The 71,502-nt window shown below is 45.4% G+C and overlaps 1 protein-coding gene across 1 annotated transcript; it reads right to left on the reverse strand.

Annotated features, from left to right (window-relative positions):
* Positions 1 to 538: 538 nt before the first annotated feature.
* PLPP3 (phospholipid phosphatase 3) lies at positions 539 to 44,765 on the reverse strand. The gene is made up of 6 exons (XM_071564951.1): positions 44,066 to 44,765; positions 19,997 to 20,154; positions 15,099 to 15,382; positions 14,078 to 14,135; positions 6,756 to 6,932; positions 539 to 2,353 (listed from the first exon to the last, which is right to left on the reverse strand). The coding sequence occupies exons 1-6, from the start codon at positions 44,202 to 44,204 to the stop codon at positions 2,228 to 2,230; spliced, it is 942 nt and encodes a 313-aa protein (XP_071421052.1). The 5' UTR covers positions 44,205 to 44,765; the 3' UTR covers positions 539 to 2,227.
* Positions 44,766 to 71,502: the final 26,737 nt, after the last annotated feature.

The following is a 71,502-nucleotide window of genomic DNA, read 5'->3' on the forward strand; positions in this document are numbered from 1 at the left end:
GTGCCTCTCTGAGAACATGTTGTTGTGAGATTTTTTTCTTCTTTTCCCCTTCCACCCACATTTGCAACCCAGTGAGCTGCATGCTCTTTGTTCAGCTGCAAAGTGTCTGTTTTTCATGTAAAAGGTGTCTGTGCAGGGAGTAGTTGGGAGCTCTTCTAGGCAGGGGCTGTCCAGGACACCCAGCAGCTGGGCTGTGGCTCTTCATGTTCTATTTTATTTCAGTGGTATTTCTTTGAAGCTTACAACATTGCTAAAGTTGCCCTCAGTAAAATGGGATTTGCCCAAAGACTGCACATAACAAAGAGCAGATCAATGCAAACCCATGAGTGTCCCCAGCCAGGAGCTGGTGAGACCTTCTTTATGTGCCCACTGAAAGTGGCATCAGGTCCTTTTTATCCAGATGCCCTCATGTACCATCACATCTCAAAGTGTTACCCAACATCCACACCACAACCCCAACTGTCCCACTGGGCAAGGACACTATTTCTCTGGCAAGGGAAGGGCAACCCAAAGGCAGAACACAACTTGCACCAGGATGTTTAGTTGTGTTATGAGCTTTTATTTAAAAAGCACATTTATACAGCAATAATTTCGCAGATACAAACTTCAGTTTTGTATTCTACAAAAGTCTTTGAATATTCTTCTCTTTACAAAATGGAACATTACAAAAATACAGACAATTTAATATGATTTTTTATACAAATGTCTCTAATTGTAGTTATTTTCATTAAAATATTACTACCACAGAACTACAATATTTTAGTCGACTATAAAAAATTAATTCAATGCTTTTTTAAGCAGCAAAATGTAAATAACACAGGTCAGGACACAGTTTATAGTCATAGTGGATATATCTAAAATTGTTTCAGAAATAATATTTTACATAGTTAATTTTTAAGGTTTTATACATTATTTATATAATATTTATAATATAAAAAAAATCATAGCTTGCTATAAGTTGAAATGATAGGACGGATTCTGTAAGAAGGATGTGCAAATGGCCGTTCTGCATGTTTTGCGGGATCCCTTTGCAAATGCGCTTGGTGAAAGGGCTGCAAACCAAGAACCTGTGGTTTCTGGGCAAAAAAACTTCATCATCACACTCGATGTTGGCACAACTGATTCACCACCGGTGTGACCCAGTGGAGCACAGGACCTGGTACCTGCCATGGCACACATCGGGGTGCCCAGGGGAGGAGGAGGAGGAGGAGGAGGAAGAAGGGGGGATGCACAAACTGACTGACACCAGGCCGGGACGTGCCGCCCAGCAGCCCGTCCCAAAACTGCAGAATAAAAGTTTCCCCAGGACTCAGCCCCGAGGTTGTAGTGCGAACGAGTCTTCGGCAGAGCCACCGCTACCCACTTGCAAACCACCAGCTCCCGTGGGCACACAGAAAATCTGCTGTGAGTTTGTTGGGGAGGGGGATGGCCGGGAAGTGGAGGATGCTCTTTTCACGAAGGGCCATGTGTGGGGGCTCGGACAGGATGAACCCTCATGAGGGAACGAGCGGAGAGAAAGAAAGGTGGCTTCCCTGCGCAGAGGAGGGAGTTCTCCAGCCTCACTGCGCCTCAGGGCCGCTCATTAAAGGCATGTAGTGTGAACAGAGAGAACAGAGACCCTTCGGAGATCTTGGTCTGGGCAAGCTTCTTCTAAGTTAAGTCACAGTATGGAATAGAGGAGGCAAAAATAAACTAGGATCAAAAGGAGAAAAAAGCAACTCTTACAAACCAATCCCAGATCTTGACTCAGTGCTGTTGCTCGTATATAGTGCTATACAATTTAGTCGTGAGTTGGTTTTTTTCTCGCAGGCATTGGAAATCTTCATAGTAAGAAAAACCCTAGGATAGCCAGCTTTCCAAAAACCCCTTAGTGTTCATTGGGCTATGAACAATTTGGCGTTCACTACAACATGAACACTCAAACCAATTGCACATCCAGAACTCCGGCACCTCTCTTTGTTTGTTCGGCTTTTGTGTTTTGTGGTTTTTTTCCTTTCTCATTGTCGCCTTTGCCTTAGTTGACCACCACCACCCCTTTCATCCAAATGTTGCAAGTTGAAAAGACCACAGAGTAAGACTTTACTGGTCGGGCAAGAAAGTCTCTCCCTACATTCTACTGTCTGATGAGATTTGAGAGCAGCAGGTAGTTGCTGTCAGCAGTCATTTTTTTGCAAAAAAAAAAAAAAGTTTAAAATAAAATACAACACCCATCCGACTTTTTGAAGTTCTACACCATGTTGTGATGGTTATTCCTCTCAATGATGTCCACAGGTGAAAGGATCTCCTTCCGGATGGGCGGTGGAGGCAGGCAAGTCTTTGTCTTGGGCTTGAAAAGATCTGAGACATAAAACACCTGTAGGAATAAGTGGAAAAGGCAAACTTAGCCACACTGGGTGATGCTTCATTGAAAAAGTTGGTTTACAGAATATATAGACATCTGTACGCTTCAAAAATAGCACTTTTTCTGCTACTGAATGCCTGCCCATAACACCAATAGCTGTGGAATCCCAAGAGCCTGCTACCACCTTTCTGTACAGTACAGAAAAAGGCTCATACCTCTCAAAACAGTGTAAAAACATGACAGAACAACTTCATTTCTCACTGTGTAATCACCAAGTGCAACACCCAAACCTCTGCTGAATGGGTTGAAAAGCCAGGAAACAGATACATGGCCTGTACTCCAATAAAATAATAAAGGTCTCCAAAGGGCTGGCCTGACTCATGGTGAGTGGCTTCAGGGATGGAGGTGGTGTGAAACAATTAATTCAGACATCAGGTAGACAATTAAAAGCTTTCTAATCAAAGCTGTGCTAAAAGTTATCAGCAGTGAGTCAACAGTGAGTGATACTCTTCATGCCCCCACCAAGGCAACATTACAGAGCCAGGGTCAGCTCCTGAAGCCAAAGGCAAAGGAGAAGAAGAGTTATTTCTGACTACTTCTTCCTAAATATCCCGTGATGTAACCCCTCTGCAGGATGTGAAAAGCTTGGCAATTTCGGAAGGGAGCAACACAATAAGAAACAAAATACTGGGAGGAAACTTCCACATCCTCTTTTGGCAGCCACTGCACAAAGCTTATCAGTTCTTCAGGACTGGGGCACTTTCACCCTTGCCAGACCTCAGTCTTGTGCCAGAAGGGAAAAGAGTCAGACAGCACAGATCCTCTGGATGGAGTGAGAAGTGGAGAGGACTCATCATTTTTTTACCTGGCACCAAAGCCCCAAACTTCTGTCCCACCACTGACTCCCTCTGCCAGCCCCAGTGTGCCAGCTCATCTCGGACGTCCTTAAGGCCTGATAATCTGGACTGAGCTGTGAGTTTGATAAACTGAAGTCCCAGGATGAGAAGCACAAGGCCATAGGAATTAGCAGTACATTTGTGTTTTCTCTCTCAGTACTCTAACACAACATTTAAGCAACTAGATGAATTAGGTGAAAAATAATTCCAGGGTGCTCAAAGGAATAATATCAGATTACGACTTCCATTTTGGGTAACAGAGGGAGGAAGCAAAGGTTTTCCCCACCTGCATCTCCACATTTACTGGCTACCCAGAGCCCTGTGCAGCAGGTCTAGTTGTCCTTGGAAATAACTTTTGCAAGTCCTATCAGCAGAGGCAGATAGGAACAGACAGAAACCTGTTGTAAGCAGCAATTTACTCCTTCAATTGTAGCCAGGGATGCAGGAAGCTGAGCTGTTGTTGCCTGGCTTTTATTGCTTTGTGGAAAAGCAGAGAAGGAGCTGATTTACAAAACAGTTCTTTTTTTGGTGTGTTTACTGGTATCTGGCTGGCTGTCTAGTTGTATAACAGAGCTGATAAAGTTGTTTACAGGGTATCCAAGTGGCAGCGTTTGTACCTTTGGTCAAATAACAGGATCCAGCTGACCCCACCAAGGATCAGAAGCTGGAGTCTGGCCTCTTGCTGCAGCATCACGGAGTAAAAGCAGGTTGAACTGCTCTGGCATTGGTTTTCTTTTGATTGTTACTAACTGTAAATTCCCTATTTGGCTGGTTTGGTGCATTTCTGAGGGCATCTCACACACTTGTCCATCTCGGAAAACTGGATTCAATCAAAAAGATGTCCAACTTCTGCACCAAGATAGCCATGACAAATCAATTTATGGGAGGAGACTGCTGAGTGCAAGAAGCATATGGGGGGATTGCACTGAGTCTGGTCCTTATTTTGGACAGGAATGAGTTATGGTGGAGTGTCATCCTGGGTATTTTAGCTTTTACTGTGCTGCTTTTCAGGGTTTTATTCAAAGACTGGTTAAGAGGTTTCATTTCTCTTTAAACTGTATTTCACTTTAACATGGCTGGAGGTTATATAAACATTTATAGGAATCATGAAACGTGATCTTTGGGGGTTAAAAGTGTGTTAAATCCTTCTAATGCTTGAACTGTTTAACACAAAAAGGACTAATAAATGTGCAAAGTTTTTCACTTGGATTAGCTCCATTTCCTGTAGAAGGTGCTCTCCACCCATAAAGAAAACTTGACAGGAGAAGACTGAGAGCATTTTATACAAAGTAAGCCAATATCTTATATTCCCACTTAACAATTTCTATTACTTTTCATTATATTTAAGAAATCTTCAATTATATACAGAGAGGTTAAAACAACTCATCTAAGCTAACCAGAGCAACTCTGGGAGCATGTCCTTTTCTCTCTCTCTCAGATGAGGCATAAATGACACAACACATAGCAAGCACATAAAATCTACTTCTATTTGAGAAATATTTGTCATATTTCACCCTGGTCCAAATCTGAATGTTTCATCAGCTGGAAGTGCTTGACATTAATGTCTTCTGCTTGTTATTTCAGGCACTGAAAGACAAACGTGTCTGCTGCAGCACAACCTGAATTTGAGCTCTGGCAGCCTTCAGAGATGAAATCCACAATTGCTTTCTTCTGAAAATTATGGCCTGATAACTGCAGTGTTTTCACAGCCCTTGACTATCACCAGAGTGGACTCCTGAAGGTTTTTGTGGGGGAAGGAGTGACTGGGAGCACCCAGGGTTGAAGGTGATGCATCTCCAGGTCTCTCCTGCTTCAGAGCAGCCTGGTACGCGAGACCTGGGCAAGCACCCCCAGGACATACCAGTAATTTTAGCAACAATCCGCTAAACTACTCATTCTACACAAACTTCATAAAGTCCCAGGATGCCTTTTCCTCTTGTTCCTTGCTGCCACCTCCCAAAATGGAGGAAAGTCTGCCAACCCCTCCTAGGCAAAGATTCCCACCAGCAAAGCCAGGTTCTGTGGAACAACAACATACTGATGGTTCTTTGCAAGCTGATGAAATGGGACAAGGGTTGGGTTTAAACTCTGTCCTGAGTCCTAAGCTGCAGCCTGAGACATTCCGAGTCACTGTGCCATGCCTGCAAAGGGTCTGGAGGCAACTGCCCCTTCCACAGGCCAGCTGGGAGAGCAACTTAGGTTGCCTCATGTTTTCAGGCAAACCTGAGCCTGACTGTGAAACTCCAGGCAGCTGCTTCCTATGTCGGTTTACCTCGACACAGGAAAACTAACCCAGCACTGCCACAGCCTCCCCTTCCCAGCACAGTTTCCAGCTGCTGGAGGGCTGGGAGGGGACAGCCAGGCCTGCTGCTTGTCCCAGCCAGGAAGCAGCCGGATACCCATCCCGAGCATCCGGAGAGCTATTGTCTTTGTGAAACCACTGCTGGGATCCAGGGATGGATCGCCTGGTCCTTATTTCCCTTATGTGTTGCTGTTAGCCCACTTCTCAAGCATAAAAACACACACACTTCTCTTACTTGCCTCTCTGGACTTGCCAGCCCCACATGGGACATCAGCATCAAGCAATGGCAAAACCCAACAGCTACTGCTCAGAGAATTAATGATACTTCATGAAAACTTTCCAACAATGACATTTTTATTCTGGCTTTGGAATATTATCAATGAGTGGGAAGTACATAAATAACTTATTTTCTTTCCTTTCAAAATGTAATGTTGGTGAACTTAACTCCTTGTGTCCAAGACAGCCTCACTTTTAGATCAGCTAAAAAAATATTAAAAAACCCAACCCAGTAAGTGGTGAGCTGTTAAAATCTTGCTTTCAGGAGTTTGCAGAGACAGAAACTACACAACTCCCAGCAACTTGGCATCTATCTGAGGCAGCTGCCTGACCTGGTGCTCCCTGTCCTGTCAGCTTTATATATCTTCATGTGTCACTTTGAGTTAAAGGGCTGTGCAATCAGGTCATCCTTTGGAAAGCAAAAGGCATGAGAACAAGTCCAGCAGCCAAAGACAAGTGGGCATAGCTTTGGTTTGCCCCTTTCTCACAAACCCTTTTGCTTCATGAAAACCCACCCCCCATCAAGGCAGTCTGCCTCCCCTTGTTGGGCAGGCACAGCTCCTGCACCCAGGGAACAGCTTTTGGATGGATTATGTGGGGAAGAGTCACAATCCCAACCACCCTACACTCTCTCTTTGGGTTCTGGTGGGGAAGCCTTGCTAACGAGCCAGTGCTCATTACTGAGCACAGCTGGAGAAGCCAATGCTGCTGGGTAAGAGGGAAATACTCTCCCTAGACTGAATGTCTTCCCAGCCCCCTGTGCTGCCTGGACTGAGCCTCTGGAGAATGCTGCCTACTACCACTTCCCTGCTGTTAAGGGGAGTTATCTGAGCTGGCAGGTACCTGAGCTCCCCAGATGGGCTGGGGAGGCATCTGCTATTTCCCCCAAGACCCTCCCAGCATCCCTGGTGCCATTCCCTGCCCAATTTTCCATACTCACCACGCAGTAAGCCACCAGGGCTCCCTGTGCAAAGCCTGCCAGCACATCGGTGGGGTGATGTTTGTGGTCTGACACACGGGACAGGCCGGTGTAAAATGCCATCATGATGAGGGTGAACTGAAGTAGGGGACGGAGCAGGCGGGCTCCCTTCCACGTGAATCTGGCCTGCAGATAAAACTGTGGGAAGAGAGAAGAACAAAAAAGGTTGTTTTAATCTGACCAAATTTGCCCAAAATATGCACATACAGCAGCAACTCCTGTGTGGGGCTGCCTGTGGGGCACCAACAACCCTGTGGGTCGCGAAGGGGCAGTTGTCAAAGAAGAAGGATGCTCCTTGCACATATGTGGCCTCCATCATGCAGAGCAGAGTGGATCTGGAGGGATTTTAACCCATGGAGGGCATGCAGACAGAAGTGGATGGGTGCAGACCTTCCTCAGTGAGGCAGGATCAGGTGACTGGGACACTCTGCATCCTGGTTCATGCTGTGACCCTGATTCAGCCTCCACACAACATCCAATGGGTCTGAGTAAGGAAATTCCTTTCCACCGCTATTTTGTGTGTAACACCAGCAAAGTCCCAAACTTGGAGTATGTGGGACCCACAGCATCTCTCAGAGGCAAAAAAAGGAATCAATGCAAGATGCTACACCTTCAGAGCCAGCCCTGAGGATTTCCAGACATGGCCACAGCCACTGATGATGTGCACAATGCCATCCTCTAACATGGGAATTCCCTCACTGGGTGGGAATGACAAGCAGAGTGCTGGCTCAACCCAAAAAGATGACATAGATGTGATGTCAAATAGACATTGTACCCCTGCCGTGACTATCTCAGGCCCATTTCCGTTCTAGTTGATGGGCATGGCCGGTTCCTGTGGGAACCAGGAAACTGGGCGGGAAGAGAGGACAGGAAAACGGCAACTCACTGCCCATAGATGAGTGCAAGGAGGAAGGCAAGGGGAAGGGAGGGACACCACAGCAACCTTCAGGCTTGGGGAGCAGAGGGGCTTGAAGAGTGTAAAATGTGTGGCAACTGCAGTTTCTTTCCTGCAGCTCAGACACACAGCCCGTGGGCTCAGCTGCAGCAGGTCTGCTCTGCCGGTTCCTAAATGGAGCACTGGAAGTCAGACCCTGTGTGCTTCAAGGGGCTCTGCTACATCAGAGGGCTGGAAAGGGGCTTAATTCCCATTTATGATCCCTTTTACACACCCAGAGCAGTTTGCACTGCCTTGATATGAAAGGGAATGAAGCTCTCTCTGGGTTCCCTGAAACTACAAATTACTTAATGACATTATTTACCTATAAAAGCAGAACTAATTGGGAAGCTGATAAGGGGAAAGCATCATTTTGACCAATTTAGCGTGTTTGGCTGTGGCATAAACATTGTATTTACCCCTTTTTGGAAAGAACACACACTGGGCTCTTCAGAAGAAATGAAACATCATGTCATTTGAATGGAGCAGATGCTGCAAATTATCCAAATTGTTAGCCAATTAACATGGAAGAGAGCAGTACCGAAACAGCTTGGTGCTGGCTAATGCACATTGTGATTCTGGAGAATATATGTGGAAACCAGCCCGAGTCTGGGAATGGAGCCACATCCCCACAGCACACACCCCACACCGTGCAAACTTGTGCACGCAATGCACAGGATGAGTTACAGCTCTCAGATCCCCCAGCAAAGCCACGCTGATGCAGCCTAGCACATGAACCACTGGGCTGGTTCTCTAGTTTGTGATGATGATTTTCTTTGCCACAATATTTGGTACACTCAACGATCTGCCCCTGAAAATAACTGTGCCAGCAGGATACTGTTGTGGATCTCTGGAATTGTTCAAGTCCAGGGTGGATGAGGCTTTTAGCAACCTGGTCTAGTGGAAGATGTCCCTGCTCATGGCAGAGGGGTTGGAATTAGGTGATCTTTAAGGTCTCTTCCAACCCAAACCATTCTAGGATTCTACTTGCATGTTCAAGATCCTCATCTCAGCCCAGGTGACAGTGCAAAACTCAGGTTCCAGGATGCTTCTGCAGAGCAAAATTAGCTCCAAGTATTATATATCACACACTACCACTCTTACTTCTCCCAGGAAGACTTGAAACCTGGTGTCTTGTTTCAGTCTTTTGTCTCTGTCATAATGAAACCCCTCGTGAAAGAAATTTGTTGCCAAATAATCTGACATTTGTCCCTTTCACACAGTCTTGACAGCTCCTTAAATCATTCCATCCCACAAGCCTGGACTAAACAGGTCATCGAGGGGTGAGGATGCAATTAAAAATTTGCAATAAAAAGCTAATACCAGGTCTGAACACACAATAAAGCAGATACTTCTGAGGCTGAACTGAGTGCTGAACATACACATTTTAACCCTGGAAAAGGAGTGCAAAGGCAGTGTGGCACCATACAGGGTGTGCTGGGTGTCACCCAAATCCCCAGCACTCAAATCACACCCACACCTGCATATCTTGGAGGAGTGAAACCCAAAAACCCACCTGAACAGATGCCCCTCAGACACAGCACTACCAGTGGGAGGATCTTGGCTGAGTTCCTTTTACTGACACAATAAAGGTCATGGAAAAATTCCTCTTTATTTCCCCATTCACAAGGGAAAAAAATAAGGTAACAGCATTTCTCATATTCCACAGGCATAGTATGAACATGCAGTATTATGGAAACTGCTCTTAAACAACAGGGTGCTGAAGATCCCCTAAATACTTTCTAGGTAAGACTCAGGGTGCTCCAAATTTGGCCTCTGTTCTCAATATGAAAAGTAAAACCTAGTTAATAAGAGAAGATAAAAAAGTGAAAATAGAGTTTAGGGACTGAAAGGATCAGAATTTTCCCAAAGCAGGAATTAGTGCCATTTCCAAGAAATGGGAAGTTCCTGGAAGTTTATCTGAAGATCTGCTTATGAAGGTGTGTTGTGCTTTTTTTAAACCTGAGAGCAAATCTCAAGTGCTGCCTGCTATGGACTGCCAGATTTGTATGGGAATGTGGGCCTGGATGGAGCCTTCCCAAGAGGGGGTGGAGGAACAAGACCACAACCAGGGTTATTTCCACCACAGATTGTCACAGCGCAGGGAAAACCAGGACCATCAACAGGAGCAGGGGTGGATGAAATGACACGAAATGGGATCACTCAGAGCAGGAGTTATTTGGAGTTCCTATCCACTGTCTCCTGGCAGAGGCTGAGTTACCACAAAGCAGATGGCTTGAGGGACGTCACATCACTCTTCTTGTGCCAGGGGACTTCCACAGTTCTAGTGGGGACAGCCCACCGCCGCACACAACCCCTGAGCAAACCCATCGAGGAGGAGCAGGCAGGGGACACAGTGTAAGAGTCACCTCCAGCCTCCCGGGGCTTTCTGCTATCCAGAAATCCTGTCCTGTTCACACGCTTCCCACCGCAAGGCTGAACTCCATCAACCACAACTCTTAGTCACACCTAAAATTTCCTTCTGTGAAATGTCTGGGCTTGTTTTTGACTGTCTGACCTGAAGTGACCTCTGCCTCCTGCCTCATCTGCAAACAGAATGGTACCCAAAGTGGTACGGGGACAAAACCTGACAAACCCAGACTCACGCTGGTGTAACACACAGCCCTGGCTTGACAGAGCCAGCCAGAGGACAGGGAATGCAGCATTTGGCTTTTAGCACCAAAAACCTTTCAGCACCGAAGGCATGTGCTATTTCCTTCTCTGCTTTTGCTGAGTGTACAACATCTTCCCATCCCATCAGGAATACCCCCATCAGCTCAGCAACACAGTTCACACCTCAGCCTTGGCCACTGATGTAATTCCAGTTTATTCACTTACTTAGGTCACTGCTAAACTTGACTCTGAGCTCGCAACCACCACAGGGGTTCCTTCACAAGGGCACATCATTGCTCAACAGCACCAGGTCACTGGGACATTGTCCAGCCATCAGCAAGAAGCTCCAGTGAGAAGCCTCACGCTCCCTCCCACAAAACCAACAACATCTCTAATTTTTCAATTCAATCAGTAGAACACACCACAACCCATTCTGATCTGAAGTCTTCAGCCTCACCAACCAACACACTTTAAATACACAAGATGCCCTGATTCACTTGCTTTGTATCTAGAATCAGACAAAGTTGCTAAGGAATATTAATTTAGTTTTTCTGATATTTAAATTTAGCTTTTCTACACCCTCTGTGTGGTTGGCTGTGACTTCAGGCAACTTATGCTGCAAAAAAATCAGCATTATGGTCTCACATACTTGAGGAGAGTGCAAAACATCCATCACTCTCTGCAAAGATTACCCAGATCCAGAGAAACAAAACCAAGAGGTGTGGGTCAGGTCCAGAGGGCTGCCTGGAATAAGCTGTTCCCTACCTCCTCTTTCCTCAGCCTGCTATAAATATGTATTACAGCTCACTCAGCCAAAGAGTAACAAAGCAAGGAAAATTAAGACAAAGAGGATTAACCAAGTGTAATTTCCCCTTTTAAATTTTTTATACAAAGGCCTGATGTTAATTGAGTATTCCTGGTGACAAGAAGGCTGCGAGAAACTTAGCCCTGAAGTCTCAGCATTTAGAACTAAATCCCAGGGGATTTTACTGTGTTGCAAAGCACCTTTCCCTGGGACTTTTCCCCCAGAGCCCTCCAGGGCTTGGCATCTATCAGTGTTTTCCTACCAGGAGTCCATGGATAGCACAGGGCTCTGCTGCTGGGCCAGGAAATGGGAAAGCCATGGTCATTCATCCACTACCCACAAAATATTGGGACAAGCCCAGCCCCATGGTACAGGTGGGATGCGTGGGAATCTATCCGTCTTTTAATAGACCAGCCAAAGTTTTCTGGCACCCGTCTCTGTCAGGTGAGGCAAACTTGAAAACATTTTAATTCAGAATGGGCTCTGAGAGTGAAGCCAGGCAAGGCCAGGAAAGACGGGAAGTGACTTATCCTTGAAATATGAAGTATTGTTCAATCGGGAACACACTTGGGACACAACTGGATCGCCAAACCTCTTCAGGACACGCTCAGCTCCACAAATGTCCCCACTCTGCAGAAGTTCCTGGCAAATTCCTGGTATCCAAAGCGTAGGCAGCAACCTGCTGCAGCACAACCCTCAATTCCTAGGAACTGGAGAGCTCTTGATTGAGATGATTCCCTGATTAAATCCATCAAACTCACCTCCTGCAGGCACTAGCATGATGGATGCCACATTTCTAACCAGGCTTTGAAAACCCCAACTCATTCATTCAGGTTGGCAAGACAATAGGGTTTATCTTGCATGGAATAAAATCCCTCTGCCTTATTATAACCTCTTTTTTTTTTAAATTATTTTTGGATATCATCAACCTCTTCAACCTGTTCAATTTTCTGTCTCCCTTTTTCTGTGAGTTTTTTCCTACAAGCTTTGTCAGCGGTCAAGGAGCTGAATGCTGCTAGACATGTTAGAACCATAAAATCATTTTTGAAATGAATGCTTAAGGGTAATTTTCTTTATGGAAAAGACCCTTAAGATCATAATTTCATCACTTTGAAACACAGCACATCACAATGTCTTGTTGTAAGTTATCTTTCTTTCCCTTCAATTTATGACCAAACACTTGATGTAATTTTTCCCAACTTCTTAAGGCACAAGGCAACTGGACAGCTGGTGAGACAGAGCCTGCTACCAGCTTGACAGTTTGGGGACAAGTTAAATACTAAAAATAAAGTAATTTTTAAAGGGATTGGCCTACCATGGAAAAGGATCATTGGAGCAGCATGTTGTCCTGGATCAGGAGGTGTGGAACAGAGGCTGCTCAGTGCAGATAGCTCAAGTGCTCCCATATGGGGACAGGGAAGGTAGCAAAGGAAGACCAGAGGCAGCTCTCTGCTCTGAAGCCTCAACCTCTGAAGCAGGTTTTCCCATACATTCTGTGGGAATGCTGAATGCACTCTGCAATTTTGGGGTCTCCAGTGTACTCTCTGCCACCAGACCCCAGGTGCTGTATTCTCATTTTTTCTCACCTGCTCCACAAGTGCTGGATTTACAGAAAAACACATGGAAAAATAAAGTGGCAGAGCAACAAGGTTTGTCCCGCACCCTGCAGAAAAAGGGTCAGGCTCTGGTAGAGAAACCATCACCAACTTAAATAGGCACTGGCAGTCCTTGCTCTTTCCAGATGCTGGGCTTGAAAGCATCTCAGGGCTGACTTATCTGGCTGCCCACAAATCTCCTCAGAAATAAATAAATGCCAGTGTGAGTGATGGTTTCCAAACTCAGTTCAGAAAGTTTTACAATGGGCTGAGCCTCCTGTGAAGCATCACCAAGGCAGCTCTTCATTGTAAACCCGGCTGGGAGGAAACGGCCAGAACGTTTACTGAAGAAATTTAAAAGTTTCCCAAAACCAAAATAAAGTAAGAGGAAAAATAAAGAAAGAAATTAATATGCTGCCCACAACTGCCTGGAAAGCTTAGTGATTCAATTACAGAAATTGCTCACAGGGAGGGGGTTGTCCAGGGCTGAAAAGGCAGGAGGGAGCAGTGGTCACTTATCTTTCCAGAGAGTAAGGAATGGGGGGTAGCACTGCTCACAGATAAAAGCTCATGTTTAATGTTTTTATCAGTGCTGTGTTGTTTCTCTGCTTGCCAGTCTGAGCTCACAAGGGATGGAGGAGGTGCACAAATCTTAAAAGGAATACAATAGCTTTTCTGCCTGATTTTTTTACAAAATGATTAATTTTTAAAAAAGGACAACCAGACACAAATCACTATCCAGACCCTCCCAAAACACGGTGTGCAGGACCAGCCCGTGCGGGCAGTGTGCCTCCCGCAGTCCTGGCAGGAAGCACCTTGGCAGCTGCCCCAGCCCCAGCCCCAGCACAGGAAGGGCAGAGCCATTTCTCACTGACAAAGAAAAACAAGTCCCAGCCCTCGGCTCCGGAACCAGGCAGGCAGAGGCTGCTCCACCTGCTCCACTGGCACATTTCAGAACCAGCTATCACACCTCGACAGAGCCACAACCGCACATCTTCCCACTCTGTCCATGGAACATTTTGGCTTGCCCCAAACTCCCCTCAGTGGAAATCACAGCATAGGGTGAACAAAATTGCACAGGTCATCCACAGATTTAGTTAGGATTTGGATTTATTTGCAACCTTGGCTACATCCCAAAGCTGCACAGCTCAGCTGCCACTCCAGGAGTCTCCATCCTAAATAACACCACAGCAGCTGCGAGTGGGTCTTCCCACCACCAGTTTTTCCAACTAGCTTTCTATCTCTGATGCTCATGTTGCCATTACTGCTATGGAATGTGGGTGAGTGTCTCAGGAAAGAGGGACAGGGGATCAGTCAGCTCAGTGAGGTTACTTACCACTAAGTACAGCATGGTGTACAGGGAGAAGGACGCGTGCCCAGAGAAGAAGGATTTCCTGCAAAACAAAGCAGGTGCTAAGAACCAGCCAGAAAAATCTTCAATATCATGATTTTACATACAATCTGGTGACTTGCCTGTGGCTGCTGAGGGTACCAAAGCAGAGGGAACCAACAACCCCCAGTCCTTTGGGTTATAAAACCCCTGTTATCCGCCCTTCTTGCTCAGGAGGCAGAAAGCAAACGGATGGACAGGATGCTCTCATTGTTTGGCCCTTCCTGGTCTACTCGTGGGACAGCAGTTATTTCCAGGATAACCCAATAACTCATCATCTCGCCTCAAATAACCAGGAAACCGTAAAGAAATAAGAAGTGAGCGACTCCTCCGGTCGCTTAATTGCAGCATGTGAAATGTGTCCCTGGAAAAGTCAAAACTGAGCATCTAATATGTTTGATTGAGAGCTCAAAGGGGAGGCAGTGGCAGCCCTGCCTGTGTGGTGGAGCCTATCTGGAGGAGAAGCTCTCTGCTCCACCACATGGGACAGCTCAGGCTGTTCACCATGAGCTCAGCACATAGGGTGAATTCCCACACTGAGCAACAGCTCTGGGAAACAATAGTGTAGGAGTAAAGAGAAAGGAAAAGAAATATCATTCAGACAAGTGCCACACTTCCCAAGGGAAACTGCCAGTCACTGGAAAATTGGAATTACAGCCTTTGAAAAAAGAGCAGCATTTCATAGAATCACAGACTGGTTTGGGTTGGAAGGGACCTTAGAGATCATCTTGTTGCTCAGAGCCCCGTCCAACCTGGCCTTGAACACTTCCAGGGATGGGGCAGCCACAGCTTCTCTGGGCAACTTTGCCAGGACCTCCCCACTCTCACAGGGAAGAATTTCTTCCTAATATCTAATATAAACACTCACTCTCTCAGTTTCAGATTTGAATCACCTATTTCTGACAGAGAAACCTCAGAGAGGCATTTAGTGGCAGCAACCCATCACTTTGGTGCCACGGGTTCTCACCTGGCTTCCTGGACCCTGGTGTCGTTTCCCCTGCAGGTGTAGTTCTGGATGTAAACTCCCTTGGCACAGTTGATGACGGACAAATCCACGTCACAAACTGCCAGGAAATGCGGCCGCAAGCGCCCGACGGACACTTTGGCAATATCTGTGAAGGACTGGCTGATGGCACAGCCAAAAACGAAGCAGCCCACTTGCTTGTAGAGCGCTGCCACGTAGGGGTTCTGGATAAAGGAGCGGGATTTCTCCTTCAGGTAGTGGATGCGGTAGAGCTCTCCCGTTATAATCTGGGGGGGAAACATGGCAGAGGGGTTAGAGTAGGAAAAACGCTGTGCAAAGCCAGTGATGGGTGTAAATGCAGGGCTGAGACAGCTCTTTGTGCCCTGAGCATCCTGAAGCAGGAATCTGCTCCCTCGGGGAGGAAGGAGAACCCACAGTGTCTCTCCATTCTTCTCTTCTTCCCTCTCAAGAAGAGACTGCAATGCTCAAAATGTTGTATATGAACAAATTCAACAAACAAAAATGAAGACAAAGAAGAAGTAGATTTTGGGTTAGCATGTTGGCATATCTTTAAAAAAGTTAAATAGTACCCCAGCATAGTGGTGGGGAAAACATTAACATCAACCAGATAAAGTATCAGCATGTCTTGGGAAGGAAAGGCCAGATCCACCCTCTTATCAAACTGATTTTGGAGGAAAGTAAATGAACAACCTGCTTAACTTCCTCTCTTAAAATCACAAACACATCAAGAGAAGAACCAGAAAGCCTCAAACTTTTCATATTCTGGCCCAAAACTTGCTGCCAGCAGACCCAATTCAAACCTTCCAAAGCCTCCATAAATGTCAGCTATTTTGGGGCATTTCAAGGGGTCTTGCCACTGCATGGCAGCAAATTATATTTTTCTTGTGTCAGGGGTGCTGAGGCTTGACAGGATCACCATAAATCACTGTCAGGGAGCAGAGGACCCAACTTCTCACATTCATGACTCTGAAAAGGCAGGTTAATGGAAATCAGGCTACGAAATGAAGTCCAAATGTCTCACCCCTCCCAAAAAGGCAAAGGCTTAAATTGTTCTCTGTCACGCTACCCACCTAAGTTTTAAGGTCCAGATTTACAGCTTTAGGATTTTATTCATTACTTTAAATGTTTTTATACCTGAGCAATAAATTGAGGGAGAGGGGTTTTTTTTTGGATGCCCCCTTGTCCCTGCCTCTCTCTAGTCATGAGGACTATGATATGTAAAATTAACTGTCAGGAAAAATGCCTTTATGTTAATCCCTCTCTGGAGCAGCCAGCAATATTCCTCCCGGTGTGGCAGCCTGCCAGCTGTAAGCAGGAGACGAGGCTCCCCTGCCTACCTTTTTTAAAAGCTTGGCACAGCCCTTGGAAACTAATAAACTGGAAAAGTATGGCAATTAGACTAAGAGGAGATGAAGCTGTATCATTGTTTGAACTCACTCGTACCAGGGCTTGAAAAAACAAAGGTTGACCTAAGGCAGCTGAAATTGCAGCTAGGCAAGCTTTATCAAAGACAGATACAACTAGAATAATAAAAAATAAAGGCCAAGCCAGAGTGTGCTCTGCTACCATACACAGGAATGCTTTGAGTGGCTGCACCATCATTTTGGAGTTTACATGTCACAGCTGAGATTTACTCTTGGGAATCTGTCAGTGACCAAGAGTTATTTAGGGAGCTGCAGCTAACCGGCTTCAGCATCATTTTAATCCTCACAGTCCTCATAGACTATGGTTGGTCTCCATTTTGGACCATTTTCCAGTACAAGCTGGCAGCCAGGAAGCTTACTGGCATGAGGACTGCAGAGTCAGGTTGTCATGGATGGACACAGAGGCTCCTGCACAAGGTCAAAGCATCACCTGCACTCCCCAAAGCCTAAATTCACAAGAAGGGGAGCTAAGAGGCTCAAAACTCATGGCTTTCACAGAGGGAACACAGGACAAATTACCTGATACCAGCAGATATGACATTACTCCAAACTTACAAACATATAAACCTGCAGCTCTTGGCTTTGGAAAGCCATGTGACCATTTTAAACAGGGACCAACAAAAGTCTAGGGATTAATATTTTTCTCTCACTGTTGGTGGTCTGGGTAATTGCACATATGTAGCAGATTGTAAAGTGGAGCCTTCATTCCCTTGCTAACATGCTGCTGGGTACCCATGAACCCTCCCCGCTTAGTGAAAGCCATGGTTCAGCCTTAATGAGAAGCTAAAAATTGGATAAACTTGTTTTTTTGGCAGCAATGTCCCAGATAAAGCAGGACAGTGAAAAACTAATGCAGCACAGATGTGCATGGACTAAAATGACATCCTGAAAAGAAAACAAATTTTAAAGATATTAAGCTCTTCTCATGCCTCTCATTTCTGGCAAGCCATCCACATGGGACATGCCATTCCCAGCTGATGGGCACGGCTCCTGGGGATTGTCTCACACATTTAAGAAAGATGGTCACTAGAGAGAAGGCAAGATCAAACTTTTCTCTGTGTGAATGCTTTTTGCAGAGTTTTGGTTGTCATGCTCATTTTATTGTTATTATAAGGTATTACCAGCAATTCAACCAGCCTGTAATTACTTGTAGAGCTTTTCTAGTCACTTATGTCTCTGGTGTAATGTTCTCTGTGCTAAGCATATTGAAGTGTATCACCTTCAACAGGAAAATAACCAGCTAATCCAGCTGTATAACTTAGATCACCTAGGAAATTAATTTTCTTAGGAATTTTTCATAGGCTTTCAGGTGTGAGGACACAGGGGACCACAGTAGCAGTACCCATACAAGTCTCAGGAAAAGGAGAGTGTCACCTTTCCCTGGCCATCCAAGGGATCACCAACATCAAATTTACCATCTTACAGCATGAAGAGTAGTCAGGAGAGATATGAGAGTGCACAGCCCAGGGGTGCAAGCCTCTCCAGTGCCATCTGTGTGGATATTTGCTTGAAGTCAGTAAATATACAGATATTAAAACCAAATGCATATCCTCTCACAATCTGATTGAAGCCAAGGACTTGTCTTTCTGGGTTTCCTCAAGCCACTTAAAACATGACCTGGACCTTTTACCCCAGGCTACACTGCCTGTGATGCCATGTAAAGCAAGGGTGTGAAATTTGGGCTGCTCCATCCCAAAAGCCAATCCCTGGAAGTCCTTGCAACCACTGTCCGGCCTTCTGAAGGCAAACGATGTGAGCGAAAGGAGCAGAGTCAGTGCTTTGTGGATTTGGAAGGAATTCCTATTATGTTACAGTAATTCTGGTATCTGGGTTACAGCTGAAAAAAGAGGTCAGGCTGACTTGAATTTTCCATGCAGGCTGCCATAGCAAAGAAATCTGTTGCTTCAATTCCTCGTTAGCCATTTGTGTCACTCAGCAGCAAATAGCTGAACTTTTGAATTTACCTTATTAAGTTACATTTGTTGTGGGCACAGTGAAACCAGGGCAGAAACATCTAATTCTTTAGGGATTTTCTTTCTCTTATAATTGACCTGCTATTTCGTGGGAGAAAGCTGATGGATCACATAGGCAGCTGATTATGTTTCCAGTTTCTGGTCCAACTCCTGTATTTGCCACTGCCTCATTAGGGATCAGAAGCACACTCCACATGGAGCCGGCGTGCCGATCGCTCAGGCAGTAATGCGAAAATGAGAGGCTTTTTCATTTTGTTTTTATGGCTTTTCCACACTTGGGGGTCATTCACCTGCAGGGTAAAATTCTGATGTGCTTATAGAATTAGGGGTCTGGCACCTTTCAGGCTTGCTTTGGGAAGCAAGGGGGCATGGACAGAGCCATTTTGGGGATCTACTTTGCTAAGTGAGTGTCAGGAAAAGATGAAGATATTCATGTCACAAAGCAGCGAGGCTGAGGATGGGGTATTACCAAAGCAGGCACTGAGATATCCTAAAATATCTATTGCCCATGACATTGCTCCTATGAGGAAAGATGAAAGCTCCAAGGGGAACAAGTGCTGCTGACTTTGCCAGTGCCATCCCTCCCAGCTGAAGGACCAAGAGGAAGGCAGAATCTCTGGGAAAGCACCTGAGCTCTTCCGGCAGCAGGTGAGAAGGAAAATGTAGGTACTTTTCATAGGGGAATTTCATCTTAGCTTGAAGCATTTAAACAACAATCAGGAGACAGCTCTTGGGTTCTGCCCCAGCACCAGGTACATGCTGATATAAGGAGGCTCAACTCTGCAGGCTGAGTTCAGCATTTTGGCTGACATAGAAAGCTCTCGCCATGCTATCCATTCCTAGCACAGCTCTAGGAAAATTGGCAGAGAAGGAAAATGAAGAGGCATTGGAAAGGTGGTGCATTAACTACTTTTTACAGTGAGGACTTTGGGAATATGCTCCCCATGGAAGGTTTTAACTGTCTTTTAAAAATGGCTGTAATATGCAATCTCTTTAAAACCTAATACTAACCTTTTAAACTTTTCCAAGCACTGGTTAGCTGAAAAGATGTATCCTTTCTTTGTTTTTTAAACCTTATAAAATAGGCAAATACCAAGAGTTATTTGAATAGGGACAAACCATGCCAAGTCCTTGCTGACACTCAAGTGTTTTTTGCCTCTACTCTGAACTCCTACTGGAGGGTGAAAAAGCTCTTGAGAAGCTCGCAGACTTGCCCAAACAGCTTTGGGCCTGTTTACAGGCTTCAAGACTAATCTCATTCCTCTCATTACATGCTTTCATTTGCAAATGTTTGCTACTCCATGCTTACACAAAAGTCAAATAATCGCAGAGGAGATGCCAGCATAGGTGAACCTTGGTAGAGAGCGTGAACACACTGGCAAGACTGCACTAAACTCCCCTGCTGAAGGGATGTTGGTGCTAAAGGAGGTGACAAAAACTTCAAGGGAGAGAGAGCAAAGCAGGTTTCAGAGGTGGTACTTACAGCGAGGATAGCGATGAGGATGCCTGCAGCACACAGCACTGCATCGTTGATTGTCTCCACATTCTTCTCTGGGTACCTGATGCTGTCGTCGTCGCAGTAGAAGCCCCTCTGGTAGGGCTGGATTGTGCTCGTTTCAATGATGAGAAAGGGCAACCCAGCTACAAAGAAGGGGAGAAACAACCAAACCCATCAGCAATACAGGCTAAGACAACCAGCTCACAAAAATCCCCCAACAACTCAGCTAGAAAACCCCTTGCAAACCACACAGCACCATCCCCGACGCTTTTCTTTCTGTATTGCTTTCTTTCCAAAGGGAATAGCATTGGGATTTGTTTTTTCAAGTTGGTCTTTCAGGGAAAAAGCATCTCCTCTGTTATGGTTATCAGATGTCTGCACAGCCTGGTTTCAGTTAAGTCTTGTGTGTTGCAAATATTAACTTACAGGAACAGACCACTGAAGCAATCCCTCTGCAAAAGGCCATGAAAACTAATCTGGCACTTTTCTCCAGGGACGGCCTGATGCTCTGCTGAGTGCCCTGTGGCTGGGCAGCCCAGAGCTGTGCAAACAAACACTGCAGGATCGAGTATCTGCATGGCTTCTACCTGGGCAGCCCAGCTACACTCCATCCCCATCCCTGTAATGCCTTTGAAGACTTCCTTGGCTCACTCCTCTCTGTATTTACAGGTTATATGTGTGTTTGTACCTACTAATGCAACAACTATGTGCTTTGAGCTGCTATGGGATACCCACCCTTGACCCAGCCATGCAAGGACCAGCCCATCCACAAGAACCAATGAATTCCCACTGGAGCCTGTTCACTTTCAGTCACAATAAAGCCATGTGAGATCTGTTTTTAAATGCTCTTTATGAACCCTCTGTGCAGGGTTCCTGCATTTGCACAGCCTGGCTGGACTTTTGCACCAGGCAGGGAGCAGATCTGCTTAAAAACATGGGTTAGGGCACACAATATGGAGGGAACACCTGGAAATTGCTGCATGTCTGTAACTACACATTCTTATAAGTTTTTTCAGAGAAATACAGCCTTGCCTCAAAACTAAAAGGAGAGTCCTGGGGTGTTTCCCAGCCACAGTGTCACCTTGGGCAGGGCACCCTCCTTCCCTTTGCCTCAGTTTCCCAATCCATCTTTGTTATTAAACCCATCACCGAGAGGAGTGCTACATCCCCACCAAAACAAGCCCCAGATTCCCTGAAACCCACGTTCAGGGTAATCACAAACCACAAGGTACAGGAAACCCTCCTCCCACTTGCAGAGCGAAACCCAGGTAAGGGGAAAAACAAATGCACAGTGGTTCAAGCTGTCCTTGGGCCAAGACAACAGGTCTCACGCCCAGATCCTACAGAAAGCACTAGGGAATACTTGTCGACCACTAACTTGCTTAAGTATCTGTGGGTTTGTTTACACAGCTAGAAGTCAAAGACATCAGAGGGTTTTTCCTTCTCAAATTAATAAAAAAACAAATAAAAACTGAAATGCAGTTGGGTTTGACCCAAATTTGTCCACAGTACATTTGTAGTGAACACAATCTAGTAGATGTGATTAGCAAGGGCACCATCCAGGTTGTTAAAAAGTGTCATCAAAATAATGTTCCACAGGTTCTCTACATGAACCACTTTCTGGATTACACTTTGCACAATCCCTTTTGGCTCCTCTTCCTATAAGTTAATAGGTTTGCCTAATCCAGGATTACTACAAATTTTTGTTAGTCTTAAGAAGAAGGAAAAAATCCATCACCTGTGAGCAGTGACAACACACACAAACATCAACCTCTCCAGGTAGTCAATAGTGGTCAAGGCCACTACTCAGGGCTTCTTTCAGATCCTCTCTAAAAGCTCTGGAAGTGGGTTAATTGCAAGTTCTGGGCCCCGTGGTGCTTGGCAAGGCAGAACAGTTTCCACCACATGTGTAAACCAGGGAGGAACAGTTTCAGAACTGGCTGCCCAGCTCAGATTTGGTAAATAAAATCGGACATCTCGTGTGAATCCAGATGATCTTCATTCCACTATTTAACCGTTTTGATGCCTGGCCAGCTTGGCCCCAAAACACACCTCTGATGCCAGCAATCCCATATTAATAGGCCACTTAAAAAATCCTTAAGTTTCCCAATGAAAAATGGCAGGAGAAGCGCTAACGTCGCTCGGCGCGATCAGATTTCACATGCGCTTGGAGCGGCGGCGTAACAGTTGAACTCGGGCAGTAGACATGCCACGGTTACGTGGCTTATTGTTATTCCTCCAGTTCCTCTTGTTAATAGCTTTCACATGACAGGTCTGTAAAACACATGTTCCCACAGACAATAAAATACATCTGAAAGCTAAAACTGGCTTTAAGAAGAAAAAAAATTAAAAAAAAAAAGACAATAGTGTTCCTATATATTATGTGAACCCAGGAATAATAAAGATTTGTTTTCCCTTCATTCATTGAGCAGCATGGGGTAGTATTTCCACGATTCAATTAAGTGTACACTTGCCACAGCTATAATAAGAGCATAAGTGACCTATATGGGACACATTTTCATAAAGCACATAGGCATAGTTTAGAAAATCCAATGGGTTTGTTTTCTCTCCTACAAACTTGTGGTTTAGTGGGATATTGCCAATCAAGTCTTGATATTTTTCCAGCAAAACAGTAACCTCAGATTCCCTTTTTTTTTTCTCCTTTCCGTTTTTTTAACATGAGAAACATAAACACACTCTCCATAGCTGAACTGGTATTACTTAGAAGACATAACATGCCTTTGACTTTGAGGGTTGGGTGAGAGGCTGCTCTTTCACCCAAGGAAGAGGAGACCCCAGCCCATGGCAAACAGCAAATCATGCTCAAGATGACTCTTCTTCCACAAGGTTATTTCTTTGAGGACGGGTTGTCTAAGAGACAAGGTCACCACCCACATTATTCTTGGCAAGGGGGTTCCAGCACAAAGAAACCTGTAGCAGTGCCAAAAGGCAGCCAGAGTATGGGTTTTGCAGAAAAAACACTACAGAGGGAAGTCTGGAAGAAGAGAGAAAATTAAATGCAGAGAGAGATGCCTTTGGGATCCCTCAGCAAAACACCACAGAGACATTATTCACACGAGGAGATCTGCCGGAGGCAAAGGTATCCAGAAGTGGGGCTACAGCCCACACACCATGGGAATGGAAGGCAAGGAGTGTAGGGTTGTACTGTGAGGGTGAAACATCTGACCCCATCACCTCTTCTGCCTCAGTCTGCCTCTCTGAGTCATCATTTTAATAAGAAATTCAGAATGTGCATCCCTGGCTGCAGTGCTTTGGATCTACAGATTCAACAACCAAATCCCATAAAGGTGCTGCGTCTTCAATCTCCACCACTTCCCATCCCTCCACACAATACTAAACTGTTGAGAATACAAGAGCTGCATTTCAGAAAATGGGAACAAATGGCAACTTGCACTGAAGTGAGCAACAGAAGGACAGGGCAGGCAAAAATTTACACTGATTTTGGGATAGTGAGTTTTCAAAAATGGTCCTATCTGGTCATTCTCTCTGTGGCTACAACTCACCTATGCGTAGAGACCTACTGCAAAATCTTTATGAACAATATAGAGGGGCATCACATCCTTCTTATGGTATCTTCACACTGAGAAATGACACAGCAGTTTGTGGACCGTGTCCTAAAGCGTGGAGGTAACACTGGCACATCCATATAGGACTGTGCAGCCAGGGAAAGGCTGCTATCCCCATCTCACAGACACAGGAACCAAGGGATTTGCTTACTTCAATGCAAAAAAAAAAAAAAAAGCTAAATGGAGCTGAAATTACCTTCTGAACTCAACATCCTTCACAAAATGAAAAGTTTTTTTTCCTTATACAAAGGGAATTTTTTACTTTAATAAAAGAACAAGGAAATCCCAACCACAAGCTTTTATCCTACTATGCTGTAAGAGATCAAACACACCTCCAAACCGTGAGCATAACAGAAATCTCTCAGGGACTGATCCTGCCCCATCCAAACAGGCTCAGCCCTGCCTCAAGTATCACAGAGCAGGTGTGGACACCCAAGAATTGTGTGAGGCACTGCAGGATGCTCTGGGGCTGGACATTGAAAAATGATGTTGCTTTTGTTGGGAGGAAGTCCAAGTGACTTGGTGACCTCAAACCGCTGGTGTCCTAAACTAAAGTATTTCAGAGCAGAGTTTAAATTTGTCTTTCCATTTAATAAAGCAAACCAAGTTAGCAATATTTTTTCCTTGGTGCTAGATTTCCATTCTCTGGTCAGCACCTTTATTAAGAGGCAACTAATAGGCAATAATCCTGGGCAGGCTGGCAGCCTGAAAGCTAAAACCCCACCACCAAGCCTAAACAAAACCCCCATGTACTCTCTGGCCAGCCTGAAATGTGCATAAAATCAAAGGCAGGAGAAAAAAGGGCTCTGTGTTGGGTACAGCACTTTGAATCCCAGAGTCTTTGAAAAGTTAACGCTTGTGCAGATTTAATGGGGAAAAAATTTTAAAAAGGGGATAAGCTTTCATTGGCCACTCATCAAAAAGCAGAGGGAGCGGAAGGAAGGCAAGAGGCATTTCTGCAGTGACCCACCCATTGCGCTCTCATCTGCCCAGCCCAGCCTTCACCTTTGCACCAAATTAAACACCATCACTACCTTTTTCTTTCTAAATGTTTGGTTTTGATGGAGGCTGGCTTTTTTCCTTCCATTAAATCTTTCTTCTTTCAACCCTGCAGGTCAGTGGGATGGTGCTGGCTATCTCAACAAAGCAATGGTAATTTCTCACAAGCATTCTATGATGCGTTTGCCTGCCAGTGTCCAGGCCCTGGGTGTCCTTAAGATTTCAGTAGATTAGACATCCAGCTTAATAAGTGAAAAAGACCATTAAATAATTTGGCAGGGCTGAGTGGGGTATCTAATTCCTCATTCAAATCACACTCTGTAAATATTTGGGTAGCTACAAGAGACAAACTTTCTATTTGCAGTACTTAGTGGCTGATCTTGGGTACATGTAAACCTTATTTGGTTTACAATATTTGTACATATTTTAAAATGCATAAAAACTAGATTAGCCTACGGTAGGCTTTTATTGGGGCTTTAAAAGTTGGCTTCCACAACTTTTAGAATAGAATTGCAGCACTGCAAGACCAGCCTTGGCAACTGGTGCAAGAGAGAACAGCTCTTGGAGTTAATGTACATTGTATGAACGTGTGTGTGTGTGTGTGTGTGTGTGTGTGTGTGTGTGTGTGTGTACATATATATATATATACACACAAATAAAATTTAACAACCCAAAGAATACAAGTATTTCCACATTTCTACCATATCAGGCATATTGATGTCAATCAAGACAGAGCCCATTTCTGCACCAGCACTGGGAGTATCTAAAGGAATGGTAAGAGCTTTGTCAAGTGACAACCTGAAGGGACCAGACCCACAGCCCAGTGCAGCCAAAAGAAGGATCTTACTGCAGACTGGATCGAACCATTCTGTTGGGTTTCTTAAAGGTCTTAAAGTCATCAGTGATGCACCTCCATCCCAATGTTTATTTACTGAATCTATATACCTGAGACCCATATACTCACTAGAGCAACTGGGACTAGCTAGGCTAATCATCAGCTCTGCTCTTTTATTACATGCACAGTCTTAATTGTTCTTCACCTTGGTTCCAGCAGTCCAGAAGATTGCTCTGTGCATCTGCCTCTATTTTGGATACACATCTAACATCTCTGTTTGCAAAACAGATTCCCATTCAACTCTATTACAGTTCCACTACTCTCAGCTACACCGACACATGAGGATACAAAATTCTCCACACAAACAAACCCTAGACTTTACAGTAAAGCAGGTACCTGCTTTAGAGTACTAAAGAACCTGTAAACAAGGATTGAAATACATTGCATTTTGCTGATTTGACCTGTTCAGAAAGGTCTTGGACACAACGAGTTGATTACCACCAAAAAAAGCGCAACAAGTTATTAGTTCATTTCCTATTTGCTGTAAGTTCTTTCAAGGCACTCACATGAACATTTGCTCCTATCTATGTCAATCTGTCTGATGTTCTTCCTATCAAGAGTGTGACATTTCTGCCCACTTTATTATTTTGATTATTATTAGTTATATTTCAGCCAAATCATAGGAACTTCAATGTAAACACCACCATTTTTAGGTCCACCAGATGCTACAGAGTCCAGAAGATTTCCTAGTGGGCAGACAGAGATTCATTTTTACGTAGATGATAATTCTGGGTTCTTACTTTTGGGGATTTTTTGTTTGTTTAGTAAGAACTGGTTATTCAGAAGCACTGGGCAAAACACCTTCTCATCCCTGCTAGTGCACTAGCAAACAAGAAGAAAGCCAAGAATATTTAATTTCTATATGGACAATCCTATAACACTGAGGACCCCAAGCTACAGAGGTAGTGACCACATACAACAGAAGAAAGAGAAGGGAATTCTACAAAGGGTGTTAAGCTATTCCTCATGGGAGTTTGGCATGAGCTGGTGTATTAAAAGAGCTCTAAATTAAAGTGCACATATATTTTTAATACCAAAAAATGCATTAATAGGAACAAAAGGTCTTATCCAAGCCACAATATATAGATGCATATAAAAGTCTGCTGTTGTGGGTTAAAAGAGATTTAAACCAGACTGGCCAACCAGCAAATTTGGAGAGGGTGAATATAAAAGATATTACCAACAGGAACCCTGAGCCCACTCCAGCCAAACATGATGGAAACAAAGCCATCATTTCACATTGTCTACAGCAAGGAATAAAATGCAGTACACCATGAAAACCCCAATGTGTCAGCATCTTTTGAGGTACCTCTACACATCCATGAGCTTCGGAAGTCTCACAGATATAACAAGTCTGACCTAAGATGACCCAGTTTGAATAGAGGAGAAAAAATAAAATTAAAAAAAAAAGTGCCTGTGAACTCTGCAATACTGAGGGCAAACAGATCGTGTGAAAAATACACTGAGGGGACTATTATGTTTCCGATTACAAACGGAGCGAACAGGGTTTACTCTGCTGGTCAGTGGGGTTTGGAACGAGCCTCACCATCACTGCTCTGGGCTCAGCCTTCGAGGAAGGGCTCGGACCACTGCCCAGCCCCAGCAAAACTCAACACCCTGTTTCTTTGGGGGAAATCTAAGAGCTTTCTGCCAAACCAATGGAAGGATGAGCAGAATGTCTTCTCCCTTCACCCACTGGCACACATTTGCTACACAAACCCTAATATTTCCCCATGTAATAACAACTCTGCTTTCAACTCAGACAGATTCATAGAATGATAAAAAGGTTTGGTTTGGAAAGAACCTTAAAGATTACCCAGATGCAACCCCCTGTCATGGGCAGGGATGTGACCCACTAGATCTGGTTGCTCAGGGCCCTATCCAACCACTCCACGAACATCTATTTAAGAGGAAAGTTTTATGAGCTGTAGGTGTTGTTTTAACACATAAAATATTAAGCAAAGATTCCTTATCCCAGCTTACTGCTCCCAAACACCCCTATATACAAGCCCTGGCTCCTTCTTTTTGCACAGCTACCCTGAACCATAAGAAGAACTTATAAAAGTGAAGCCAATGTGATGCAGTTGGCAAAATTCTCTCAGTTATTTTAAAATCAATAAAGGCACAAAGCATTTGAAGTAAAAATAAAGCCAGTTAACCTGGTCAACATCAAGTCTCTAAAACAAAAATCCATCTGCTGAACTTCTCAAGCTTCCTCTCCTCCTTCCTGAGCATCCCAGCCAGGCACTGCCACTGTATTTAAGCACGTTTTTGGGAGTAAGTGCCCCTGTGCAGGAGGCAGCAGAGCCCCTGGCCACAGCACTGATGCCTGCCACCAGTAGCTTTTTGACCCAGTTCTGTCAATGTACCTATTGTGAATGCAAAACCCCTCTTCAGATGTGAAGCAGCAGCCACCTGCACAAATAAGGCCGGGTTATAACTCTGTAACCCAATACAAGCACTGGAAGCTTAAAAAGTTTGTATTCCAAAAAGCACTTCTGACCTCTTCCTTAAAAGTTCACTAATCACTTTTAATTCATAATTTATTTCCTCTTAATATACTTGCTTTATGTAATACTCCCCTTTCCCTCCCCTCCCTCTGCTCCTTTCTCTTTTCTGGAAGGTCCCCAGGAGAAAATGGTATTACACAACTCCCTTGATTAACTGGAAATGAAACTTTTCCCCCTCAGTAGCTGTGATTTGGTGGAGTTTCCAGGATATAGTGCACGGCATGTAGTGCTGAAAGGCAAAGAGATGTGAGGGTGGGTGAAATGATCCAAAGGTCCTTACAGTGATGGGGGTTTGATCTCATTGGTCACAAGAGCAGAGCTCAGTAAGGCTTTACCTATTCACCAATAGGTTAAAAAAGAATAATATTATCACTTCTCTGGCTACTCTTTATTTTGATTGCAGTTGCTACACAAAGTGACATCCTAACATATAGCAATACATGATATAACTGAGATTGCACTTGGTAGGCAGGTAAAACAAACAAACAAACAAACAAACAAACAAACCCCAAAAATCATGCTCCTAAATTAAAATAGTTTTGTATTACAAGGAAGGGAAATTTTGCAGGGGAAGGCAGAGCCTGCTGCCTTGTTCATGCTGCCAGCTCGCTGTCCACAGAAATCTGAGTTTCTCCAGTGGAAAACAGCTGGGAATGGGATACTTCAGGCACGACATCACCTGCAGTGACAGAGATGTCCACTCTGTGATGTTCACAGGGACTTACTTATGCTGACCCCATCTGCCCCTGGATGCCACCCTAGGAATTATTCATGTCCCTGAAAGCCAAAGAGACTTTTTGGGGACAGCATAGTTCCATGGTGCACACCATCCTGGGAGTTCTGGGTGCTTTTGTCCCTCTAAGAAACTGAAAACTCTGCAAATCCAGGTGATACAGCAGTGTAATAGCAACACTGAAAATTTCACCACCCTGTTCTGCAAGCACAGGGCCAGCCACGGTGGGCACATCCACCTTGTCACACGCAGGGTCACCCCAGCCCCTTTCCCATGCACCTCCCTATGGTGGCTGCATTTTGCAGCCAGGTGGCATTTCATAGCCCCATTTCCTTGAGGGACAGTATAAATTGGGCCACATCTGAATGGCACAGGCAATGGCCAAGCCTCTATTCACACAGACTCAAGGGACACAACATGTACCGTGCCTTTTAAAATCAAAAATGGATAACTCCCAATTTCCCTTTCCAGCCTCTTGTAACAATGCTGTGCCCTGCTGTCAAGGAACGTGTGAATAAATTGAGGAAAAAAGGTTAAAGAAGCCCAAGGGAATAGCAGTCTCTTTTTCTTTATTGCAGTTAATTTTGACAAAGGCTCTTCTGTTTCCTCCCCCACCTTTTTTTTTTTTTTTTTTTTTTTTGGCAGGGCTTCGTGCCAAGCTGCATTATTCCTCTTCACCATGGTACTGCCATGAAACCCTTCTGGTATGTTTGCCTGAAAATCCCAGGTTTTCATGGAAATTGTTTTTATCTGAACAACTACTCCTTTTGTCACCTCAGACATGAAAAGAGGAGAAGGGCTCAGGCTCAAATCCGATCCCAGCAACAAAGCGTCCATTAAAAAGCACCACGACCTTCCAAATCCAGCCTCATGAAAACCTGCCCTCCCAACGGGGCAGAAACCCTTCAAAAACCCTTTCAAGACCTCCCTCAGAACACCAATGCAACTGTAGACCCAGAGGACACACTGCACCCCACTTTACACAGCCTCAGTTAGAAACATTGAGGCTTGGGGGGGGAAAGCTCATCATATTGGTGGGATTGTTTTGAAGTGTTTTTAAGTGGAAATAGTTTCTTTTCTTGCAGCCCATCACGGCAACCGGAGCCTGCTGGCTCTTGTCAGCAAGGCAGGAGCTCAGCAGCTCGTCAGGGGTGTCCTCTATTCCCAGCCTATTTACTGCTCTGCTGAGAAAGGAGCCTATAGATGCTCCAGTTCTCAGATGGGAGTTTGGAGGGACTCGGTTATTCAACAAACCAACCCTTTCTAAACACTGTCAAAGGAGTGATTTGATGCCTTTCAGTGCTTACTATACAAAACGCTGAAAGACCAGTGGACTTCAAAAGCCACAGAAGCGGAGCTGGAGTTTGGCAGGAGTTCATGAGCTGCCTGTGTCCTTCTGTGTGTGGCTTGTAATTACATGCAGACCTGATGCCAAATCCTCATCTACGGAGGGGTACCAATTAACGTGCTGCTGGATGATTCACAGGTAGCTAATGTCAGGATTTATACAACTGACATGCTAAATATCCCATGCTTTATTGTTATTATTTTTTTAACCTGGCCTTCTTTGACTCTCTTCAAGTTATCATACAAAAAATGCGAGCTTGGCAGCAAAATTGGGATTGTCCAGCCTGTTCCCAGGCCACACACCAGTGGGCCTGATCCTGCTGTCTCTGCATACTATATCTGCAGGGAAAGGTTCATCTCTTGGTGCATTGGCCAAGGGCTTGCAAGTGAAACCACCTACTGTATTTTCCCTTTGTACAAAGCATAGTTTTCTGCTCGAAGGAGAAAATTCTAAAACTGAGGTATAATTTGTACTCCATACTTGCCTTTCCTGCTGTTTGCACCCGCTTACTCCTACAGGCAGTAAAACAGTAACAGCAGGAGCTTTAACAGCAGCTGGAGGAGTTGAGGAAACAGGTACCTAAAAATGATCATTCATTTTTGGAGGGGGAAACATACACAAAATTGCAACTCCTGCAGAAAGACATAACAGTTATTAGTTCCTCTAACAAAAGATATAAAAAATAAAAATGCCTTTCTTCTCTTACTTGAAATCTGCATCTCTTTGCCTCTCTTACTGGAGATCTGCATCCCTTTGCAGCCAGCTGGCTCCCAATGCAGCCCTTGGCAATTAAAACCTTGGGAAGTCAAACACAACAGTATGGAAGTGAGCCTTTTGTTTTCTTGCTTTGTCATTCTTGTCTTGTATTTCATCCCAAGAAGATTTCTCAGGCTACAGGGAACTCATGAGCCCAGTGGAGCATCTTGGCACTGACTTGGAGCAGACCTCCAAGCACACTGGTTTCCAATGCTGATGTTTTTCCCACGGAGAGGAGGAGATCCAGTCTTCATTTCCTTCTTCTGCTTGACTTTCAACTTTCCAAAAGTCAAGGTGAGTCCACTGAACTTCTCCTTCCCTCAGTCTGCAACATTCCAGTGGCCTGTTGTCCCTAAACCACCATGAAATGAATGGCACATGAGAGGGACACGATTTTAGATTTACTAGAAATTTGATGCTCCAGGGCAGAAACAAGGCTGTATACAGGGGCAGCAAAAGAGAATTTACAGAAATGATCACAGCCACAGGACAGCTACGCACTCAGCCACAGGGCTGGATGTGTTATAGATCCAGGTATAGTACACAGAGACCCTCATTAGCAGTAATTTGGTGGCTGTTGTTCTTCTTCCTTTACCTTTGTCATACAACTTCCCCCAACACCAGATTTCTGTGTTAACCTTTCTGACAGTGATCCAGCACACAGACACCCATGTCTCCCACTGTCCCCTTCAAACACCCTTCTTTCCATGCATCTTCCTCTCTCCATAGGAGAAGCAATTTCTCTGTCATACTTCTTGCTCCCAGATGATATTAAAAGCTGTTCGGGCCTGGTGGATAACAATTCCAGGAGGGCTACACACCACTTTATCCTTCTAATAAACCTTTCACTGCATTTGACACAATACAGGTCTTGTCCAGCCATGAAAGCTTTCTTGCTTATCAGGAGAATTTTTAATCAACTAGAAGGGAAAACACGGCCTGACATTTTATTGCTTCCTTGCACTTTGCTTTTAGATGTTTCGGTTTCTTCCAATTTGTACTCTTGCTAATCTCTTTAGCCAGGGATCGGTGGAAAGCCTCAAGTTTTCCATGCCCAGCAGCTTCCCTCAGATCACGTGGAGGCAGGGCAGGCAGAGGAGTATGGGGGGAGTGGGAAGGCTTATGGTGGGGTGGGAGAAGGCACCAGGCACCAAACTCTCCACTCACTGCAGGTTCTGGGACAGGGTTTTGTCCTGGCCGCAATTACAAAACAACAAACAACGTCTGTGGGGAAGGGTCATAAGAAGTTCAGCTTTCCTCTATTAAAACCATCTGGCGCCTATAAAAAAAAAATCCAACTGGTTGGTTGGGATGGTTGGTAGCACCTCCTCCCTGCTTGGCTCTTCCTGGCACTTCTTGGGAACGTTGTGGCACCAGAGGTGTCACAGCAAGGGTCAGGGCTGCCATGGGAACAGAGGGCCTGGCAGACACACTCCCTGCTTTGCATCCCTCCTGTTGTGAAGAAGGTGCCCCAGAATCTACTTCATTTCACTTCTTATCTGAGCCAAACTCCTTTACAAGGTGTCTGTCCCCTCAGGAACACTGGTTTCTGCCAGAGGGCCCTCGGTGAGCCCGTGAGAAGGCTGAGCTTTCTGAGCAAAATAACACATCCCTGTAAGGCCAGCACGGGACCCAGCAAAGGGTTCCTCCAGGTCAGAGTCACCAACGGGTCTCCCTCCAGCATCAACAGCGAGAGACATCTCCAAACCTGCAGGGGATGGGAACCTTTATTAAAAAAACAAAGGGAAAAAAAAATAAAAGAGCCTAAACCTCTCCTTTGTTTTCAACAGAAATAAAAGGAGGGAAAGAAAAAAAGAATTAAAAAAGGAGAGGAGAGCTTACAGCCAGTTCCCCAGCCTGTAACACAAAACCACGCTGTGCTGGGAAACCTTACACCGCGCGGCATCCAGCTCATGGACTCCTGCTTCACTCGCCGCCTCCCGGATGCTTCCCCAAGCCCAAACTGCCCTTGAGAGAAGCCAAGCCTCAGCCTCTGCTGAAAAGCCTCTTTGTTTGGATTCCCTTTCCAAATCAGCGTATCCTGAGATTGAACTCCCTTCCACCCCTCTGCAGGGCTTTTTAATGTTCAGATGCCTTTGGCAGCAGCCAGATTTGCCAGCAGGTTTGCGGTCCCGTAATAGCGCTCAAACCCTCGGCACTGGGGCACGTACAGCTCTAGGAACTTTCTTCACGATAAAGGAGAGAAGGGGAGGGAAGGAAAAGTATTGCAGGATTACTTCAAACGATCCTTTAATCATGAATTGTGAGCAGAAGAGCTAAGTTCTCCTTAATTAAACAATAGCTTTAATCAGCCTTCAATAGCTGACATTACTCAGAGGGTGGTGAGGCCCTGGAACAGGTTGCCCAGAGAAGCTGTGGATGCTCCATCCCTGGAATTATTCAAGGCCAGGTTGGATGGGGCTTGGAGCGACCTGATCTAGTGGAAGGTGTCACTGCCCATGGCAGGGGGTTTGGAATGAGATGAGCTTTAAGGTCTCTTCGGACCCAAACCATTCTAGGATTCTATGACATTAAGGCACACCACTGAGCTGATTGTTTTTTCTTTCTTAAACTGGAACAATTGAAAGAAAACTAGACAAGACATCAAAGAAACCCAGGCACAGGGTCTGAACAATACATGCATAGCCAAGAGGGTTTGACTCCAAGTACTGCCATGAGCTTTCCATGCAACCTCAAATCTGTCATTCACTGTGGTCCTCAAGATAGACCTCAAGTCCATCACTCACTGTACAGAGAAATTAAATGCATTTTCTTGCACTGCCCCACTCTGTGCAAGCTCAGGGCACAAGTGTGCTACATTCATACAGCCTCTGGCATGCAGCCTCTCTTCCTTGGGACTTGCAAGCACCCCAAAATCCTGCATTCCCACAAAAGGCAGGAGATATGGTATTACCAGGCACAGAACCACAAACAGCACCAGGACAACCTTCTCAGTTACCACTCAGAGAAAAACAGCAGATCTTGCAGCAAGGGAGTGTAATGGGAATATCAGCCCAGCACCTGATCCGGACACCAAAGGGCAAGTCAAGCATTTCCTCCAAAAACAGCCTGAGGACCAGGACCTGAAGCAGTTTGATGGAGTGGAAGTTGCTTTTCACTGGCAGTTAGCTTTTTACTTGACTTCAGAGTTACATCCTTCTCTGTGAAAGCAAAATGCTGAGAGTTTAAGCAGGTGGATTTTCAGACTCTTGACCCAATATCCACTTGTTGCAGATCATTTCAGTGAGAGCAAAAGCAAAGTCGGTGTTGTTATATCCACAATCCAGATGTATTCCAAACTCCATCCCACTTGTCTGACTGTTTCAAACATGCTGCATACCCAGATTCTGCAGTAGCTCTGAGAGTTTTACACACTGGAAAGCCCCTTTGTGCCCATGTACATGGCCATTTATCAAAACAGGCTTTCTCCAAAATGCATCTGGCTTTTTCATGGGTTTTGCATTTGACAAAGATTCATACCATCTCAGTCAGAAAAATAAATGCCACAAAACTTCTCCTTTAAGGAAAAAAAAAACCCAAAACCACCCAACTCTCACAGCCCAATGCTTTAGAAATGCTTCCACATGCTAATCAGGCTCCTATTCATTTCCAGTCTGAATAGGACTCCAACAATGACAAAGAAATACGCTGAACCTATCCCACATTTCATCCCCTTCACTCAAAATGTTGCTGTTACCTTGGTTTTCAGCTGCTTTGTGAGAGCTGCAGCAGAATGACAGCTGCATGCTAAAGCTGCAGGGATGGTCAAGAAACAAGGAGTGCTGGGTGGAAAAATAACTGGCCTAGATTATGGGGGGGAAAATGAAATTATTTGAGGAGACAGTAACTGATGCTGCCAATTTTTTAAGAATTAAGAAGAAAAAGGAAAAACTACAAAACCTCCCTTGAGGCCTCTACTGAAAGCACATCCTCTTGTGGTCAGGCAACAAAGGGAGTTTCTTCTTAGCCTGGCAAGTATGAGTAGGATAAAGCCCCCTCCAAGCTCTTCCTTTGAGAATTACCCATTTTTGTTTATGTATTCTCAACTGGCAGATGCCTTAGTGCACCTTTTCCTCCATATCCTTTACCTGAAAAACTCTTTTTGGGAAAGGACAAGCCTTCTCTCACTGCTACAGCTGAATCCAAGGTTGTTTCCCTTTTCTGCACAACACAGAAGCACTGGAATGGAGCCACCTGGGGAAGTTTTCACAGGAATTAGGGTGGGAAGCTCCAGGACAGGTGCACACATGTCCTAGGGACACGCTTCAGCCCAAGCCCTGGCAGCCACAGACTCCTCCACAGTTGTACATCGCTGGGGATCTGATTTCAAAAGACACTTTGGGAGGCTGGTGATGGCCCAGCAGGACTGGCAGAAGCACTGAAGTTTGCAGTTTCAGTGAGGAATTCAGGAAAGAATTGGAGTTTCCTCAGTAGCTCCAAAAGCCCCACTGGGCACCTGGGTGCATCTGTACTGGAAACACTGCCTTCAAAGTGTGCCCTCACCAGGCTCCAGCACTGTGCCCACGCACAGAGGTGATGCTCCTTCATGCTCCAAGACTTCTTAGATTAGAAACTCCCAGAGGCACAAACCTCCCTGTGACGTGCCTGGGCAGGACCAAGGGCAGCAGGGCTCAGATCCTGGCACAAGAATCCTCTGGAACTTCGACCCAGCAGCCTAAGAGAGAAGCAGTTCCCCAAAAAGCAAGGGCCATCTGATCAGTGATCAAAGAGCTGCTTCAGAAACCTGCTAACACCAAACTGATTCACAGCTATCAACTTCAAAGGAGTTTTGCTGCCTGTCATCAGCTCACCAGCCATCTAAAATTGCTCTGTGAGCATCACTCAGAACATAAATGTACCCAGTGGTCACTGACCAGACCTGCTTATCAGCATTTTGCCATGCTATTTTCAACTTTCCCTTTGGAAACTAACCCTTTAAAGAGTGGTAGACTTTGCAGAAAAGCCTTGGAAGCCCTCATAATGCTCGGGATATGGGACTGATTGCCATGGCTGCTGTGCTGCTACAAAGACCAGAGCAAAGACCTTGCTGTCAGCATCAGTGGAAATGATAACCAGGGCTGGGCTGGCTACTCACTCCAATCAGCCTCAGGATAAATCTTGCAGCCAGGCTTAAACAAAGGTCCACCACACCACCTTAAATCAGAGGTCATAAATAACCTGCTGAGCAGCAGGATGATGGGAAGCCCAGGCCCCATTTGGCACACTGGCTTTCAAATTCAGTGGCTGGACACTTGGAGACTTGATGTCTCAGCTTCTGTAAGCATATACTGAATTAACAGCAATGTCATTAATAGTCTGACTCCAGGATATGTATGATCAGACACGGGGCACTGCTGTGAAAAACTTTCAAAAATGGCTGCCATTCTCACTAATTTACAGCAAAACCAGGTGAAAGCTAATTGTGGAATGCCATGCAGCTCTTTGCTGCCTTTGAGCTGACACCCCTGGAAGAAGTGAAAGCTCTGGGGAAGCATCATTTGTTTCAGGAGGGATGGCTGCCCAAAACCACTAACCAGTAACTTTCACTTTTTCTGTTTAAAGCTGTAGAAGGAAGAACCACACTGTTCTCAGCTCTGCCAACCAGTAAAGGTGATGTGGCTCCAAGAGGTACAGCTGCCCCCAGCAAACTCCCAAACCAGTGAAGAACACTCCATGTCACAGCTACCTTTGGTGTTTAGGGCAAGGTCTGGGTGAGCCCAGCAATGCCAATCCAGCCTTAATTTGCTGTGTCTACCAGGCATTATAGGCTAAACCCACCTGTATGTTTTATCAGAAAGGCTGGAGGCATCTCCCAAGCTTCTCTCTGCTATGATCAACACACTTTCATGTATCTCTGGGCAAGGGATGAAAAACTATGGGAAAGTACTAGAGGATTATGAAGTCTTCACTGACTCAGTGTCGCCATCACTGTCAGAACAACTGCAGATTCTCTGGGCTTTGGCTGTCAGCCCCAGCCAAGTTCTGATGGAGAGCACCACATGCTCAGATAAAACAAGCTCATATATGGATGCAACCTACAGGCAAGGAACATCCAACGCTGGAAGAGGAACACACAGCATAAAGAGCACAGGCATTTTCAGAGTATCAGAAGTTCTGGAGTTAAATTACATGTTCTGCTTGTAACATTTACTTGATGCAGAGTCTGTTTTCAATCCTCTGTCTTCAAAACATCCAATGCATGTGAAAAACAAGCCCACTTACGTGACCGACTTGAAAGGATGGAGTCCATAAGAATTTCTGATACTTAGAAACCTTCTAGGACAAATCCAATTTTCAAACTCATTCATACATTCTCTTGGTAACAAACTCGTACTTAAGACAAGTTTTCCAACTGTTTGCATCAAAAGCTGTACGAAGACACTTCAAATTCCCCATTTTTTGTGACATTCTGCCTTCTCGGGTCCAACTTGAGGAGCAGCTTCTGCTGATCATGATACCACGGTTGCAACTAAGCCATTGCATGCAGCTAAAAGGCAAGAAGGATTCTTGAGCATAATTCCCAACAGCTGCTCCAACACAACCCCGGGCACAGACATCGGATCTACACGAAGGAGCTTTCCACCTGCTCAAATTGTGGAGCAGGTAGTGCCTCTCCAAGGTAGATGTCATGGAAGAGAGTGAAATGGAGATGGGGTGGCTTTGAAAGGGATACAAATGCCCTTCTGAGAAAGGGGCCAAGCTGATCCATGAAGAGATGTGACAGACAGGGCACCCTCCTCCCAACTTTTGGCAAGACCTGCCCAGCTGAGCTATCTGCAAGGGCAGATGGAAGGCTGGGCACAGGTGGGACCTCCATTAGGAAGGACATGAGCAAGGGGGGAACCACAGAAGTGTATTCAGAAAACTGACTTTAGATATTATGGTTACAGAATAAGTGCTGTATTACTTCAATTCACCTCTTTTGTTGGGGTTTTATCAATCTCAATGTTAAGCCTTTTCTCTTTGCTTTTGTTTGAAATATGAAACCTGATCTATCAAAAGAACCCAGAACAACTGCAGAAGGCAAGGCCCTAAGATGGAACAAAAAGGAAGAAAAGAAAAATAAATATATGACAGTACTCATACCAAACCCCAAATGTCATCCTGCTGTGCAGGAGGGAAAGCTGCATCTGGGGAGGGGGTTTCCCTGCTGCCCACCCCTGCCAAGACACAGCCCCTCAGGATGCCCAGGGAAGCCACTATTCCCAGTGCCAGCTGTGTGGATGCTGGGATAGGGGGGTTGGATGCTGGGACAGGAAGGTTTGAAGGCTGCTGCCTTTCCCTTTAACAGGCAGCCCTTGTTTGAGGCGCAGGCAGACTGGGCGACCACAACGGTCCCTTCTGGATTACCATGGATGAAGTGGGAGTATTGTATGAATGAAAGAGAGAGGATGGAGTCTGCTCTGCCAGAGCAAGCGACAGAGCAGAGCTGAGGCTTTCCCCCCACCCCTTCTTTTAAGTCATTTTAGACAGAGATGGAGACATACAAACGCCTTTCCTGTATCTCACATGCAGGCGTTGAAGAGAAGCTCTGGTTTGCAAGACGTTTCCCATGTGAGGGTTCCCCAGCTGTGGTATGCAAACCATTTTTGGGCGGTACACAGAGGCACAAGCATCTGGAGATACACCATCAGCCTGTATCTAGACAAACAAAGTCTGACCAAACCAGCCTAAGAAAGGCATGCATATTAAATTGAGATTTAAAGGGTATAAAAATAATCCGTTTGATCTGGGAGCGATGTTTATATTATTTTCTGTGCTCACTACAAACAGACAATTAAAAAAATGTCATCTGCTGTAATTGTGATCCCATCTCCTGCCTGTCTCAGCAGCAGGTACAGAGGATTCAAAGCACTTCTGGCCATGAGGCAGTTGCACATAATTCTGCTTTTCCTGGAGACACATCTTCAGGCTCGCCAAATTCCATCAGCTCAGGAAAGCCGGCACATTTATACCCCTGAGGACTCAGTCTGCCAGAGGTACAGCATTTCCTTGTTCTGCAATTAACACCTCAAGGATAATTGTCACTAATCTCCTTTTGATAGGTTGGTTGGTTGTTTTTTTTCTTTTGGTTTTCACAAAGCAAATCAAAGAAAGTGGATTTTAAACACCTCTGAAGTATTTCTCTCTTGTCTATACTTTCAGTTATCTTTGGCTTCTTTGGTCTTTCAGGAGAGGCACAAAACTACAGATGGGTATCACACTTATATGCTGAGTGTTGCTTTAATAAGAAGCTTTCCAAAGCTCAAAAAAAGCTCCTTTACTCCCAAGTTATGGTGGAGTCCAACTGTACAACCCCATGCCAAGACACCATTTCTGCCAACCTGCCTTTGCCAAAGCACTTCCACACCATCCAGCCCTGCTGCCTTGCAAGGAGCTCATGGCCACCAAGAGATCCTACAGGTATTAAGTGATACATAAACATTAATGACCAAACCCCACCTAGGGATGCCCAAAACACAGTGACGATTCTCCACCCACACAGCTTCTTGCATGTGGTATGGACTCAGTCCTCCCCAACAGAGAGAAGACACAGCATGGAGAAGGCAACACCAAGGGTTTGGGACTGTCCAGCTGGTTTAGTAAAGTCAGGTCTTGTTTCTTGCTGAAAATAAGAAACGGCTGGCTCAGCAGCTTCTTCAGGTGTATAGAAAGACGTTACCTATGTGACAAGTGAGTGCTGCACGGCAGGGTAGTCTTAAAAATAAAAACAACCCCAACCCAACAAAGCAAAGTTGCTTAGCTCATCAAATCCAGCTTTACAGTATCCAAATAACTCTAACCTCACCCCTCATCTTCAATTCCTCCCACTGCTTACACTTAAATGACAATCCCAGGCCTGTTTGCACCAATTTTTGTGATGAAGTGACAGGGCCACTGGCAGAGCTCAAATCCTTTTTGCTTCTGAAAGCTGGAAGATGACACAGTTTTCTACACAGAAGGGGAAAGTTAAGAGTAATCTAAACTGTTAGCCCAAATTATAAGATTATATCCCCACTTACATAAACATGTCAAGGTCCAGCTAGTGTAAATATTTACTTTCAAAGTTCATTTTAGCATCAAGCTTGTTACAGAAGAGCACATGTCAAATTTGTGAGAAAGCTGAAGAGATATTAAGGTTGTAAGAGGTCTATCCATCTGTTGCTTCAGTAACCTCTCCAAGGCAGTAAAACTTGCATTGTACTGATTAACTGGGACTGACAGAAGAGAGAAAATTAAATTAGAGGCAGCAAATAAGAAGGGCAGTAAATTATGTGCAGTTTACATCCCACCAGCCTGAAACATATGCTCCCATAAAGGCAATTTCCACAAGCCTCAGAAGCAGGTATGCCAGATGAAATCTCTCTATTTTATGGCACAAGCAGGACTTTTTGGAAGCCGTTCTACCTGTGCAAGCTGCACAAATATAAGCTACTGAAGGCCCTCATCTGCCCTATTGCCCTTGCTGACAGTCTTCCCCTCTTCAGAGATTAAATGCTTGACTTAGCCCCCGTCAGCAGAGCACAGGTGGCTGCTCTGAGTTTGTTGAGCACAGGGAGTCCCTGCCAAGGGAAAAAGGCAGGTCTGAGAGGAATAAATTTAACCCTAGATGCTGCATCTGTGGGGCCAGGCTCAAAAACATCCCATGTCAAGGGTCAGGGCAGGAGGCTTTCCCCACCAGATTGGTGGCTGGTTGCAGAAGCTCCATATAATGCTGCCTTTGGGCAGCAAAACCCCATGGCACTGGGGAAAGCCCCACAGGGCCTGCCCCAGCCAAGGTCACCCCAATTCCCCTCCATAACAACTCTATGCTCCAGGCAGAAACTGCTGGCAAAGGGACAGGCTGCGATTGGGCTAAGGATGATCAGATGAAGGTGGAGTGAGGTCCTCCCATCACGCCTCTTGTTTTGCTCCTTGGAGAGTTCCCCACAGCCCCACAATGCGAAGACACCAACCGGCTGAGCTGGGGCAGTTTCAGACCCGCCCAGCTCCTCAATCACATTTTCAGATGTGTCCCAGTGACCAGTGTGACAGGGACAGGGCAGCAGGGACTCTTCCACATCACCAAGCTCGCCTGTGGCCCTAACAATTTCAGGAAGCATCTTCCAATTCTCTAAACAGAGCCCTCCCGAGAGGAGGAAGCAGATGGAGAAAGTTATTTTCCCCCCTCGGATGACCTGCTTTACTAATAAATGCACATTCAGTTCTTTTCTGACCCTTCTACTGAGTTAAGTGCAGACATGGAATTTCTGGGAAGTTCACAGTGTTGGTGATGAAACCTCTTGTTCATGTAAGAAATCAGGGATTTATGAGTGCCAAGTGCACTCATTAGAGGAGGGGGTCGGTTATTCAATAGCATCCAGCTCCCTGCCAACTCAATTCAAGTTGGAAACACAGGAGAAATGCGGGGTTTGGTTCAGTGGATCTTCATCCAACCTACTCCACTAGCAATGCACTTCTGCCAATGACTCCATGACTCTGCTCCCCAAGATCCCCAAGGAAAAGAAGATACAAATCTTCCTCTTATGCACTTATTATCAAGATAACCATTGTACTACTTTTAGATGAAAGACAAAAGTGGATCTTTCTAACAACTCTCACCAAATTAAAGTTGAAGGAAGCTCTTGATAGCTCTGCTTTACTAATTCAGACTTTCTCAGATGTTTATGATAATTGTCTTCTGGATAATTTGTTTAAATTTGTGTGTAAACAAAGGGCTTGTACACATATACAGCCTCACAGAGAGTGTGTCATTTCTGAAAGACATTTCAGCCATAGCTCGCTCTTTTCATTTTCCCCCCAGAGAAAACCAATTCAGGCCCAGATTTCAGAAGCACCTGCAGTAGAAGCCAATGCAGCATCAAAGGTTTCTGCAAATTAAATGACTAGTTTTAATATTTCTTCAAGTGGTCCTCAAATGAGAAAAAGCCTTCTGTTTTCCTGATTCTCTGAATGCCTTTGGGCAGCTGCTCAAGAGGCATAACTCACTTTAACTGCACTGGAGGCCACCCTTGTGCCTATATGCACCAGCAGAAGACCCCTGCTGAGTCCCTCCACCTTAAAAGAAGTTACTCACCCAATTATGGTCCTCATGATCTTACAGAGGACTCCTCTTTTTTTTTTTTTCTTCACTGAACATGTAAATACCCATCAACTTGTATCTATCCAGCTTTCTCTTACATGAAGGATTCAGCTAAGTCACTTTATCCACTTTCCAAGTGTTTGTTTGATTATTTTCTTTCTTTCTTGTTGTTTTTTGTTGTTTTTTGGTGGGCTTGGTTGGTTTTTTAACCAGAAAGGATGAAAATGGGAATCAAGTGCTTGGAAACTATAAGCTCAAAGCCTTCCCTAGCAAAAGGCAGAGAGAAGAGCAAGCCAAACGTGTGAGTGGGGCAGCTGCTTTCACAGTAATTCATGCCCAGTCATCCACCGGCAGGTCTGATACTACTGGTCTGGGTGTATTTGAAAAGCCCATCCCCAAACACACATCATGGGCTATCCATCACATAGTCACCTCCCTTACCACGTCCCACCCATGCTCTTCACCTGCCAGTGATCTAAACTTTCCTTCTCCTGTTAAATTCATGCTCTTAAATGCTCCTCACTCTAAAAAAAAACCCCAGCAACAAAACAACAAACCCCGCCCCCCCCCAAAAATCTCTTAACAAGTCAACTCTTGTGTTTACTTTCCGATTTCCACCTGTAGTAACCTGAAACAAAGCAACAATCACAGTTTTGCTGTATCACATTATTCCCTGCTAACAATACCTTCCAGTGATGCTTGATAAGTCCTGTTTACCCAAACTATCACAAGTAGAATAACATATGTCAACTAATTGCTTTTTCGTGTAGGACCCTTAGACTAGAGAAGGGGAAGCAAAACCCTTTTCCCATTCAAATCGCACCTACTTATGCCAGGAATGCCTCAAGTTAAGAAAACTTGCTTGAATAAAAGTTTAAAAGTTCTGACTCCTAGGAGTTATTTTACTAGGAATCCAACCTTCTGTTTAAATAAGTGAGGTAAGTCAAGCTAGTTATGTTTCTACTTATATTAGTTTCACATACGGGATATCAAGTATTTTTATTTTTTCCAGATCCAAGGAGATGAGGCTTTCTGCACTGGCCGCTATTCTTGTGGGAATATAAAGAGAAAACCATGCCTCTCTTCTCAATGTATTAGTGCCTCGTAATATACACCAGATGATCAATAAACTACATAAAAATTAAATCAAACTGACAGTCTTTAAAAAATGGGCTCTAAGCAGAAACAATTGTTTTAAAGACTGTGGTGTCTGGAGTATTAAACTCACGTGCTGTTGTGTTATTAATCTCTTTGTTGGAAGCCAGTTGATTTCCCCTGCCTGTGTCTGTCAATTAAATATTCAGCATCGCAGCCACAATGGAAGGGTTCACGCTTTGGAATGCAAAAAGTTTTTGGAGACACACTGTTGACAGTTCCCTTCCATGCCATACCATCTCCAAAAGCCATAGCAGTTCCAAATCCATAGCGGGCAGGCAAACCCAGAACTCTGCCAGTGCTGCGAGATGCCTGAGAACACTCCAAACTTTTAAAGGAAGGAGTTTAGCGAGATGCCCGCGCCAGTGCGAGAAGGGAGAGAGAAGCCCTGGTGAATTGACACCCAAGCGACACACAGTAACCAGAGCTGCAAGAGTTTCTATTTTTCATTAACCAAAACTCGAGTCACCCCGTGCTGGGCGGTGGAGCAGCCGTAGAGCACTGCCTCCACCTGGAGCCCCGGCGCCACCGAGGTGCGACCCTGCCCCGGGCTGCGGGGCCCGGCGCGGGGGGACCCCCGGGGCGCATCCCCGAGCCCACAGTGCCCCCTGCGCACCGCCGGCGGCCGGGCCGGGCTGCTCCCCCACCCACCCGGGCATGGCAGCGTGGGGAGAGACACATAAATAAAAGAATGTCGGTAATAACCAGCAGACCGCGGTGCGGGGGTGCTGCGCCCCTCTCCCCTCGCGGACACCCGGCTGTCCCCCGCGGTGACCTCGGCCGCGCGCCCCCCGGTCCGGCCCGGCCGCTGCCCCGATCGCTCCCCGGCCCGGCTCTCCCGGCGGCCCCGCTCCGCTTTTGTTTGGGAAGCAGCGCGGCCGGGGCACGGCCGAGCTCTACCCGCCCGCCGCCGCCAAACTTTCCCAAAACTTTTTCCCGGAGTGTGTGTGGGGGCGGGCTGGGGGTGCCGGGAGCGGGGAGAAGGGGCGCGTAGTCCCCCGGTGCTCACCCATGACGAGGCAGAGGCAGTCGAGGCAGATGAGCAGGGCTTTCTTGCTGCTGCTCTTGGCCGGGTTGTTGTTGAGCGCCGGGCTGCCCCCATTCTTGCTCTCCGGCGGGATCGCCTTATCGTACTTGTAGCTCTGCATTATCGGGGGCGAGCGCCCGGGACGAGCCGTGCCGAGCCGAGCCGGGCCGTGCCGGGCCGCAGAGAGCCGCTCCGAGCCGGGCCGTGCCGTGCCGAGCCGCGCCGCGCCGCCGGGGCTCGCACGCCGTGCGCCGGGGAGGTGCTGCCCGCACTGCCGGAGCCGCTCCCGGCCTCTCTCCGGTGGGGCACGGGAGGCGAAAGGCAGGCGGGTCTTCCAAAGGGGGAAAAAAAGGTCAAACAGTGAAACAAAACCAAAACAAGTCCAAAACCACCAGCAAAGGGGCGAGAGGGTAAGTTTGCGGGTGTCCCAAGGAGGTGGAAAAGTCCTGGAGAAGAAGCCGGGGGGAAGGATTAAAAAAAATAGTGTGTATATTTGTTATGTATATGTATATATCAAGGTCTCAGTCCGCGGGGCAGAAGATGCGGGGTGAGAAGCCCGGCGATGCTGCCCCGGGGGCAGGTGGGCTCCGCTCTGGGCTCCGCTGCGCTGCGCTGCGCTGCGCTGGGGGCTCCCGCCGCGCCCGCCCCGGCCGCTCTGGGAGCCACCGGCTCGGGTCTGCACTTTTATTTCGCGAGGCCCTTTCCAGCCCTCAGGAAAAAAAAAAAAGGAAAAAGAAAAAAAAAAAGGAGAAGAGGGGGGGCCGAAAAAAATCAGTCACTTCGACTCGGATGGGATATCCAAGTAAGCACAGCCCCTTTCCTGCATCTGACATTTTACATAGATAATTAAGTCCACATTTTTTTCCTGAGGGAAGTTAAAAAAAAAAAAAAGGGAGTTAGGAACTAAAGTTTCTCGCAGACCAGAAGAAGGAAAGGAGGGAGGGAGCCTCTAGCGTTCATACAGGAGTGCAGGGGGGAAGGAAAACAACCAGCCGACCCAACGCTGGAGGACTCTTGAAAGGTGGCAACGGTGTGAAGGGCAGAAAATCTGTAACAAATAACTTTAAACATTTTTTTCTCCTGCTTTTTCTTCCTGCCCTCTAGCTCTGATCCATATGCTGAGACAGGGCCTTTTGGAGCAGGCACGGTGTGTATGGTACCCACAGACCCTGGCAGATCCCACCGGGGCCACCCTGGGCTCAGGGCTGAAGGACAGTTTGGCTGTGCCACCCTGCCAGGTACCACCACTGAACCGTAGCAGCACCACCTTCAACTGAGTGTAACGAAAGAGCTGGGGGTTGGGTGAGGGACTATTATGCTGGTTAATCGTTCCTTTGGTCTAATTAAAAATCACCAAGGAAGTAAACAAAATGTTTCCCAGAAACCCCAGCTGACAGGGGGGTGATGCTCACAGTTCTGTGCGTTGGGTGCAGGCAGTGGAAAGATTAGTGCTACCCAAGGGAACTGTTCAGGACAGTATCTAACCGCTTTTCTTCTTATTTTTTGGTCTTGTGTTCAACCTCAACCTTTCATCTGTGTGCTGGCAAACCACTGACAGGCAAAATCTTCTGCTGAGGCTCATATCCTGCTGCATCCCTGGTGTTTCCCTGCTTGCAGAGGCAGGGAGGGCAGGCAAGGAGGTAGGACCACACTTCCCTGCTGCTTTTCATGGAGCTGCAGACTATAACCTGAATGCTGGAGATTGCACCTTGGCAAGGGTGGATTTTCCAGGAATCTGTTTAGACATATACCTGGGCATACCAGGGCCAGGAAGAAAGCAAAGTGGCTGTTTTCATATTTTACTTTTGTATGTGTGGTGTAAAAAGAAAGGGAAAACAGACCTTGGACATTCCTCCAATTCTTTCATTGTGCCTCAGTGACATGCACTCTGGTGCCACCTTTCTTTTGAGGATACACCTCTCTTTTGCCCACTGTCACCCCATAGCACTGAGCACAAAACCATGGGGTTTGGCCAAAAATGGTGCCCATGGTGACAGTCATCCATCCAGGGGACCAAGCTGCCTGTGGAGGACATATCTCAAGGTCTCTCTCTCTTTGCCTTAGCCATGGCAGAGGTGCAGGTGCCTAATTTAGGTTCCTCGGATGCCTGGAGTGGAAAGAATCTTCACATGGGAATTCTCCTCCAGCTGAGGGACCAGCCCCATGCCAGCTGTGGGCACACTGCCCAGCCCAGCTTGCCTTCACTGTGGGGCCAAGCATCCACCTTTCCCTATGCCCTTAAGAACCTGGCCCTGCCAAGAGGAGCCCACAGATTTCAGTAGCTGGCTCCAGCCTCCCCACATCCCCAAATCTGCTGATTCCCTGGGTTAAACTCCATTTTCCATTTAAAGCTAGAAAAAAAAAACAAACAAAAATTGAGACTTGTTTTAACAGTGAATTAAAAAAAAAGAAAAAAAGAAAAAAAAGGGGTTTTCTTGTACTTAAAGGGAAATTGAAATTATAGTTTTATGTTTGCATTTGCAAGATCCCTCAGGCTATTAATGTTTGCATTTTCATAACAAAAAGATTTTACTGTTAATTGAAGCAAGCCAGGGCACACAAATAAGTCTGAATCTTGGACAATTTCTTCAGGGAGCAGCAGCCACTACAATTGTCCAGTTCACACTCAACAATGGGTAAGTCAGCAGCACCAAAAAGCAGCTTCTGTGCCTTTGTCAATAATATGCAAGAGATTCATTGGTAATGATTAATTGTTTATTCATAAATGGAATTATTGAATACACTGCACAACAGCCACCCTTCTGGCCTCAGCTTTTCCTTTCTGTCAGACTCAAAATTCCCACTATGGACTGAGGGTTTTCTATCTAAAATCTAATTGAACCAACTGACTTTATGTTACTAGTGAATTTTGCTCCACTATTTTTGGAAAAGGTCTAATCTCAGAGCATTTTCACCACCTTCCTACCCAAGCTCAACCAAACCTCTGGTGAACAAGGAACACAGCACTGATAAAATCTCTGGGAAGACAAAACATTGCTGTAACTGTAATTGTTCTTGCCCAGATTTAAACATTAACTGGGATATTTCAGAACCCAACAATATTAAAAGAGGAACTGAGTTTTATTCATCCAGTCTTGTGGTTTTAAGAGAATCAGCTCTTTAAGACTACTCCTGGAATGGGATAAGGGGCAGGAATATGTTGCTGCCCCTTGTATCTTTGTATCAGTGAGTCACAACTATGCGGAAACCTGCTTATTGCAGGTCAATACCTTAAAAATTAAGAGAAGCTCTTCCTCAATTCTTCCTCATGACCAATCACGTGATCCAGGCCAAAGGGTATCTGCCAAAAGAAAACCAAACCCAACCAAATGAAAAAACACCCAACAGTAAAAATGTTACTTTTTTCTTTGTTGTCCACTGAAAGGTGTATTCAGTAAGATCTGGTGTGGGGCAAAAGGAGCCTGTTGAGATCTTTTGTTTCCACTCAGCACACAGGGTGGGTTTGGGGAGAGAGAAGGGAAGGGAGAAGGCTCCAGTTTCTGCTCTGCAGCTCATGGAATTAGTTTATCCCACACATTATTTAATGTAAAATAGCTATTTATTGGAGCAGGGAGTGAATCTGTAGCCTACCCTTATTCTCCCACTTACCCCATCCCACTCCCCTTGGCCCAGCACAACTTCAATTAGTCCCTACAATGTGTTTCATTAGTCCAGCATTAGCGCTGGGGTGCAGAGACAGCTTCACCAGCTGCACTGCCCTTGGCCAGCACCAACCCCATGTGTCTGGGGCTGCTCCTGGGGCTGCTCCTGGCCAAGCAGGATGTGGCCCCAGCACTCTGAGCAGCTCTGCTTACAAGTGTAGAAGATCATAGAACCATAAAATGGTTTGGGCTGGAGGGCACCTTAACAATCATCTCCTTCCAACCTCCTGCCATGGGCAAGGACACTTTCCACTATCACAAGTTTCTCCAAGCCCCATCCAGCCTGGTCTTGAACACTTCCAGGGATGGGGCAGCCACAGCTTCTCTGGGCAACCTGTGCCAGGGCCTCACCACCCTCACAGGGAAGAATTTCCTTCTAATATCAAATCTAATCTACTCTCTGGCAGTTTAAACCATTCCCCCTTGTCTTGTCACTCCATGCCTTTGTCAAAGTCCCAGTCTACCTCTCTTGGATCCCCTTTAGATACTGGAAGGCATTCTCATGTGTCCCTGCAGCCTTCTCTTCTCCGGGTTGAATTTCTTCTGCTCTTCCTGATGTGCTGCAAACACAAATGACATGGCAGACCAGTTTGATGTCCAAAGCATGCATGGTTGGATGCTCATTTCTGTGCACTGCCCATGACCTCCCCCTCAGACCTACAGCAAGGTTTTATTTGGGAATGCTCTTTGCTTTTCTGTCACAGGGAGGATTTGGCAGCAGCACTTCTGGAGAGGGGACATGCAGCGTGGGAGGACCAGGCCCTGCCTATTGTATTTCTTGTAGCTGTTAATGACCATGTCTATAGCAATCCTAAAATAAGAAAGTGAGCTGTGTTCAGTTTGCTGATTGTTATCCGTTATCTGAGATTGTTCCCCATCAAAGGGGGAAACCAGAGCAAAGTTACGTGCTGCACATCAGGTGGCCTAAACTGAAGTCACGAGGCTGAAATACCAGTAAACTTCTGAAAAGTCCAAAGCTGAACCACCACTACCCTGTTCAAGGCTATTTTAAGCATCATCAGCTGTTGTTGCTGAAGTAAACACCCTGAGAGGGGCTGTGAACTCTGGGAGGGAGCTGGGGGCTTTGCCAAGCCCTCCCTCAAGGCAGGAGGAGGTTAAGAGCAGGAAAGCTGCTGTGTCCCTGCCCATGTCCACACACTGGACACCTTCACTGGCGCCAGGTTGTCCAACCTGTGCAATCATGCTGACCTATTAAATGTTTACAAAGCCTGGACTTAGACCTCTCACTGCAGAGGGAGGCAAGGAAAAGTGAAATCCAAAGGAGGTCCAGTTCTGCCCTTCCCAATGCTGCTGGGGAGGATCAAGCCTCATAAACCTTCAGGTCACTAGAAAAAGTTAACCAGTAATGCCATCCTGATGCAGCATTTGGCACTGCTTTGGAAATTGGGGATCCAGATTGATGCAGGCCAGCAGGGTCATCCCTCAACCACGTGCCTCAGTGACCCGTGGGTTAGGACATTCTGTGGTCACGGACCTGTTCCTGGCATCCTGAATTACACAGGGTCAGCCACAGTCAATTTGCCAACAACCTTCAAGTCCAATCTGTTTTGAAACCAGCATCTGAACTCCTGCCAAGTTTCACAATCCTGGTGTTTCTCCTTAATTTAATTTAGTTCCCCTAAATCTTGCAGGCTCCTGACACGATTAGAGGATTCTACTTCACATTATTACAAAAAAACAGAAAAAAAAAACCACGAAAAAAAGCCCAAACTAGAAATGTCAACAAAAAGCTTGGAAACGTGACCTTGATATCTCATCTGAAAGATCAAAACACAGAAGCTGTAGAAAAGTATTTTGTTGTATTTAATCTGAAGATTCTATGATTCTATGATTCTATGATTTTCTGAAGGCCAAATTCCATCATTCAAAGGCTCCTGATTTACGATTTGGGGATCCTGGGGACTGGAAACACCTTGTGTACAGCTCTACGCGTGCCATCCCTGTCCTCAAAAAAGAGAATAACAGCACCATCTACTGTCCTTCCTCAGCATTTGCTGGGGAAAACCAAACCCTCCAGCTCCATCAAATCACCCCAGCAGGTCAGGCAATGGATGGTTTCCCAATGCCTTGTGATTTAATCCAGTACTGATGGAGGAACTGGAGCCAGCCTGGACTGCCAAAATCAAAAAGCAGCGTCTCAATTACAAACAATACCTGTTAATTATGAAAAATTCCAAGCCTGAAAAATACACCTTCCCTCCAACTGGTAACATTAAAAAAAGGATTTCAATAGACCAGTATTGTCATATAGTTTCCTCAAACCCTTTAATGTGTTTCTGAGTGTAGCCTTAAAGGGCTGTCTGTAGAATTTCCAGTTTCTACCGGGTAGGCATTTTCACCATCAACAACAGTTAATGAAAGAGGTGGCACATCACCCTCATTTCCAACCTGGTAAAATCCAGGTCTGTGCTCTGTGCTGGCGAGTTCCCAGAAGTTTGTTTGAAAGTCAAGAATGTGCCATGGTTTAATTACGCTTCTAGGTCAGGATCTAAATGAAAGCCCCGTTATAAACAGCAGTCTCAGAGGAAAGGTCGACACTCGGGTTTTTAGCCCCGAATTGATTACTGGTTGACTCCGGGTAGTTAACACGTTTGTAATGTCTGGTCTGGACACTTCCCAGGTGTTTGTTGCAGGATACAAACATTTGTGGTTTATAATGTAAACAGGTACACCGACATTTTTTCAGTTTGGATTGATTTCTGGTGGCAAACTATCTCAATAACCTAGTTGAAAATGCTCAGCATCCAAAAATGAAAAGTGAAAGAAAATTAATATATTTTTCCATGTCTAGACCAAGCCATTTTATGGGCCACCCCATAGCTTTTGGCATCATCTATAAACCATGAAGCCCCTGATGATGAACATGGGCACTGATGGGGCAGGTACGTGGTGGGCACTGACACCACTGGCACCACAGGGCAGCAGGAAAGGTGATGTTGAACATGGGCTTGTGCCTTCCCAACATGAATCAAGACCATATTCTGATGGGTTGGTACTGGATGTGTAACTGAGGAAGCACAGAGAGGCTTTCTAAAGACATTTTAAGCAAAATATATATAGAGCAAGAGTGGGGCTCATCAAGAGATGAAGCAGCGCAAGAAAAAACTGAAGCATGTGACTCCACATGTTGGGGACCTTCTGCCCACCCTGTCCTGCACAACTGTACACCATGAAAATGGAGGTGGCACCAGGGAAGAGCTCCTGCTGCTGCCTCATGTGAGCTACAAGGGCCAGGCCAGGTATTTGTATACAATGCTCAAGTCTCTGGGGTTATCTGCTCCTGAGTCTCTATCTTGATAAATCATTGTTTGCAAGCCTGAAGTATTTAAATGTGTTTGCAAGGGCCAGGCTGGACCTTCCCCAAATATTTGCTCCATCACATGAATTGGGTTCACTGTAACCCTGGTCATCCCTCCATGCCATGATCCCTCTGTGCCATGCAGTGCTAAGGGGGTGTAAAGGAGCTGCACAGACCAGCTCTGCCATGGAGAAACTTTCCTCCATTTCCATTGAAACAGTGAAGGAACTGCTCACAGTAAAACAGGGAGAAAAGAGGTTTTTAAGGGGTATTACTGCACTGCTGTGGCTGAGCAAGATTGTGCCACATGTAAACAAAATTTAGATGGTTACACTGCAGCAGCCCCTTGAGCAGGAGGGGATGGCAGGACATCCACATCCCCATGGGCACCAAGTTCTGCACCAAGCCTTCAAGGGCCATGGTACACACAAAAATCTCCCCAGCAGCCTTCCAAGCCTATTCTTTGCAGCCATTTATCTTATCTAGCACTCCACTGAAGTATGGATTTACATAATACACCCCCCAGATATTAATGTTCCTATTCATTGAGGGGATCTCCTCACTGGTTTCTTTGAAAGTCCTGCCGAAAATGATTGAGCTCCTTACAACACAAGAGGGTTTTATAGCTCTGAAAAGGATTTTCTCCCCCATTTGTATTCTGAATCCTTTCACAGAGGCTGTTTGCTTCTGTGATAAGAACCAGGCCCAAAAACTCAGGAGTGGTAGGATCCACAGTTTGGGTTAGTAGCACATTACAAAACTACAGCACTCAAATTACTGACTCAGTATGAACCATTTGTTTCACATCCTCTCTCCAGCTACAAGTTTTTCCCAAAATTAACTTGCGACACAGCATTTTAATACACAGAGGGGGTAAAGCCAGGCCCACTCCCATTTGTCAGACAGATTTTCAGTCAAAAGCCCCTTTTTTCCCCTTTAACTGCCCAATCCTCCCTTCCCATTTCACTTTTCTGTGCCAGTTTAATTTTGCTTGGGACACTGAATTTCCAAAGGCTGAAAAATGTCTGTGAAGAAGAAAAACCACTAAAATAAATTATGTTCAAGTTATGATATTAGCTTTAATACAGCTCAAATGACTTACCAGGCCTTGTAGACCACAACATCAAACCGCTAGAAAGTTTCCCTGTAAAGCCATGCATATTCCCCAAGATATATATATATCCTATCTTTTCATGTGTTTTGAAAGGGATTAAAAAGAATTTCTTTTATATGAATGTTAGGGCATAAATTATTCTTCTAGCCAAAGGTAGACTAAGTAAATGAGAAGTATGTTACCCGTTTTATTTTAAATAGTGATAATGATCAGATCTTGGAACAAATTTTTGGGTATTGGGTTAATGGTTGATCTTTCTATCTTCATATCTTGCCTTTATGGAAGATATGCTGTAGTTGAACAAAGTATTGGGCTCAACACAGGAGAGGATGAAGATAAGTGGCTTCAGCTATCCAGAGACTTGGACTATGGCATTAATAGTCTCTTCTGATCCTCAAAATCTGCAAATTTGCTCTGAATCAGGGATTATGAAATAGAAAGGAGTAAATCCCTTTAAAATTGCCAGTAAATGTCAGGAAGTACACTTTAAACACACAAAGACCCAGGTTCACTGACAGTTGTTGCACAACAGCTCCCAAATGGCTCATGTGCTCTGTCACGGATCCCTTTATCTCTTTCATCCAGTATTGCCAACATCTAACGCCGAATGTCAAAATTTCTCCTGTTTCCAAACCACAAGACTATTTTGAAACACCAGGATCCAAAAACTGAAAAAAGACCCCACCCCAAAGTGACACATTTTGGGTTCTTTTATATGTCCTCAACTGCCCATCTTTCCCTGGCCATGCATCCACCTTCACAGCCCTCTTGCCTTTAGCAAAGCCTTGTACCACCAGCTGCTGGGAAAGTGGAGCAAAACACCAACTGTGAGGTGACTTTTGGAGTGACAAACCCAATGCCAAAAGCATGAATCGCACAAGTTCGACAAGGCAGCATTTCAATTTGGTTTTGTTTCCATCTTATTTTCAGAGACTGCCAGCCTGGGTGGTTCTGCAACTGTGTGCTTGCATCCTCCTGGGCACGAGCACCTGATAAGCAGATCAAAAAACACTGGTAGGTCACAACCTGCATTAAGGAGCCCAGTCCTGATTTTACTCTTTCTTACTGGACTTTGATGAAAAGCTCCTAATAATGGTTCTCAAAGAGAAAACATGATAATTTCACAGACTCCTAGAAAGATTTGGGTTGGAAGGGACCTTAAAGATCATCTTGTTCCAAACTCCCTGACATGGGCAGGGACACCTTCCACTAGGCCAGGTTGTTCAGACCCCCATTCAACCTGGCCTTGAACACTTTTAAGCAACCTGTGCTAACACCTCACTACCCTCTCAGGGAAGAATTTCTGCCCAATACCTCATTAACCTCAGTTTGAAGCCATTGCCCCTTGTTCTGTCACTTCATGTCCTTGTCCAAAGTCCCTCTCCAGTTCTCTTGGAGCCCCTTTAGGCACTGGAAGGTGCTCTAAGGAGTCTTCTCTTCTCCCGACTGAACACCTCCAGCTCTCCCAGCCTGTCTCCATAGCAGAGGTGCTCCAGTCCTCAGCTCATCTTCCTGACCTCTGGACTCACTCCAGCAGCTCCATGTCATTCTTGTAATGAGGACCCCAGAGCTGGACACAGTACTCCAGTTGAGTTTTCCTATTTCTTGGCTCATTCTCACTAATGTTTGCCATGCTCAGACAGCACCTTCTGTCACAACCTGAGAAACTGTTGTCTGTATCACACACCCCACCCGAAGGCAAGAGATAGAACAGACCAAAACAGAAAAAGTGAAGTGTAAGTGAATGCAGTACTTAAACTCACATGAAAAATAATTGCATAAAGGGGAATCTTGCTTCCTAAAATAGCTTGGCACCACACTGTAACATGAGACCCTTTTGCTGATGCCAGATGAGGAGAGTGAGCATAACATGACCGCCTGCCCTTACAAGAACTCAGCCTGGACAACACAGAGGTCTCTCTGCTGCGGCTTAATACCTTTGATTATAAAAGAAAGCAATAAACAGCACCTTGCTTCAAAAGTTTCACGATCCATAGAAATTAAACCCAGCCAGTTCAAAAGGCTATTATTAATGTGCCTTCTTGTGCAGATATGATCTCAAGAAAAACACACATCTAGGACTAATAATAACAAATAATAAAGTTATTCATACAGCTGCTGCTTACACGATGGCAATTTCTCCATAATTGCAGGTAGAAGAAATGGGCACACAAATAGCACTCTGTAATACCTCTGCCTACTCAGGGCTTGGGTTGAAGCTATTTCTTGTAGGTACATATACTTTTGGGAAGAAAAGTATTTCAAACTCCAACTGAACTCTGATAAAACTCTCCTACATCCCTGCCTTGAGCTGTATTCACACCAGAAAAATGCAAGGAAAAGAAAAATAAAAGGCATGAGCACAAAGGTGTTTCAGAGGGAAAGTGGTTTCTGGGCTGTGATGAGCCTCAGCCCCTTTTGGTGCCTGACCTCCAGGCAGTGAAGGAAAAGTCAAACCCTGACAGCTCCTTCTCCGCTTGTCACACGAATCACAAGATAAATGTACACTGGGGAGTGAATGCCTGTGATTGAGCAAGTGGGGAAACCAAGTGCCTGCCCTGTTCTTTCTCCCCTACAGGGCTGTGGGGGTGGTGAGATGGGGTGATGCTGATGGCAGATGCTGGGGCTCTGATAAGGTCAGGGCAGCTCCTTCCATGGGCTTCCTGGCACAGGCAGGGCAGTGGCACTCTATGTTCAGCCCCAGGGGGATACTCAGCCCTGAGAACCCTTTTCTCATCTGTAGACAGAGTGAAGAGGCTCAGGAGAGACAGCTGTAAAGTCACCTCCAAGAGCTGGACCTCGGCACCCTCCCAACTGGGGCCAGGGCACAGGATACAATGCTGGCAATTGCACAGTGCTCATTAAGTTGTTAAACTCAAGGTCACCTGCAGCACTCACTCAAACAAGGCAGGGAGGGAGCGCCGTGCCCCTCCCAGGGCTCGTGCACCTCCAGGCAGTCGCCCACAGACACTTACTCATTACCTGTCTGCTCCTTGCACCTTTGCGTTCAACTCTGCCGTACACAGCAGTGCCTTTGAGCCCCTGCTTGGGTGCTGGCCCCCAGCCCCACACACCTGAGCCATGGGGCCAACCACTGCTGATTCTCCTGAAGAGCTGGTTCATGACCACAGCTTATCTGGGAGATGATAAATGCAAGTAATTTGATAACCAGGCTGGAGGGCTGAGGGGCTAATCCTGCCCTCCTCCCAGGAGGGCAGAGACACAGAGAGAGATGCTGGACACTCTCCCTCCTCGTCCCACATCAGCAGAAAGACACCTTACAAGGCAAAGAAGAGGAAAAATCTCCCCCTCAAGACCAATCTCTTGTGGTGCTTCTGCTTTCTCCCTAGTCCTATTAATGCCTTAGTGACAATTTGGCTTATTTAGAAAGAAAGGTGCATAAAGCAAAGGTAATTCCCTCATTAGGAAATGTTTTCCAGCTCAGAGAAGCTGCATTTCCAGGCACCTGCATCTGTCCCCAGGCTGCACATCTTAGGTGACACCAAGGGGGGGCACATGAACAGACAGCAACCTATGAGGCGTACTGAGCATCCAAGAGGCCATGAGGCTGGCAGCATTCAAAGGAAAGAGAGGACATGGGTGAATGCATCCCTACAGGCTTTAAGGCACCTTGACATGTGAATGATGGTGTTGTTCTTCACCCTGTCCATATTTTCCTGTTCTGTGGCCCAGCACTCAGGTGAGATGATGGAATAGATCTTGGAGCGAGCTGTACCCCAATGAGACAGCAGCAGGAGATAGAAGAAATTCCACCTCCTCAGCCCTTTGATTTTTTTCCCCATCCAGATGGAATCCTCATTTTTGATCCAGCTACAGTTATAATTTCAGAGCCCAGAACAGAATTCAGGAGCCCAAATTCCCCCCTTGGATGCCATCTAGTGCTGGGTGCTGAGAGCAGAGAAGCCTTGTCAGTGCCTTGAGCTGCTGGGAGGAGAGTCATCTCCACTCCACTACTAGGGGCTGCATTCACCCTTCCAGCTTTAAGCTGCTTGCTCATACCAGCCATTATTTCCCAATATCCACTGAAAATCACCTGTGATTTGGTTTGATCAAGCTTCTTCTGACTATTGTTTTTCCTTCTTCAGGAATAAGCAACCACCTTGGTAGCAAAGGCTCAGGAGATAGGACAACTTCAGAAGGTAATACTTGCTGGAGCCATCTAAAATCTGCTTGTATGGTTTTGGTCTCTCAGAGATGAACCACCCAATTAGAAGGGTTGAGGTTTGTCCCAGTGTCAGAGCGTGGGGCTGAGGATCCTCAGTCAAACCCTAAGATCCATGCATCCTAAGGAAGAGGACAGTGCACTTTGCCCAGACTCCAGCACTATCACTTTTTTCACTTCCCAGTGCTGCTGGTCAGCAGGTTTAGATTGGATATTAGAAAAATTTCTTCACTGGCAGAGTTATCAAAAACTGGAACAGGTTGCCCAAGACAGTAGTGGAATCATCATCCCTGGAAGGATTTAAAAACCGTGTAGATGTGGCACTTGGGGACATGGTTTAGTGGTGGGCTTGGCAGTGCTGGGGTAATAGCTGGACTCGATGTCAAAGGTCTTTTCCAACCTAAACAGTTTCATGAATCTATGATTTTCCTGTGTGATCTCTACAGAATGGCCATCCCATTGGTAAGCAGAGCACAAACCAGTCCATAAAGTCCTTTCACCACTCAGCCTCAGTCCCCAAAAGCATCATGGGGCTCATTGAGGCTAAAAACCTTCCACACCCCCTTCCCAGATCCAAGGGACACACCCCTGACCTGTTCTGGGTGCATCACAGCCCCACAGCTCCCAAGGACTCAGGTCTGTCTCACCAAGCCCAGGTTTCACCTCTGCACTGCAATGCAGACATACCCTCAAGGCACGTCTATTCTCCCTGCTCAGGCTGCTCCGCTCCTGCCCAGAGCTGGCAGGGTGCAAGTCAGGTCTGGTTTGGGAGCTGCCGAGTGGCGTTGGGGTGCAGAGGCAGCCGAATTTGCCTGGGCACTGTGCCACGCTGGAGCAGCTCTACAGCACAAACCCAGCTTGGGGCAAGAGCGTGGAGGCTGCACAGACCTGCTTCTCCCCAGCCTCCTACTCTGCCTCACAGCTCCCCAGGAGCAGTGGCACACTCCCACACCCACAACTCATCCTGCTTTCCTTTGCCTCTGCTGCCATCTTCCTCCTCCCAAACCATCCCATCCTAGCTCTTGCAGCAGCAGCAGCAGCAGCATTGCATCCAGTACCCTTGGGGTCATGCATGGCTCCTGCCAGAGTTGTGCTCCCATTTTAGAGGCACTGAGACTAAGCCTGCTCTAGGAGAAGTTAAATGATTCACTTGCAGGCTTGCTTGCTGTTTTATTAATTTTTTTTTTCATCTGCAGTTTCAATTGGTGCAATTTTGAGATCAAAGGCCTTTCCCTGTTCTAAGGGCTCTGTGTAAGCCTGGCCTTCACACATACAGGAGGCTCTGCCTCCAGGGAAGATGCAAGAGTCAATCTCAGCCAACATGAACCAATTCACAGAGAAGAGAAACTGAACTAAATGTTGCTCTCACTCACACCTATCCAAAACTTTAATGTGGGAAGAACACACTTACTCAACTGACCTTAGTCAGATCAGGCCCATCTCTGAAGTGTAGTTAAGAACACCCATTGGACAGTGCTCCCTGTGAAATAAATACAATTAGCCCTGGCCTGAGGCATGGAGGAATAGCTGGATCATGTGCTGGATGAACAAACAGCTGGCAGGACACAAGGCAGGGGGCTTCTGCATCTCCCACCAGGAGGAGAGGTGTTTGTGTTGGACTTTCTGAGCAAAACTCAGCTCCAAGTTTGTCCAGAGATGCTGTTTACACTCTAACTGGTTTCTTCAACATTACCAATAGTCCTGTGTGTGTCCTTTTCTCCCCCATTCAACACTGCTGTTATGCAGGATAGAAAGAATTTAAATGGGGCTCCAAATGGGGCCATGGCTATCGTAGAACTATGGAATAATTTGGGTTGGAAGGGGCCTTAAAGGTAATCAACTTCCTACTCTTCTGCAATGAACAAGGATATCTTCCACTAGATCAGGCAGTTGAGAGCCCCATCAAGCCTTACCTTGAATGCATCCAGGGGTGGGACATCCACCACCTCTCTGGGAAACTGTACCTGTGTTTTACCACTCACATAATGAAAAAAATGAAAAAAATTCTTCCTTCTATCCAGTCTGACTTGAACCCCTTTTCATTTAAAACCATTACCCCTTGTCTTGTTGCAACAGGTCCTGTTAAAATGTCTTTCCCCTTCAATTTTTGACGTCCTCATGTAAGGGAGAATAGATCTCCCACCCAGCTGGAGGTGCTGGTAGATATTGCCCAATGTCATTCAAGACATCAGGAACAGCAGAGTCTGCACTTGAGAAAACTGCTGAAGCTTAACCTAAAGCAAGCCTGCACAGAAGGGTAGTGGGACTTCATTTTTATTTAGAACTGTTATTGCAAAGCTTGGTTTAAATAGATTATGAGTTGGTTTATGATAAAATGAAGCAAAATCTGTCAGAAAGAGGTGCAGATCCACACAGCAATTCTGGGTGGGAAAATAACAGGGCAAAGACAGAGCCTGTCTCACCAGTTGCATCTGAATGTAAACGTGGTCTCTGTAGGGCACAGTTAAAATCCTCAGCCTGTGGGCACAGGAGAAGAGCTTAAGGTTGTTCTAGCTGGATGTACTCTCCAGAGTTAGCTCCCCCTCTGAATACAGTCTCAAGGCAGCCTACAGCCCCCTAAGTGATGCCCTCTCTCCCTTGGGTGCTGGCTGGGTGTCTCTGATGTGTGACAGCTCATGAATCACTCTGAATCAAGAGCAAACCAGCTACCTCCAGATTTGAAATGAGCCTAATCTTTTTCTCATAGACCTATTCCATCATTCTCCCTTTACAAAAAAATACCTCACTCCCTTTGTCCTCTCACATGAACTAGCGAGAAGAAACAACACGCTGCATAGAGTGTCTTTCCTATTAGATGTTGTAAGTGTATTTGTTGTGCACAGTGCATTTGATGTGTGTGCTGCTGATAAAACACTGGCTCTGGTTTAACAAATCAATGCAACAGTCCTGTTCACAGCCCCACTGAGCAAAGGGCTTCTGGATGCTGCATGTTTCCTTATCTAATCTTTCACACTTCAGTATTTCTTCATGTAAAGCTTTGATAATTAAAAATGCAGAAGGGGATGATCATGAGGAGAGATTAAAGAACTTGAACAAAATATTTGAAACAATAACAGCATTACATTACAAGGAACAATGTCTTCTATTAACTGACTGCTGTGCAACAGTGCCAAGGGATCCTAAGCTATGGCTCAAACCCCCCTCTGCGTTAGGTGACAAGAGCTGCTATAAAAAGCACACAAACTCCCTACAGGATGCAAAGGCAGCCCAGCAGATGTTTACATCTCCAGTTTCTCTGACACAGACCCTTAATTTTTCTTAGTTGTTACTGAATTCCAAAGGTTGATAAAATGCTGCCTGAATCAAGATTTTGGGAGCTCTATTATTTGAGCTACTCTGCATTTTATAAAAAGAGATTTGCATCACATGATACATCAGTTAAAAATAACTGGGAAATATCAAGTAATCATAAGTACAAGTCCCACAGGTTTGCATATCTTGAATAATGAAATTACTTTCATTTATGCACTAAGTGATGAGTCCCCCTTTTGCCCTTGGAAATAGCATATGCAATGCCTTCTGTTTTGATAAGGTTTTGTTTTGGAAACTGTCTTAATAGACACTGCTCAGTGTTTATGTTGAAGAAGGCAGAATAAAAACCTCTGCGTTGCAGCTGGAGTAGAATGGGATATGAGGTTAGTTCCTGTGGGATTTTTTCTTAGGAGTCTGTGCTGGTTTTGGCTGAGGTAGAGTTAATTTTCTCCATAGTAGCTAGTATGGGGTTGTGTTTTGGATTTGTGCTGAAAACAGCATCGATAATATAGAGCCTCATCCTTCATAAAAACAGGAAAGCTTGCATTTGACTCCAAATGAAGGATAAGCAGCAAGGACTCTGGACTTGAAGCTATGAATTCCACATAAACCCCACAGGCTTTCTTCACCAGGGCTCCAGAAGTATCACGGCTGCCTTAAGACTAAAACTTGACTCTGCCCAGAGAGGTGAAATGCAAAGGCTTCTGGATATCACAGCTCTCCTGCAAGACAAGGGAAACTGGTAACTTTGTGCATTCAGTATAAAGCTCTGGCCATCCAGAGGTATTTAACTGCACAGCCAAGCATGAGATGGACCTGATTTCCATTTCTTCTTTTTAGCCACAGTACAGCATATTCAACTCACTTAAACCACTGGAGGGGAATCCATGTGCAACAGCACCAACGTGCCTTAAATCACAAAAATATCTATTAGCCAATAATTCCATCCACCATTTTCCATCTGTATAGCTCCAATCATTTTAGAAAGGAGGATAAGTAACATTCATCATTTATTGATCACTTGGAATAGAATTCCTCAATACAATTACCCTCTTGGTAAAGAAATGCTTCCTAATATCCCGTCTAAACCTCCCCTGGTGCAGCATTGAACCATTGCCACATCTTATCACTGGATCTCAGGGAGAAGAGCTTAGCACCTCCTTCTCTATGGTCCCTCCTTAGGAAGCTGTAGAGAGCAAAGAAGTCACCCCTCAACCTCCTTGATTCCAAACTAGACAAGCCCAACATCCTTAGCCATTCCTCCCAGGACATGCCTTCCATCCCTGTCACCAGTTTTGTTACTGTCTTCTGGATGCATTCAAGGGCATTTAGAAGGACAGAGCCCAGCTCAACAAAATAATAATGAAAGAAAGAAGTCAGACTATAAAGAAAACTGACAAAAAGACTCACAGTAAATATGGTCAAGTGAACATAGAGCATGAGCTGGAGGTCAGAGAACTGAGATGTAACAAATAATGAGGAATTCAACAAATCAGAAAGCCCTCAGTATTAGGGTGCATGAATTTGTTCAGTTAACCCCTCTACTTCTACTTGCCCAAACAAATTAAATGCCTGAAAAAGAATTTGAAACACAGGCAGGGGAAGGAAAAGGCACATCAGAAGAGGTGAAAAGGATCAGAAGCAACATTTTTTCCTCTGTAACCTTTCATATTTTATAGCTCCACCTCATCAGATCACACATGACATAACCTTCAGGAGCCGAGTTTGCAGGTTGTCCTACATGACGTGCTGTCAATCACTGTATCAATCATTGCTCTCATTATTTTTTCTCATGCTTGTATTCCAAATTAGACTTTCTCAGCAAAGCTGCTGTTCAATCTCAAAGAGGGTTAAATGGTTTTCCATCTGATCCTTGGCCACGATTTCTTTCCACTCAGCTCAAAATGAGGGCCAAATCCAAGTTTGGCTCTGTGCCGTCTGCTTTCAGTATTACTCGATAAGTTCCTTTTGTCTGGAAAAACCTTCAGATTTATCTTCCACTTCTCCCATACAGAGATAACAGCCAAATCACGAGCACCTTCACTGGACATGTGCAACTCAGATGGTTGGGAAACATAGCAGGGCTCCGTTTCCACATGTCGACTTACAAGACCCAAAGTCATCTGTTGTTTCCTCCTTGTTACACTCCCCAGCCTAGCCCAGATATGTCAGCGAGGGACTTAACGAGACCTCATTTTGTTACTGATTAAGCTTTGTCACTGTAATTGCCTGGGTGCACAGCGATACGTGCTGGCCTAGGGCTCTCCAGGGAAGCTCGTGAGATTCCACCTACATCTGCACGTCTTCCGGATTATTCCTCCCAGCCCAGCAAGCTTGGTAAAAACATTTTGATTTCTACTTAAGTGGGCTGTGAAAAACTAACATTCTCATCTGAGAGCAGGTCTCCAAAGAGCTCTGCAAAGGATGCGAGCGCGGCTCCCACGGCCACGCTATCCTCAAGGCTCACATCCAACAGGGCATCCTTGGACTGGAAGCAGAGCAGAAAGGTTTAAACCAGCATGGCTGACTGACAGAAATGATAAAACCAGATTAGCAGATCTAATCTCCAAGCAGCAAAAGGAACTGATGGGAAGGCCAGCTGTGAAAACTGCTTTCAGTTACACAAGGCACAAGAATGGGCCAAAAATGCTACTGTAGGATGATGTCCAGTATCACATGAGTCAGTCAGAAAACATTTGCAGGATTATCACAATATATCATTTTTCAAACTAACCAGTAAATTCCTGATACAACCTGAGAGAGTTCAAGAAGCATTTGGATAATACTCCCAGGCACATGATGTGACTCTTGGGGATGGTCCTGTGCAGGGCCAGGAGTTGGTCTCGATGATGGCTGTGGGTCCCTTCCAACCAGACATATTCTGTGATCCTGTGACACACCGAAGTCCATGGGAAAAGCCAACTGCTTTCAGCATGCACTGGAAAAAATGGAAAATTATACTAATGTACAAACTTGTAACAGGACACAAGTAAAACAACATCCCTGCTTATAAAAGCAGCCATATCAAGCAGGCTGTAAAACTGAACTGATGCACTAACACATAATAGAGCCTAAGCAAAATATGATATCCCTGACTATGTAGTACTACAGCTGCACACATCTAGTGGGCATGAATAGTGTGCTATGAGGCTGTCACTTAGGTACACAAAGTGTAGCCAAAAGATTGTTATGTCTCATGAAAGAGGTTTAGAGGTGTTTGTTTTTAACACGAATGGTCCAATGTAGGTTTATTTTCACAATACACTGCTGAGTTATTAAAGAAAGCATTGCATAGAGGTTAAGTCAAAAGCCTGGGAATCAGGGAAAACACCCTTTGTTATGTGTGATGTGTGGTTCATCTTCTAGTGGATAAAATACAAGTAACAACCCTTTGGTGAGGCCCTAACTCACTATGTTTTTTCCATGGCAGTAAGACACACAGATTGGAGAGGAATCTGCCTTGGGAGTGCTGTGAGTCAGGGTGCGCACACTTTTTAAAGTCTTTTGTATATGGTCAAGTTGCTGTGCTGTAAGTGTTCCCCCACTTCAGCTGATGGATCATTACTGCCCAGGGAAGATGTCTCACCCTCGTATGGAAGCACAGTAACTCCAGGCAGTTTGCTCCACCAACATCAGGGGAAGCCTGGACACACAAAATTCCTGCAGAGCAGTGGAGGGACAAGAACTTCTTGGACAAGGGCAACTTGTATTAAAGCCTTTACCAATTATTTCTCATCAAAGCCTCTAGATAATTAAGTCCTCTGTCCAAATGAGCGCAGCAGGTCACACACATTTCCCGTTGCTGCCGTGTTAAGCTCGGTGACCCACATACACAGCCTTGGACAAGCCTCCAACTCACAGCCACACTAAAATGCCAGTCGTGTAATCACCACTGAGCATCTGTTTTGTGGCAGTCTTGGCACAACCACCACAGACACAGAACTTTTCATGCTCAAAAATGATTGATGTGCAATGGGAGGAATGTTCACTTTTTCCTAGCAGTCAGCAAAAATCTGAATTTCTGAGTGTAGATCCCAATGCAAAGGCATTGATGGCCCTTTGGCTAGTTTGCCATCTCTAAGAGGCTCTGCTAATTATCTCTGAACTTGTTGGGATTCAGGCTGATGCAACAGAAGTGAAAAATCTCTACTGCTCTTGCAAATAACCTTGAAAAAAAATGGAGCCATCGTGTTGGTTGCCATGTCATCCTAATTCATAAGGCAAGATTTGCTCTCAGTTCCACCTCTCCTTGCTCTGCTCAGGTCTAGGAGTATAGGAGAGACCATTCAACAAATGTCTGCAACTTACATCTACTCCATCTTCATGCCACTACAACCTACACACAGCTAGATTCCACTCCTCGGACACATTTTCTTGATTCATGTTCAAAATCTGAGTGAGTGAGATTTTATGTTTGTCCAGACCTTTTCCTTGCACCACTGGCTGCCACATGACTGGAATACAAATGCAGAAAATGTCTGGGAAGGTCCTGATGTGCCCCTGGACACACAGGCAATGTGTGAGCCCCTTCCTCCAGGAAAGCGATCCCGCTGTCGCTGACTGTGGTTATCCAAAATTATTCTGGCTGCTCTCTCAAAAGCAGGCTTTGGGGTTGAGGGGAGGAAGCATGACTTAGGCTGTCAGAAGTGGAATTTTAAATCTTTGTTTTATTTTTGCACAGGTAATACAAGGCTGATACAGAAAATCACTAACAACTGCAAACTGTCCAAGTTCACACTCCCTGGAAAGAGCACTCCCTTTCCTCCAGGATCCCCCTGGGCATGCAGCTGAGTGAGCACATCTCCCTGCCCCTCGCCTGCCTTCCTGACAAATCCCAAGACGTCTCTCCCTGCTCACACTCTGGTATGCAAACTGCAAGTTCACAGGTCAATCATCTTCCTAATGTTATCGTGGTTTCCCACATCTCTTACCGAAACTCATTTCCATGATGGAACATAAAATGCTTTTCTTTAAACCTGTAAGACATTTCTATCTATGGGTTGCAGTCTCTATCTTTTTTCCCCAGTAGCTGATTTATTAAAAATACTTAATCTAAGCTGGGTCAGTTCCTTGAGAACTCACCCCAATGGCTTCTGAAGACAGGCCAAGCCTGTATAAAACATCAGAGATACATTTTCACAGCCATAACAGTGAGGGAAACATCAAATCTAGGGATATAATCACATCAGCTTCCTGATCATCCTTATAATGTAGGAGGTTATTTAAAGTCATATATCTTCCAGATTCTTTTTTCAATTTCATAATATTTGAAAGAAGCCACTCAAGCCTCTCCAACCAAGATTTCTGATGCAAGAACTCCCCACCGCAGACCAAAAATAGCAGAATTATGAGGGCTAAAAGTGTCTAGCAAGGCTTTTTATTTTAATTCATATTTGAGAAAGGTTTCTAGCAGCTGGAGAAAGTAAGAGCTGTATTCATAAAACCCTTGGCTATTTGCCACACAAATGGTGCTTTTATTGAGCAGGGGGCAGTGGTGGGGGGAATGGGGAATGTGCCTACTCTGCATCAGGAATGTGTTTCTCCGATTCATAAATCCTCCTCCTCTCCCCCAGCTGACTAAAGGAAACCTTTCTCAGTTTGCCACTGTGATGAGAGAGGGTGAGAGCGATTCTCCCAGAGTGCCAGCCCCAGAAAGAGGCGTTTCAGTTAAAACAACATGGTTATTAAAAACACACACACAAACAGGACTATGTGTTACAGCCCAGCCAAGGGACGCTCAGACCCGGCACAGACAACAGCAGGGACAAATCTGTCAAGGGCACAGCCAACCCATCATACTAACAGCCTGCCATGAAGTGTAATGTCCTGCCATAAATACATACATTTTTCAGAACAAGTCTGAGAGTTTCCAGTCTAAAATGCCCTCTCAGACAGAGGCAGGGAGAAGGAATGAGTTATGAGGATGAGGAACTGAAACACAGACAGGTTGAGGGCTAAATTGAAAAAAAAATCGTATCTAGATTTGCTTAAAAAATGGTGATTGAAGATGATGTGTTGACACAACTGGAAATGGGAACTAGAACTCATAATTTCCCCCAAGTAAAGCTTTGTCCTGAACTGCAGGTACCACAAGGCACTAAAGATGCTCCTAAGATGCAGCTAAGATGCAGAGGAATACTGGCACCATGGGTTGTTCTGGGCTTTGTGACTTCACAGCTCAGCACTGCTAAAAATGGAGCAGTTTGGGTTAATAAGAGAGGTCTAACTTTTGGCAGATTCCCAGGTGGGGAGCTTAAAAGCAAAAATAAAATAAAAGCCACTTAAACATTAGGGCTTGGCAGCAGCCAAGTGGAAGGTTTGCATGGGGATTTTTTAGGCTTCAGCTCAGCTCCATCTTTCCTACTTTGGGCACTTCAAATCTTAACTGCACATAACCCTTGACAGCTTGCCCAGCATCCCACAGAGGCTGAACCCAAATCCTGAGGTCCTGGCTGGGACGTGAACCAGGCACTAGACGTGCAGGGACTGAGCTCACAGCATCCCTCCACTCCAGGCAGGAACATCTGCACTCCACAGTCCTGTCCAAATAACAGATTCTGACACTTCAATAAGCCGCACTTCAAGTATTTCTTCGTTTCATACCATCTGTGTGTGGTTTAATTTTAGCCCTAGTCTTGTCCTGGCCATTGTGGACGTGGGGAACATGCTGTTCCACCCTGTTTGCTGCAATGCTCTGATACAGGGCAGCACTACAGACAGGGCAAGGAAATAGTGGACTGATTCTGCAAGGTCATGGATCTTTAAACAGCATTTCATATCAAGGCCAAAAGGCCAGATCCACAGTACAGGCACAGACCAAAGCCTAAATTGTTCCTCAGTCTGTCCCTGGAGTAGATGCTCATGGGTGAGGATAAACTTCAGACTCCTCCTCACCAGAAAGTACTTTCTCAGTGGAGCTCGATTATCTCACAGATTATGCCCTAAAAGAAAACATACTTGGCAAGCTACTGGAAAAAAATGTTTTTGCTTTCACATGGCTAGAAATTATCTTCCAGGATTTGTTGCTCAGCCCCAGGAAAAGAAGTTTCTGTAGGAGCTATACTGCCCACAACTTGTAAAGAAAAGGAGAGTAAGAGTGCATGAAAACAAAAAAAATACACCCCAGGTTTCCATACAGCTCATCTTGTATCCATAATGAACTTCATTTTTGTGGATAAAACCTAAAAGTTTGATTCCATGATTGCACAAAGAGGACTAGTACATAGAGAATCATAGAGTTATTAAGGCTGGAAAAGACCTCTAAAATCATAGAGCCCAACCATAACCACCTACTTTAAAAATGACACCCAAGCCCTCTCAAAAAACCCCCACACTAATCACAGAGCATATAAAAAGATAACAGGAATTCATTACTATTAAATTCTAATGGGTTGAGAAATCTAGTTACTCATTTGTGCCCTTAATAAAATCTTATCCAGAAGTCTCATTCTCATATAGAAGGAGTAATCCACTCAGAAATAATGGCCTTCTCCAGCTGCTGGTAGAGTGTGTGTGCACCCAGTGCCTGCATGGGCAAGCAGTCTCTTTTCAGCAATCTTCTCATGACATGAATGTTTATCATGTGAATGCTTAAAATATTCTATTTTCAATGTAACAAATATCACACTCCTTCCTCACTCCAGTTCAGGGAGAGTTTTCAGCACACTTTCCCACCAGAGCATCACAGTCCAGATTTTCACCCAATACCAACAAGAGACCATAAGAGACTTGGGACCCACACCCACTACATTGTTAGAATAATATTGCGTGTTGTTACAGTATATTTTACAATCACAAGACTGTATTTGAATAACTCATAATTTGAAGAACCCTTAGAAAAGTTAATTTCCATGACTGTAATGCAAATGCTTCAACATCTGCTCTTGGACACTACACGGGGTTTGATAAAGAACATCACTTACATAATATAAATGGGAATTGCTTAGTTACAGATCTAATAAGCTGCCTCTGATGCATGCAGTTTCTCCAACATTCAAAAAAACCCCATTTCACATGTCACAGTTTACTCACTGCTGCATTATCTCATTAACTATCTGCTCCAAAAACAGACTGGGAAAGCAAATCCTACCGAAAATCCACAGATTTAGGGCACTTACAGGGGTTGGAAAGCACGTCCCTGAACTTGAGATTTTGTGTTAACAGATGCACAGCAACCTGGCACTTTTTTGGTCACATAGAACTGGAAAAATACATCATAACCTCTTCCCAAATGGGTGGAAGGGATCAGGGTGCTGAGGTGAAGTTCTTTGACAGGTCAGACACAGCTTAAGATGTTCAGCTTCACTAATGAGATGCCTGAGAGGAGCATCAGCAAAATGTGAGCATGGCATAAGCCTCTGCAGGAGCACCAAGGCACCTGTTTCTGCCCAGAATTCCCACATCCCACAAAAGGGTGCAAGAAAATTCTGTGTTTTAGCACTCAGACCTAATTTCTACTGTAAATCCAGCCCTGGCAGGACACTAGGGAGAGCTGAGTGCCCCAAGAGAACGGCCAGGCACTCCAGGGCAGCTTTCCCAGCACCATCTCATTGTCCCTGTCTATGAGGAAGGTGGATGTGCAGCCAGCTTGGATTGGGGGGCTGACTCCCCCTGGCACTGGGGTGTAACAAGGGCAGAAGCAGCAAAGCAAGAGAGAACAAGTACTGGCAGGATGTATTTAATGAGCCCAAACCCAGAAAAACTGACTGCTAATTCACAGTGTCTGAAAAAACTAGAGACGACCAGTTACAAAGGGACCAAAGGGATGCAAGGATGCTGTCCCCTAAAAGAGACTGCTGCTCAGACAAGGGATTTCTCAATGAGTAGGAAAAAATAAAATGAAATAAAAAAAGAAGCTTGGAGATTGCAGACACCCAAGCTCCAGCTGGACTGAACAACACCCAGTCTACATTTGATTTCTATTTTAAATAAGCTGCAAACCTACTATGCAAAGACAGATCTTTCAGAGGCGAACGTAAGCAGAGAGATTTCTACCCTGCTTCACAGTCAAATACCATTTTGTGTGATCTGCACCAAAAATAAAAATGCCATTTTGCCAGACACTGGAGTCTCCATCTCCTAGCAACACCCCTCCCCACTCTTCCCCAGCCTTTTCCTTGAGACCCTTCAGCTCCCGCCTGGAAGCACAGCTCCTTTCCTCAGTGTCTGCAAGTGAGATATCCATGATAAAAATACATGTGTATATATGGATATATTTAAAAGCCAGAGGAAAATTAAGTAAATAGTAAATATCTTCAAGCCCAAGCCCTTGCACTGCTTTCCAGGAGCAATCCAGGCTTTGCAGGGCAACTGGAGGTGGAATGTTCTCACCCACCTGGTGACATGCCTGCTGCCAAGAAAAGGGCTTTCTGTGAGTTGTCTGTAAACATTAAGCCTCCAAAATATATCCTGTAAATTAAAAAACTGATTAATATTAATTTGATGTTTCTAGTAAACAGCTTCTGTGTGTATAACAGGCAGTGGAAACACTCATGAGAGATCAGTTTGCTCTGGGATTTATTTACCAACTTTTAGGAAACAAGCAGGATGTCAAAACAGTGCATCTCCATACAACAGCTCCTGTTAAACATTCTAGTTTAACCATTAAACAAACACCATTCGAGTTCACACCTATTTGTGTGGTGCTTCATTCAGGCAGAGTCGGGGCTTGCCAGGACTGGAAGGGGAGATCAAACAAACCCCACGTGCTTTTGTGAGCAAAGACAGAGGAGACCTGCCCAGAGCTTGCAAGGTAAAGGCTTTCATGTGCTGACAACTTTGCAGCTGCCTGAAGAAGACAGAGCTTTCTCAGGTTTTCCAGGAGATAATATTGTTACTATATTTTCTAAAGTTTACTGTTGGTAAATAATGTTTCTCTTATGCCTTCTTGGCTATTGTTCTGGTTGAACAGATATGGTTTCATTATAATATATATGATTGTGTATTCCAGCAACCTTTCTGTTCTACCTCGAGCTTCCTATTTTAGTTATTTATGTTATTGGATTTGTTGAATTAAGTTATCATTTTAGTATTTATGAATGCACAGTTGTATAGTCTGGTTATTATTTATCAGGTATCCTTTGTTTATATCCACTGTTCCAGCTTCCCAAATAGCTCTTTATTACCTTGGAGCATATGTTGCATTTGTGAATGCCTTTTGCTACTTCATGTAGCTGAATAAGAACCAAAGAGCTCCAAATTAACACTATTAAAATGTGACAGGACTACTTTTCATATATGCTAGACCAATTTCAGTGTCCAGCCATGCTACTTACTTGAGATGAGCATGCATTCCTTTTTTTTTAATGTGAACTATTCACGTGCCCCCAAAGTTTCTGTCTTACTTAGAAGAAAACAGAGAACATCCTGCTTTCCTTAGAAAATCTTTTGGACTTCTGACTGAAAATGTCCATTAAGTGATTGCTTGAAAGAGAAATTGATCTGACCCTCTACACAAACAACAGACACATTCCTCCTCTCTGAGCCAAGGAGCAGCTCCTGCTTTACCTGACCTCTGCTCTGGAGATGCAGAGGTCCCTGGACAGGATTCACTGTGGTTCATCACCAAGCTAAGAGAGGCCCCCAGATTGCAAAGCAGGGAGATCTACACCTTACAGTAAACACACCTACACCAGGTGCTCACTACTGTGCAGCATGGCAAGGGTGTCCTTTTTGGGGGTTGCAATTGTCTTCTAAATGACTAAGAGCAGAAAGCTTCACCACAGAAAAGAGCTGGGATCACTAAATAGGTGTTCCCTTCAGTACAGAATTCTGTTCACCACAGTACATTTCTAATGAGAAGTTCTAGCAAGCAGTACCCCTCTTGGAGCAGCTGTGTTATTATTTCATACACAACATTACCCTAGCAGGCTATCCCAGGGTTGAAATGCTAAGGAATGGATAACACAGTCATTAGGATGAGTTGCTAGCTCATGAGAAACAGCAGCTGCCAAGATATTAGATGGTTTCAGCTGGCTGCACTGACTACTGATGTTATTGATGTTTCCCTTCCCATGCATCTGTTTTGCTCCTTTGCATTAACACAACTACTGACCCACGAGAAGGCTCCTGAGGCTGCTTTGCCAAGTGGGAACTGCTCATCCACCATCCTACCCAAAGCACTCCCCAGCAGCTGCCATCAGTGGGTAGCAGCACCATCACCCCAAATTCAGCCCTTCTGTAAGTGCCATCTCCCTTCCTCAGCATGTGGGACCCAAGGTATGGCGCTATCCAATCAGGAAGGTTCTGATACCCACTACCCACCCCACAAAGACCCTTTTCCTCTACTTGACACTTCCTTTCTGCCCCTTCAGCCCACTACCCAATCATCCCAACACAAAACAACCCCCCTTCCTCCCTGGTACCCCACCTGCCCATGTTTCTCCGTTACCACCAGCATCTCCTACTCACACACCTTATCACCCAGTCCAAGGTACAGCTGGGCCTCGGAGGGTGTATCCAAGGCCATGCTTGCCACCCCCAGCATCCCTGCTATGGGTGTGTGCTCTTTTAGGGCAAAGCAACTCCCCCAGCTGGCGCCACTCCAAGTAAAGTGACACCAAAAGCAGGGATCAGCCTAAGGAAGGAGCACCAAAAGTAGGGCATACCCCAAAGACAGTGCCACCTTCTAATGGGTGCATCCCCAGGCAGGTGTGACATCCCTCGCAGTGAGGGGACAATGCACCCCAAGGACAGTGTGACCCTCAGGTGGCTGTCACTCCAAGGAGGATGTCACTCTCTCAGGCAAATGCTTTCTTATGAGGATAGCATGTCCAAGGAGGTGCACACTCTGAGGAGGTTTCTGCCCAAGCAGGGTGCACTGCAAGCAGGATGTATTCCACTCTTAGGCAGCTGCATCCCCCCCGGCAG

Source organism: Pithys albifrons, chromosome 10 (genome assembly GCF_047495875.1).
Source record: "Pithys albifrons albifrons isolate INPA30051 chromosome 10, PitAlb_v1, whole genome shotgun sequence".
Classification (NCBI taxonomy): domain Eukaryota; kingdom Metazoa; phylum Chordata; class Aves; order Passeriformes; family Thamnophilidae; genus Pithys; species Pithys albifrons.

Coding starts and splice junctions, on each gene's coding strand:
- PLPP3 (XM_071564951.1), bottom strand. CDS start 44,204: ATGCAGAGCTACAAGTACGATAAGGCGATCCCGCCGGAGAGCAAGAAT. Junction 15,383..19,996: donor TCCTCATCGCTATCCTCGCT/GTAAGTACCACC, acceptor TTTCCCCCCCAG/ATTATAACGGGAGAGCTCTA. Junction 6,933..14,077: donor ACACCATGCTGTACTTAGTG/GTAAGTAACCTC, acceptor CTCTTCCCACAG/TTTTATCTGCAGGCCAGATT.